Source organism: Aethalodelphis obliquidens, unplaced genomic scaffold (genome assembly GCF_003676395.1).
Source record: "Aethalodelphis obliquidens isolate GAN/ISIS:26980383/991018 unplaced genomic scaffold, ASM367639v1 scaffold30, whole genome shotgun sequence".
In the NCBI taxonomy this organism is placed as follows: Eukaryota; Metazoa; Chordata; class Mammalia; order Artiodactyla; family Delphinidae; genus Aethalodelphis; species Aethalodelphis obliquidens.
The window spans coordinates 8,180,956-8,248,660 of record NW_020837974.1 but is presented as its reverse complement, the minus strand read 5'-3'; the positions used below and the strand labels follow the sequence as shown (position 1 = coordinate 8,248,660).

The 67,705-nt window shown below is 55.3% G+C and overlaps 4 protein-coding genes across 13 annotated transcripts in view; all 4 read left to right on the top strand.

Moving 5' to 3' along the window:
* Nucleotides 1-5,897, top strand: part of ZP3 (zona pellucida glycoprotein 3) — a 7,124-nt gene extending 1,227 nt beyond the window's left edge. The window contains exons 2-8 of the mRNA XM_027125480.1: nucleotides 1,100-1,218; nucleotides 1,895-1,998; nucleotides 2,075-2,252; nucleotides 2,348-2,465; nucleotides 4,976-5,067; nucleotides 5,204-5,331; nucleotides 5,667-5,897. Coding sequence (XP_026981281.1) covers nucleotides 1,100-1,218; nucleotides 1,895-1,998; nucleotides 2,075-2,252; nucleotides 2,348-2,465; nucleotides 4,976-5,067; nucleotides 5,204-5,331; nucleotides 5,667-5,884 — 957 coding nt within the window. The 3' untranslated portion in view covers nucleotides 5,885-5,897. The remainder of the gene's footprint in view (nucleotides 1-1,099; nucleotides 1,219-1,894; nucleotides 1,999-2,074; nucleotides 2,253-2,347; nucleotides 2,466-4,975; nucleotides 5,068-5,203; nucleotides 5,332-5,666) is intronic.
* A 10,221-nt stretch (nucleotides 5,898-16,118) lies between these two features.
* On the top strand, nucleotides 16,119-50,199 carry DTX2 (deltex E3 ubiquitin ligase 2). 6 transcript variants are annotated; one of them, XM_027126095.1, is made up of 11 exons: nucleotides 16,119-16,294; nucleotides 17,486-17,650; nucleotides 28,360-28,716; nucleotides 30,614-31,250; nucleotides 37,508-37,608; nucleotides 42,482-42,622; nucleotides 44,984-45,057; nucleotides 46,185-46,343; nucleotides 47,031-47,192; nucleotides 48,420-48,509; nucleotides 49,157-49,384. In XM_027126095.1, exons 3-11 carry the CDS (start codon nucleotides 28,449-28,451, stop codon nucleotides 49,382-49,384), a joined length of 1,860 nt encoding a protein of 619 aa, XP_026981896.1. In that variant the 5' UTR covers nucleotides 16,119-16,294; nucleotides 17,486-17,650; nucleotides 28,360-28,448. The 6 variants fall into 6 exon arrangements, with proteins under 6 accessions (XP_026981896.1, XP_026981895.1, XP_026981899.1 ...); XM_027126094.1 differs by lacking the exon at nucleotides 17,486-17,650; XM_027126093.1 differs by lacking the exons at nucleotides 16,119-16,294; nucleotides 17,486-17,650 and adding an exon at nucleotides 17,668-18,342 and having other exon boundaries at nucleotides 49,157-50,199.
* A 1,737-nt stretch (nucleotides 50,200-51,936) lies between these two features.
* Nucleotides 51,937-57,892, top strand: UPK3B (uroplakin 3B). Of its 5 annotated transcripts, XM_027126102.1 has the most exons (6): nucleotides 51,937-52,875; nucleotides 53,026-53,175; nucleotides 53,413-53,650; nucleotides 54,879-54,958; nucleotides 55,696-55,825; nucleotides 56,296-57,892. In XM_027126102.1, the coding sequence occupies exons 1-6, from the start codon at nucleotides 52,794-52,796 to the stop codon at nucleotides 56,453-56,455; spliced, it is 840 nt and encodes a 279-aa protein (XP_026981903.1). In that variant the 5' UTR covers nucleotides 51,937-52,793; the 3' UTR covers nucleotides 56,456-57,892. The 5 variants fall into 5 exon arrangements, with proteins under 5 accessions (XP_026981903.1, XP_026981902.1, XP_026981904.1 ...); XM_027126101.1 differs by having other exon boundaries at nucleotides 51,937-53,175; XM_027126103.1 differs by lacking the exon at nucleotides 56,296-57,892 and having other exon boundaries at nucleotides 51,937-53,175; nucleotides 55,457-55,811.
* Nucleotides 57,893-64,911: 7,019 nt separating this feature from the next.
* The window catches only part of UPK3BL2 (uroplakin 3B like 2), a 7,580-nt gene continuing 4,786 nt past the window's right edge, over nucleotides 64,912-67,705 (top strand). The window contains 1 exon segment of the mRNA XM_027126092.1: nucleotides 64,912-66,353. Coding sequence (XP_026981893.1) covers nucleotides 65,852-66,353 — 502 coding nt within the window. The 5' untranslated portion in view covers nucleotides 64,912-65,851.

The following is a 67,705-nucleotide window of genomic DNA, read 5'->3' as shown; positions in this document are numbered from 1 at the left end:
TTGTTTCCCTGGGGAGAGCATAGGGAGGCCGCAGGAGTTAAGGAATAATCCTAATTTAGCAACTCCCAGCCTCGGGGCATTAGAATCACCTGGGGAGTGGTTAAAACTCCTGATTCCCACAGCCTACCTTAAATCGGAATGGAGGTGGGGACAGACATCGGTAGCTTTAAGATCCCCAGCTGACTCCACCATGGAGCACAGCCTGCTGACACCTCTCCCCAGGACAATGTTGCCCAGTCTCGCCAGATGAGAATCCTGCGGGGATGGGGCGGCTTCCCGGAAGCGCTACCTGTGCCGGTTCTCGGGGCCCACACTCGGTTTAGTGATGCTCTGCTGTCCTTTTGAACAAGGAGCCCCACGTTTTCCCTTTGCACTGGGTCCCACGTATATGCAGCGCTCCACCTGGGACCCTTGCTGATAGACAGGATTCTCCCCTGACGTTTGAGCGGGCGGAGGGCAGGGCCAGGCAGCCGTTCACTGGGGGGGCCAGGGTCGGGGGGCAGGTGCTGCAAACTGCCCCAGCAGCACCTGCTTGTGCTCTTCCGGCCTCAGGCAACCGCTAAAAACCAGCTTCCCCTTCTGTGAAATGGGCTTGAGAATAAGTCAGAAGGGGGAGGGCGAGTGAGGTAGTAACTGCTGTGGCAGTGAGTTAAATTCCTGGAAGTTTCTCGCCTCTTCCTGGAGGCTTTCTTGGCTTCAGGCCTCTCCTGGAAAAGGAAGGGGTGTGTGTGTGTGTGTGTGTGTGTGTGTGTGTGTGTGTGTGTGTGTGTGTGTGTGTGTGTGTGTGTGTGTGTGTGTTAGGGTGGGGTGAGGGCAGCAGTCTGAGCAGGGAGCATACACCCGATGTCTCTGGTCATTGGGCGCTGCTTGGTGATGACACGGAGCTGATCCAGACTCCCTGCGGTGGTGTCACCATTTCGGGGTGAAAAGAGGTGCGAAGGGGGTGCCTGTCCAGGCTCTCCCACGTTGTCAGCGGCAGAGCAGGCTTTGAGCCCAGGGCCTGTGTTCTCTCCACCACCAGCGGACGGTCCTCCTGCCCCTGGCCGGGCACATCAGGGCAGGTGATGCTGGGAGAGTTAACCTCTCCCCTTTCCCTCAGGTGACCGACGACGCCCTGGTGTACAGCACCTTCCTGTTCCATGACCCCCGCCCTGTGGGAAACCTGTCCATCCTGAGGACTAACCGCGCGGAGGTCCCCATTGAGTGCCGCTACCCCAGGTCCGTGTGGGATGGGCCTGTTGCTGCCCCTGACACAGAGGTCCCTCGGCAGGCACGTCAGCCTCCTGGCAGCATCTAGCTGTGACGAGGGGGAGGTGCTTGGGCTGCGGTCCCTGCCCTCAGTCCTGGCGGGAATGGAGGGCCTGCTGCCTCTGCCCTGAGCCTCTGAAATTGGTCCGGGCCACAGCTGCCTCTTGGTGGAAGCTGCGAGGCTGCCCGGCCACTGGCGCCCTCAGAGCTCAGAAGTGGTCTTTCAATAGCGCAGGGGTGGGTTCCAGGCTCTGACTCTGGCCATCACAACCTGCTCTCTCCCTCTGGCTTTCCCGCAGTGGCTGAGCAAGGGTGGGGAGGCCCCAGCATGAAGCATGTGCCTGTGAACTGGGGCATCGAGGTGGGAGGACAGGGCGACTGGTTTATAACTACAACACCTGCCCTCCTATCTGGGAGTGGGGAGGGGAGATGGTGTTGATACCACGAGGAAACAAGGGATGAGGCATGTGTGGAAGGGATTCCCAGAACAAGATCCTGGAGACGGGGGCCTCGGACAGTGGGCAGACACATCTGGGCAGAACCGTACACACCCCAGAGGAGGGCAGTGTGTTACTAGTAGGGGCTGCAGCCCAGGGACCTGGAGCAGCCCCGGGCCAGGTGTGGACGGTTGCTGTTCTCTTCCCAGGCAGGGCAACGTGAGCAGCTGGGCCATCCTGCCCACCTGGGTGCCCTTCAGGACCACGATGTTCTCGGAGGAGAAGTTGGTTTTCTCCCTGCGCCTGATGGAGGGTGAGCAAGGAGAGCTGGGAGGGGGCAGCCAGCAGGGGGCGCTCTGGCAGACCCTCACCCTGGCCGTGCCTTGCAGAGAACTGGAGCACCGAGAAGACGACGCCCACCTTCCACCTGGGAGACAGAGCCCACCTCCAGGCCCAAGTCCACACCGGCAGCCACGTGCCCCTGCGAGTGTTCGTGGACCACTGTGTGGCCACGCTGACGCCGGACTGGAACACCTCCCCTCATCACACCATCGTGGACTTCCACGGGTAAGGCTGGGCTACCTCTCTAGGGAACGCTTGTGCAACACGACCTGTGTCACCCTCCTCAATCTTTAACTGTGTTTCACTTGTTCTCTTTCAAGTTGTCTCGTGGACGGTCTCACCGATGCCTCATCTGCTTTCAAAGCACCCAGACCCAGACCAGAGACCCTCCAGTTCACAGTGGATGTGTTCCACTTTGCTAATGACTCCAGAAACACGGTAATGGCTTAAGAGCCTGGAATAAGGCTGACCTCATAGGGTCAGGCTGACCAGGCTTACTAGCCGGTGTGGTCACTCACTAGCTGTCCCCTTAAGCAGTGATTTAATAGTTCTGCCCTATCCTAGTAACTTATCAAGTAGAAAAAGCCATGGGCTCTAGTGAGATCTTTGGGAAGGCACAGGCCCTAAGAGACTGGTAGAAAATCCATGAAGGATGGAGAAATTCAGGGATCCTGGAAAGAGAACGAACTAGGAGAAAAGGAGCGCAGGAGACCTAGCTGACAGCTCACATCGGATGAGCACCAACGATGCAGCATCTGATGACCAAGTCACTGACTTTGTCCTCACCAAGGTCAGCAGGGCCAGAACCCAGATGGGTTGAGTAAAGGACTTAATAAGAGCAGGTGTCAGCCTTCCTGGAGGCTTTCTAGAAGGGCAAGGGAAGCAGGGGTGAACTTTTCATGCTAGGTAGCCTCTCGAACTTGATCATAGGCTAGACCTGTGACTTTTTGAAACCCGAGCGCATCAGCATCACCTGGAGGGCTTGTTGAAAGAGACCACTGGGCCCCCCACCCAGGGTTTGGTTCAGAAGGTTTGGAGTGGAGCCTGAAATCTGCATTCCTAATAAGTTTCCAGGTCCTGGTGATGCTGCTGCTCTGGGGTCCACCCTTTGAGAACCACTAAGCTAGGAAGCTCAACTTGACACTCAGGGTGGCAGAGGGGGGAGGGAGCTAAAACGTGGATCACTCGTGATGGCTGGGCAGGAAGCACAGGTAGGACTGGCCTCTAGCCAGAAAGTGCTGGTAGAATCTTACAAACGAAAATCAAGAAGTTTTTAAACAAATTTCCTGAGATAGGATTGGGAGGATGTGAAATTTGGAATAGCTGGTCAGGAAGGATTAATGACTAAAGCAGGGGTTTTCAGCTCTGGCTCTGTACTAACCACCTAAGGACCATCAAAATACTGATACCTCCCATGTATTTTCATTTCACTGAGGTGGGACCTGGCATCAACTTTTGCAGTTTCTTAAAATCTTCAAAAATGAAGCCCAAAGAATTTCACAGCAAACAGCTGTGTACCTACCATCTAGGTTCAACCACTAGTATCTCACCATACCTAGCCACTAGTCTCTTTATTTAGAAATGCATCAGGAGCCTTTTAAGCTCCCTGGCGCGTCTAATCAGCAGCTAGGTTTGCAAACCGCCAAACTAGAGGCTTACGTGGCTGGCTGGCACTGAGGGACGAGTGGTGTGAATTTTTAGACTTCGCTGTTGCTACCTCACCTCACCCAGAAGTTCTGTTCGGAGAACAGAAGTTATCTGCTACAGATGGTAGACAGATAGAAGGAAGGGCACAACTGAAGCTACTGGGAGATGTCCTGGAGCTTTCTGATGGCAGGTCCTGGGTTGAATGGGGCTGGGGATAAAAGAAAATAGACTCGGGAAGGGTGCCAGTGCCCACCTCGGTGACCCTGGGGGGCCCAGGGTAGAAGATGCTGGTTGGGGTAGGGAATCGACCTCACAGGTGGTCCAGGGGTGAGGAAGGAGGGGATGAGGCTTCACACAGGTGGTGGCCATCAGCATGGGTGACTCTTGAGCCGGTGTCTGCCTCTCCAGGGATGGGCTGGGGGTGACTAAGATCAGAGGACGATCCTGATCAACGGAAGGCAGCCTTGAGCTCTCGGACGGCTCTCCCTCAAAGGTGGGCGGGTGGCTTGGCTGATGGCGCGGCTATGGCACAAGGGAGAAAGCTAACGAGGAACCACCCTGGGATCTGAGGCCCCAGTTAGCATCAGCAATATGTTCTGGGAAGAAGCTGAGGCTCAAAGCGGTTCCCTTCCTGGAGTGGGAACACTAAGGGACCCGGAAGCCCTTCTTTGGTGAGGGGGCTGGGGTGTGTGTGCAGATGGAAAGCAGAGGCAGCCAGAAGTGCAACCAGGCTGGTTCAAGTTTCCGAAACGGTTACCCTGCAGGCACGCTTGGCCACTAGGTGGTGGCCGAGGCTTGTGGTTCTGCAGAAGGCTTTAGGAAAGGCGGTGCACCTCGGTTTCTTTGCAGGATTTGGGGTGTGTGTGCATGTGTGTGTTGAGACCCTGAAGTATGAAGGGGGACCTCTGACTGTGGGGAACCTCTTCCAAAAGGATGCAGGCTGACCTGAGCTCTGGTTTTGTCAAAACCCCCCCACTCCAGCTGGTCGGGTGGGATTTTGGCCCTTGTGGACTTGATTTCCTGTCCCTGAGGTTCTGACTTAATGGGCCCCGGGGCTTAGGCATGCTAAGTGATTGGAAAAGTAGGGGAAAGACCAGAGGAATAAAGATGATGGTGCCGATTTAGAATCCAACTTGCAACTTGCTCTGAAGTTTGAGGCAGGTTAACCTCTGAGCCTGCACTATCCCATCCCTAAAGTGGGCTTCCTCTCCCCCTCAAGGGTTAAGGGTTAGAGAAGAACTGGCTTACTAGTCACTGCACTGCGTAGAACTCCACCTCGTAACAGCTGCTCTTATTTCCAGATATATATCACCTGCCACCTGAAGGTCACTCCGGTTGACCAAGTCCCAGACCAAATAAGCAAGGCCTGTTCCTTCAGCAAGTCCTCCAATAGGTGAGGAGACCAGATTGGACATAACCGGGGTAGCAAACTGGCCACACTCCTGTTGATTCCCCCAAGGTGCCTACTATCAGCAAACCGCTTCCTGCAGACTGCACAGCCGTCTGACCCTTGTGTCTTTCCCTCTCAGATGGTCCCCGGTAGAAGGCCCTGTTGATATCTGTCGATGCTGTAACAAGGGGAGCTGTGGCGTATCAGGCCGTTACAGGAGGCTGCGCCACCTGGAGGGACAGTCTGTTCCCCGCAGTCGCAGGCATGGTAGGTCTCCAGAGGGCCCCAGGTCTATTGCCCTCCCCTCAGTCTAGGGCACCGGATGTCACTCTAGGGTGACACTTGTTCCCCATTTAAGGCTGCTTACCCCTAGGGGGATGCCATTTCGGGGCTAAGTGAGAGAGGCCCCAAGCCTTCACCCTGCTGTCGGCTGGGGCCATTCTGCAGTCATCCTGGAGTCGTGACACATAATCAGGGGTGTGGGAGAATAATGCAGCTGTTAGAACTAAACCTACTGGTCTAGAACCCACTGAGCAACCCCAAACCCCTAACCTGACTCCTGTGTGGGGACTAAGGTGACCCTTGGATGTCTTGTCTTTCAGTGACAGAAGAAGCAGATGTCACAGTGGGGCCACTGATCTTCCTGGGGAAGACTAGAGACCACAGTGTGGAAGGGTCCACCTCCTCTCCCCCCTCGGTGATGCTGGGCTTAGGCCTGGCCACTGTGGTGTCCCTGACTCTGGCCACCATCGTCCTGGGTTTCACGGGGAAGCGTCGGGCTGCTTCCCACCCCGTGTGCCCTGTGTCTGCTTCCCAATAAAAGAAGAAAGTGACCTCTGGGGTGTGGCACCGTAACTAGATGGGGGTGAATTGGGAGGGGCTGTGTAGGGGCGGAGGGTGGACTGTAACAGGGTCGTGGGTGCAAGCAGCGAAACTGAAGTACCATTGTGTCTTTAGCAAGTCTGCGTATCAGAGCGGGTGGGGCTTGTCTTCCCAGGGCGAGTATAATCCCACATCTCCAAGGAGGCCGAGATGAGAGGTGCTGGGGGCTAAAGAAGGGTGGGCCCTGCCAGCCCCGCTTCTAGGGGGCCAGAGGGTCCTGGCTCTGGGCCCTATGGGTCTGATGCCAGGGCTGGGGGCAGGGAGGAAAGGACTTCTAGTCGCCTTCCCTAATGGCAGCAGGCACGAAGCCACATGTCCACGTGCTAGAAGCCCAAAGGCCAGAAGTGATGGTCTAGGGCATGGTCACCTGGGACCTGAAGTTGCTGTAGGGGAGCCCTTCTGGGGGGTGAGTATCATGGCCAAGTCACCATCTGTGGGTGCTTCAGGCCTTCCTGTGACCGAGGGGAGCTGCCTCTCGGCCTCCCTCACTTTCATCATTCCCCCCCAGAAGCTGCCGTGCTCCCCCAGGCCCTGGCCACAGCCTCTGGGAGTGCTCAGCAAGGGAATGGTGCCCCGGTGGTGCCCAGGAAGCTTGTGGCCCCTCTCCAGGGGAGGTGGCCGTGCTCCCGCTGTTGAGGGCTGTGACGTCCCCACCATCGGCTGCCCCTTAGCTCCCCAACCTCACCACCAGCTGCGACTCATTCTCACTGGGTGAAGATCTCCTTCACCGTGGAATCCCAGCTTTGCTAGTCACCTGCTGTGAGCCCGGGCATCCTTGGGGGCAAAACGGGGCTGGTACCTGCTGGGCAGGGCTGTTAGGCATAAACTGATTGGAGTCAAATGGCACTTAGATACATTCAGAGCAAGATCTGTGAGATTCTGGGCCTCAGAAGTACAGGAAGGCCTAGGTCCTTCCCCTCCAAGCATGGTTTTGTGAACACTGTTGGGCATCACCTGGGGATTTGTGGGAAAGGCAGAGTTTGGGGCCCCATCCCAGACCTAAGAATCTGCATCTCAACAAAATCCCCAACTGATTCAGGTGTGTGAAGTACTCTGGGCCAGTGGAGTTCCATCAAGAAGGAATCCTGTCCCCCGCCCCCATCAGGTGTGCTGTACAGGAGTAAAAGACTCAGGGGTAGAAAGGGTGGGCTTCCTGGAGGTGGTGATCCTGGAGCAAATCCTCAAACAACAAGCAGGTCCTAGCTGGGCAAAATGGGGGAGGTGGGTGTGGAGGGAGGAGAGGATGGTGAGAACCTGTGGCTGTAGGAATAGAGGACCTGGATGTCCAGTAAGGGGGAGAGTGGAGAAGCTGGCCACATAGGGCTGATAACAAGAAAAAGAGCCACTGAAGGGCTGAGTGCCATGGATGGGCCGTCTCTGTCAGGGAGATCCACCGAGCAGCAGAGTAAAACCTGGAGGCTGACAAAAAGCCAGCCTGGCTCCCTGCCACGGCCGGGCTGGCAGGTCACTTCATCTGTAAGATGGGACTGTCTGAAGACTGAGTAATAGAGCACTTGGTGGAATCCTGGGTCATGCAGCACGACCCCTGGGCCAAATGGCCTGTCTCACATCCCACCCAGCTCTACCCCTGCCCGAGCCCGTTTCCTCCTCCTAAGAATCATCCTGTTTCAGATGGGGGAGTTCTCGACTTCAGGATTATGGTGAGGATTCATGTGACACTTGGAATGCAGTGTGTGTTCAGAGCTGGTCTCCAAGCAAAGGCTACTCCCAGGACCCCCTGGGAGATGGTCCTCGCTAGGACCACCCACCTGTTACTTGCCCTCATTGTCCTGGGTGTTGCAACATCTCGGGAACTCTTTTCTCATTCAACTTCTGCTGTTCTCAGAGGAAGTGGCTGCGTGTGGTATGGGGAGGAAGTGTGCCGAGGATGTAACCTCAAGTGTCAGCCCCAGCTAGTTCCAGGAGGTGGGTGCCCTCAGCTCGGGCAGAGAGGCCACCTCCAGCGGTAATGTCAGAGGACCCTGCCTTCCCGCCTCAAGGTGGAGCTTCCGTGGGAAAGGGAGGAAGATGGCAGGCCCATTGCTCAGGCCGCCTCCTTCCCGGGCATTTGGGGAAAGTCCCTATTATATCCTGGGAAACTCTCGGTTAATCAACACTTTGAGTGTTTAAAACTGCGCCCAGAGTCACATAGCACATCCTGTGGGCTCCAAGTGCACCTGTTCACTCTCTTGGGCGACCCCACACTCCACCCTCCTGGACCAGGTTGCAGCTCCAGCCTATGGGTGTGCCCCCATGGTAAAAAGTTTAAAAAATAAGACAACTTAATCTTAAAATTTTGCCTTCCTAATAGCAAGGGGTAAAAAGGGAGATATGAGCTATGTTAAAGAACAACGAAAAAAACTCATCCCACAAATATAAAATTAAAACATGTCAGAGATCTTGTTTGAACCCATTCATTGAGGGAAACTGCAAGATGGAAAAAACTGGTTCAAAGGAGAATCCAAAAAACAGATTTACAAAGGTGATCAGGAATGCAGGCATGAATTTGCTGATAGAGGCAAAAATGGCTCTCACAGACAGAAATCAATTGCATCTCTATGGGTAAGAGTTATTTGCATTACTATTGATTTTGTAAAATACCTTAGTCAAAGACTAGGACAGGCACAGATTCTTATAGAATCAGATACCTAGGTGTTCTCTAACACCCTTCCAGATTAACTTTTTGCCCATTTCAAAATTGTCTTTTACAATTTTTCCTGACAGGTGTGAGACTTATCAAGTATTTTAATCAATGGATTCTGAGCAGCTCCTAGGGGCTAATGGAAGTTTCCAGGAGGAGGTTGGATATCACCAGAAAGATAACACTGTGTCTCCCAAGGGACCACCTGCCCTCAGCCTTCAGGTTAGGACACCTTGCTTGTCCACACACCACAACTGATCCCTTCTCTTGAGCAACTCAAGATTCCAAATGAGTGTTAAAAATAAAGTTCAGGGCTTCCCTGGTGGCGCAGTGGTTGAGAGTCCACCTGCCGATGCAGGGGACGCGGGTTCGTGCCCCGGTCCGGGAAGATCCCACATGCCGCGGAGCGGCTGGGCCCGTGAGCCATGGCCGCTGAGCCTGCGCGTCCGGAGCCTGTGCTCCGCAACGGGAGAGGCCACAGCAGTGAGAGGCCCACGTACCACAAAAAATAAATAAATAAAAAAATAATAAAGTTCAACTGAGTAAGTTTAATCTTATTGGCTTCATTCCACAATTCAGGAGTTCGGCAGCATTCCATCTAGCAAATAGAAAGGAGCTCCAAAGAGCTGTACAAAGTGAAAGGCTTTTATAGGCAGAAGCGGGCGGGAAAAGGAAGTTTCTAGCAAAGAGTGGATTGTTTCAGGCAAAGTCACCTTCCTATGGGGGACAGAAAGGGTCTATGGGGCGAATTACTTCAGTAGTGCTGGCCAGGTAATTCCAGATTGACTGGGTAAAGGTTACTTTCCTGGGAGAGGCTGAAACTGCAATTAGGTAATAAGTCTTGGATTGCTGACATGCGGCTTAGCACAACTGACTCCATTTTGGGCCTGATCTCCGGTGGCCTCGGCCTTGCAGCGGCTTGAAGCAGGGTTTCAGTTCCTGGCCAGTGATTGAGGTCGGGTCACGGCAGTGAGAGCACCAAATCTTAGCCACTAGACCAGTGGTCGGTGACAAGGCCCTAGCCCGTCAGCTGTGTAGAAATGAATTTCCACACAGAGACGGAAAGTAGTGAAGCAAGTGTTTATTAGGAGAGAGAAGTGTACACGTGGATAGACACGCGGGCGGGCTCAGAGAGAGAGTGACACACTCGTGGCAGTTTGAATCACTCATATGGGGCATTTCTTCTGGGTTTCCTTTGACCAATCATGTTGCTTTACCTGGTTCTGAGTCCATATTTGGTATATCTCAGGGTCCTCCCTGTGTGCGTGTGTATCTCTTAGCCAAGATGGATTCCAGCGAAGAGGCCTATGGGTAGTTGACATCACTTACTATGAGTTGGTGCCACCTCCCTTTTTGACCTCCAAGGAGCCTTTCTGTGCATGTGTAGTCAGGGAGGTCTCCTTGATTTCAAGAATAAGGAATATGTCGTCTATTATCTCTTATCTGGGCAGGGCCCAGCCTCCTCCATCATCCTGCTTTTGTGGAGTTTCTGTCCACAGGGGAGAAACTGTTCAGCTTGGGGCCCATCTATCTCCCACCTCAGGCTTATTGTATTTTTTTTTTTTTTTTAACAGCAGGGTGCTAGAGGATTAATTTACAATAAGAACGATAACTGTGGGGTGGAGGCTAGAGGTCAAGTGGGATTGCTTAGACTTAAAACAAACTTCTCCAATGAATTAACTGTGAGTTCACATCAGTTATTTCAGACTGGCAGCAAGGGAACTAGCAAGAAGGACAAACCAGTTCATCAAATTGGGCTCCCAGGGACTGGGAATGACATAAGATGGTGCTTTCAGGTGAGACTGCTTCCCTCCTCAGGGCTGCAAAACCACTGCGATTTTGTTGGCTGTGTAGGTCGCACCTGGGTCCTGAGCGAGGCCATCACCCAGAGATGCCAGGTGCTGTCACTTAATCAGAAATAATGAGCAAGGCAGCTGTGGCTTCTAATCAGACGAGCCCTCCAGCGTGTCAGATGGAGGCCCATTAGCTGAGGCGCCAAGCGGCAAAATTCTGCCTTTCCAAGCAAAACCTCAGAAAGTGCTCGAGCCCCTCAGTGGTGTCGCTGGGCTCTAATGTCTCGCCTTTTCCCAGGTTGAAGTCGATCTTTTCTTGCTCCAGCGTGAGCCAGGGGCTGGTTCCAAGATTGGAACCTTTGGAAGCAGTAAACCCTGACACCTGGACTGGAGTTGAAGAACTTTGTTTTTTAATCTAAGTTCCTTTGGCCCCCACCACTCCGCCTTCTATGGCCACTTCTTTCCTGGGCCACATCATTCATTCTCAGTTGCTTGGGAGCCCTCAAGGCCCGTGGGTGGCACAAATGCTAGCCTGTGAGACCTTAAAAAATAAAAGTCTTCCTGGGACTTTCTCGGTGGCACAGTGGCTAGGACTCTGTGCTCCCAATACAGGGGGCCCGGGTTCAATCCCTGGTCAAGGAACTAGATCCCACATGCATGCCGCAACTAAAAGTTCACATGCCACAACTAAGGAACCTGCCTGCTGCAACTAAGACCCAGTGCAACCAAATAAATAAATATTTTTAAAAAAGGGCTTCCCTGGTGGCACAGTGGTTGAGAGTCCGTCTGCCGATGCAGGGGACACGGGTTCGTGCCCCGGTCTGGGAAGATCCCACATGCCACGGAGCGACTGGGCCCGTGAGCCATGGCCGCTGAGCCTGCGCGTCCAGAGCCTGTGCTCCGCGGCGGGAGAGGCCACAGCAGTGAGAGGCCCGCGTACCGCAAAAAAAAAAAAAAGGGTTCTCAGCACAAGAAAAATTTTTTAAAAAAGTCTTCCCTTCTGGGCAGACGATTTAGTACAGAGCCTCCACCTGGAATGTTTCAGCTCCCACAAGGCATACCTAACCTACTCTACTGTGTGTATGTGTTGGGGGGCATTCTCATATTTTTGTGATAGAAAAAATCAGCATGAATGCATACTAAATAAAATAAAAATCCTCAGCTCATCCCTTACCTTCTTGGAGCATCTTAGGTTTCCTCTCAGAAAATATCTATGCCTCCAAGCCTGTGTGTGCATTTAAAACACACAAACGTACCCCAGTGTTCACTGTAGCACTATTTACAATAGCCAGGACATGGACGCAACCTAAATGTCCATTGATTGAGGAATGGATAAAGAAGATGTGGTACATATACACAACGGAATATTACTGAGCCATAAAAAAGAATGAAATAATGCCATTTACAGCAACATGGATGGACCTAGAGATTGTCATACTGAGTGAAGTAAGTCAAAGACAAATATCATACGACATCTCTTACATGTGGAATCTAAAAAAATGGTACAAATGGACTTATTTACAAAACACAGAGTCACAGATGTAGAAAACAAACTTATGGTTACCAAGGGGGAAGTGGGGGGAGGGATAAACTGGGAGATTGGGATTGGGAGAGTGGGATATATACATTACCATATATAAAATAGATAACTAATAAGGACCTACTGTATAGCACAGGGAACTCTACTCAATACTCGGTAATGATCTACATGGGAAAAGAATCTAAAAAAAGTGGATATATGTATATATATATAACTGATTCACTTTGCCGTACACCTGAAACTAACACAACATTGTAAATCAACTGTAGTCCAATAAAAATTAAAATGCACACACACACACACACACACACACACAAAAGTGCCCATTCTACTCTAACTCTCTGCTCTGAAAGTTCCTTTTTTAACAATAGATCTTGGCTACCAGTTCCATCAGCACCTGTGAGTCTTCCTCATTCTTTCTACCTAGTGTTCCAGGGTTATTTAACCAGCCCCATTCTATGTGTATTGGCTTAAAGTTCAGTTTGCAAGTGGCCAATCCAGTTTCCCTCATTTCCAGCTAACTGAGGGACATCCTGCTGCAGCCTCAGAGCACAGCACACTCACTGTCTCCTGCCTAAAACTTCAAAGTCCCTGTCCCCTGTTCTCCCTCTCGCTGTTGTCCTATTTCGCTTCTTTTCACGACCGGAACTCTTTACTTTTCCCCAAATAAAAGTAGTCTTTCTTTTTAGGTTACAAAAATGGAAACTATTCATTGGGACACAGTGAAATGCTACAGGAAAAGTACAAAGAAAGTGACTATCACCTGCTCCCCCCGCCCTTTGGGCGTCTTCCCAAGCGCACACGGCCACGGGCATCCTTACGTAAGTGGCATCATTCCACACGTGTGGATTTATCCTCTGCCACCCTCTTCAATCTCCTCCTCCCATGTGTGGAACACAAAGATTGCTCTTGGAACAGCTGCCTATGCTTCCAGACTGCATTCCTAACCTCCATGGCCTCAGCTCCTGCCTCTCAATGGAAGCCACTGTGCAGTCACCAATGGCCTTCCTGTCCCTAAGTCAGAAGTTTGGGACCTTTCTGGACATCAGCCGGTTGACTGAAAAATGAGGGAACCCAAGACTGGGAGGCAGGAGCCCTGGGTTCTGGGATGGGCTCCCCACCAGGGGACCAGCTGGCTGGGCCTCTCAGAGTGTCTGTCACCACTGAGCTCCCCCTTCGTGGAACCCTCCCCTTGGTTCTCTGCCATCATGTTCACCTGGTGTCCCCCAGTCCAGCCTGTTCCCCAGACACTTCTGCTTCTCATCTGTCCTTCAAAAGTCAGCATTCCTCAGCCCCGGACTGACCTTTGCGCCTCTTCTGCGGTCTTCCCAGGTGATCTCAATTTCATCGCCTGTGACCCCAAAATCCTCATCTCTAGCCCAGATCTCTCCAGAGCCTCATACCTGGCTGTTCGACCCCTCCCCCTACCTCACACTCTGCGTGAGGTTGACTGACTGACCTCCCCTCTTTTCTAGCATGCTCTACCTAATGGGAAGACACTCCCATGCACCCAGTCTTCCAGACCGTGTCCTACTTCCCGTCCCTGTGGAACTTCGCCTCAGCCTTCCCCCTGGCCTCCCACACTGGTTCTCAACCTTGAGCCCCTGAGACTTCCCCAGAGCTCCAACAGTCTGCATTTAGAGGTCCTCCCCTCTCTAGAGCCTAGGTTCCAGAACCTTCCCAGCCAGCCTCTCACCATCGTTCTACCCATTTGAGTGTCTACGTGTATGTGCAGTGGGGTTTTGGACAAACACTCCAGTGTTTCACTGAGGAAAAAGGAAACGCTTAAAATATCTTTTGGGTGTTGAAAGGCTTTTCTAATGCTTCAGACCATTTCATCTGCATCCCCACCTTTCCTGCAGTGAGGCCAGCCATATGGGGATGCTCAAGTCTGGAGTCAGACACTACCTCGATATAAAAACCAGCTCTCAGGGCTTCCCTGGTGGTTCGGTGGTTAAGAATCCTCCTGCCAACGCAGGGAACACGGGTTCGAGCCCTGGTCCGGGAAGATCCCACATGCTACAGAGCAACTAAGCCCGTGTGCAACAACTACTGAGCCTGCGCTCTAGAGTCCATGAGCCACAACTACTGAGCCTTCATGCCACAACGACTGAAGCCTGCGCACCTAGAGTCCGTGCTCTGCAACAAGAGAAGCCACCGCAATGAGAAGCCTGCACACCGCAGTGAAGAGTAGCCCCCGCTCGCCGCAACTAGAGAAAGCCCGCGCGCAGCAACGAAGACCCAACGCAGCCAAAAATAAATAAATAAATTTATTTAAAAAAAAAGACCAGCTCTCAGCTGTCAACTATGTGACCTTGGACACATTGCTTAAGCTCTGTGTCCTCACTTAAGCCTCAGTGTCCTCATCTTTTTATTTTTATTTTATTTATTTATTTATTTTGGCTGTGCTGCATGGCATGTGTGATCTTAGTTCCCGGACCAGGGATCGAACCCGGGCCCCCTGCAGTGAAAGCTCAGTCTTAACCACTGGACTTCCAGGGAAGTCCTCAGTGTCCTCATCTTTAAAATGGGAGTAATGAGGGAAGCACCTACCAGGTGATTTAGACATGTTGTTAATGATTATGGCTGAGAAAACTGAGGCTCTGAGAGGGGAAGGGAAGTGGTCCCATCCTAATCTGTAGCCGCGGCAGGCATCTAGTATAAATCACAGGTTAAACGCTACCCTTCGTTTCTCAATGGAGAGCTGGCTCTGGGCATAATTAGAAGAACCTGACTTTGATGCCCCCCCAGTCTCAAAGCCTATGTCCTCTAAGTCACCTCTGGGTGGTATGGGGAGCTGACTCAGCTCTTGTACCCAGCCTAGGGTACAAGAAACTGGGCCCGCTGCAGTTGTTCCTTCTCTTCCTTCACTAGCTTTTGGTGGGTTACTCCCCCTCTCTCCTCCTCTATAAAATGAAGTGTTTGAACTGAATGTTGGGGGAGGGCTCTTTCCCCATCTCCAGCAATCTGAATCTTCCTCAAATCCCTGATAAAGTATGAGTGACATTAGATTATGTAAGGATATTCAACTAGAGTTCAAGATTCAGAGGACTCTGAATCCCCTGGAACTGTATGCAAAATGTATGTGTATACACAGGTGTGAACACATCTGAGCATTTTTCTGGGAATAGCTTTCTTTAGCTTTCTACAGGAGGTCTATGATCCCAAAAGATTAGTCACCAGTCTGGTTTAGGCCTCATCACCTTCGACCTGAACAACAACCTCCAGACTGGTCTCCCCACTCCTTTCTCTATCCTCCACCCACCACAAGGGTATCCTTCTAAAATGCAATGCCTACTCTCATTCCCCTGCTTAATCTTCAATTGACTCCAGTGGCCCAAATTTCTTGCATGACATATAGAGTCCATCATAATCTTACCCAGACATTTCCCCATATCCTGCCACACCCTAATCCATTTTCTCTGTCCTCACCCCATCCATGTACCCTCTGCCTTGGCCACACAGAACATTTCCCTGCTTCCTGAATGCGTCAGGCACTTTCACATCTCTCATCCTTTGCAAGGGATTCCCTGTATTCCATCTGGCAAACCCCTATACAGGCTTCAAAATCCAATTCAAATGTCACCTCCTTTGCGATGTCTTCCTGACCTCCCCCCCACCCCGCATTAGGCACCCCCTTCTATGCTCTCACTCCTTTATCACATTTATCCTACTAGATTGTAGGTGTGTGTGTTTTTTTAATTTAATTTTTTATTATCTATCTATCTATCATCTATCTATCTATCTATGGCTGCGTTGGGTCTTCGTTGCTGCACGCGGGCTTTCTCTAGTTGCGGTGAGCGGGGGCTACTCTTCATTGTGGTGCGCGGGCTTCTCATTGCGGTGGCTTCTTTTGTTGTGGAGCATGGGCTCTAGGCGTGCGGGCTTCAGTAGTTGTGGCACGCAGGCTCAGTAGCTGTGGCTCCCGGCCTCTGGAGCACAGGCTTAGTAGTTGTAGCAACGGCTTAGTTGCTCCGTGGCATGTGGGATCTTCCTGCACCAGGACTCGTACCCGTGTCCCCTACATTGGCAGGCGGATTCTTAACCACTGCGCCATCAGGGGAGTCCTGTAGTTGTATGTTTAAGTGTCTGTCTCCCCAGCTAGACAAGAAGCTCTCTTGGGATACATACCCGCTAAACAGGTGAACGTCGAGTTCGGCCCCGCCCCCCCCGCTGTTCCACTGGAACTACGTTTCCCAGAAGGCCCAGCGTCCTAGGCATGCGCACTGGGACGCAAGGAAGCGACGCTGTTTCACTCTGGCTGCCTCTTCGTTAGGCTGGGAGGCAGAGCCTGAGCCGTGCCCAGGCCCAGCGGGGGCTGCAGCCTGAGCTCGGCGGTGTCGTCCGCCTGCCCCCGCGCCCTCCTCAGCCTCGGTGAGAGGGGCGGACAGGCCACCTGCTCGTCGCCAGGGCTGGGGTCCCGGGGACGCGGGGGAGACCGAGCCGATCTGGGACCGGAAGGGGGCGGGCGTGGGCGTGAGGGAAGGTTGGGCCGGGCCGGAGAAGAGCCCCGGGGTGACGGGGGAGCGGGGGGATTGTGGGGACCGGCCTTCGGGTAGATGTCTCGGAGGAGGGAGTTGGGGGAATTGGGAGACGCTGGGAGCTTAGCACCGGACCTGGTGGGAGGGTGAACGCCGGGGTGGAAGCCGAAGGGCTAGCAGGGGGAGGGGCGCAGACACAGAGTTTGGTCCGTCTGTGGGAGTGTACCCTTTCTCACCGGACTTGGAGGAGGCGGTGGTGATAATGCCACCGGCTGCCCTAGTTAGCGTTTGGGTTCTGCTGGGGTCTGCCTCCCGGTGGACGGCTCACTGGAGCCAGGGGCTGTACTTTAGGGGAGTTTGCCTCCTTAGTCTAACTCCTAACTCGCCTCATGTAGGGTCTGACTTCCAGGAAGTGCCTATTTCCTGGGACCCTGGGTCACTTTCTTGGGGAGGGCATAAGGTATATGCTGTGGAAAGGATTTAGGACGCTTTTTTTTTCCCCCCTGAAACTACCCTTTCTCAGCCAGCTGCTGTCCCCCACACTGGTTCCTCTTCTTTAAGTGCCAAAAGCAGTGGAAATAGTTTGTGCAGAGACGCTTGGACCCTTAAGAAACTCAAAATATTTCTGCATGCTATCCTAGCTCCTGTAGAGTTGTAGAAGGCGGTCTTTCGGGTAACCAAAATCAGGCTTTACTTAAACCATCAGTATGACTCTAACTAGGCTTCTTGTTCATTTGCCATGTGACCTTGGCCAAATTTTTTCCGTCTCTGGTGTGTTGATTCCCTGGATACCTACACTGCAGATCGGCTTTCGAAGTCCTTTCAGGCCTTTCTGTGGAAGGGCTTAGTGTGTGTGTGTTTGTTTTGTGGGGTTGTTGTTGTTGTTGTTTTTAGCCATCCCCTTGGTTATTGAGTGGGCGGAGGGAGACTACTGTACCTTCTGCTCTGCCCAGGCTGTTGGAAAATGAATCTGGTGGTTTCCAGTCCCCAGCCACAGCACACAGACTGGACATCTGTGAATTCGTTTTCACTAACTCCTGTTTCTCAATTTAAAACCTGATCATCTTCTTCCTTGTTGGCAAAGGTGCCTTGGAATTTGTGTTGCTGAGTCAGCAAGCCTTTCAGATTTGCCCGGTTTTTGTTGTTTGAATTTTATATCAAGATGGGAACTCAAACAAGTCATTCCTCCTAAGGATCTGGTATCTCCACCAAGAAGGCACAGTTTGTGCCAGCTCTCCAGAGAGAAAAGGTGAGAGCCCTGGGGACTTTACATTGCTGCCTTCCCAATCTGGTTTTCAGTAGAGAAAGTGGGCACTGGGGAGGGTGGAACTTGAGGTCCCCAGGATGAAAGTGAGCCCTGGGAGTTGATTGTTGATTGCCAACTGTCTCAGATAAATTCAGGTGGCTTCCTGCCAGCAGCTTCTCCTGTTTAACCAGTCTTAGAAGATGCTTTCCGCCTTCAGACGCGCTTTATGGGATGAAGGACACGAGTCACAGTTTCTGCATTTGAACTGGAAATTTTAGTTTCTTTTGTTACTTGAACCTTTACTGGGTGCCTCCTTTTTGTCAAGCCCCATGCCCAGTGCTGGGGTTACAGTGACCAGGAGCAAAAGTTCTGTCTTCCAGGAGCTCATTGTTTGGTGGAAAAGATAAACAAACCATAGACAGTGACAAGGTGTTGTCAGTGTGATACATGTTGAGGAGTGGATAATCACAGGGTGGAGCCCAGCCCACCCTTGCCCAGGAGGGAAGGTCCAGAAGCCTCCAGAAGATGATAGCTAAGGTTGTGAAGAAGGAGTAGGTCCCAGGAAGTAGGGGAGCCTGGCAGAGGAGTCAGTATACGCGAAGTCGTGAAGAAACCTGGCATATCTGGGTCACTCTAAGCAGCTCAGCGTGGCTGAAGCGACAGCGTGTGGATGCGGGGCCGAGAAGCCTGGAAAGGTAGGCAGGGGGCTGAGCGGGGGCTTTTAGGGGTCATGCCAAGGCTCAGGGGAACAGAAGGATTTTAGTAGAATTCCAGGAAGGGCTTTTTTTTTTTTTTTTTTTTTTTTGCCGTGCCGCGCGGCTTGTGGGATCTTAGTTCCCCGAACAGGGATCGAACCTGAGCCCCCTGCATTGGAAGCACAGAGTCTTAACCACTGGACCACCAGGGAAGTCCTAGGATGGGCATTTTATGAGCCATGGCTAGAAATGAGCCAGATGAGCTCCCTGGCTAGAAAGCGTGGAATGGACTCGATTGTTCTCTTCGTGACTGTTTCCGTACACCACTGCCAGCTTCTGGTAGGGGGAGGTAGACAGGGGAGTTTGCCCTCTGGCTGCTCCGGGTCTTGTGAAAGAGAGAGAACTGTAGAGGACAGACAGAATGCCGTGGAAGTTGGTAAGAGGGGATTTTTCTTTCAAGTGGGCACATCCCAGCATCCTGGAGGTGTTTAAATGGGGCCTTGAAAGTGTGGGTCAGCTGAGGATGGGTGGCCAAGTGGGTGGGATTCCGGGTAAAGTCGAGGCACGGAGTTGGGGAAACTGGCGGTATGTGGGGTAGCAGCTCATCACTTACACTTTTTAGGAGGGGTCGGGGAAGGGAAGGTGTAGATGGAAGAGGATACTGAAGAGAGATGCTCTGGCAGCTACTGTTGATAGGAAGGGACCAGACTGTGATGGGCGTTCAGCATCAGCTGGAACGTGAACTTTATTTCTAGAGCTCTAGGGGAGGTGCGGAAGAGAGAGGGTCAGAACTGTATCGGGAAGCTCAACCTCGCACCTGTCTCTAGGGTGGACGAGGAGAGACAGGAGTTGGAGAAGCCAGTCGGCAGAGAGTGCTTGTCAAGGTGAGAGGCAGAAAGGTCCCAACCAGATATTAGCAGTGGGGTCTGAGGAGGCGAGGAGAGGGCACGCCAGGGCAGCCGCTGGGCTGGGGGAGAAGGCGGAGGAGGGCCAGTGCAGAGCCAGGGAATCCAGGAGGAGAGGGGCGTCAGCAAGGAAGGTGGGTTTGACCTGTTGAAGGTACCGAAGAGGCCGGCAGGAATGGGGCCACGGGCGAGGGAGGAGCATCCCTCATTCATTGCACACACGCTTACGAAGTTGTGTGCCCGGGCTTGTGCTTGGCACTTGGAGTACAGAGAATTAAACAGTCCCTTCTGTGTGTTTGTTTTAATTTTCACCGCAGGTAAACAGAGAACTAGATTAATAAACACTGATCACCGTTCACGCCCAGCTTGCTTTCACTTGTTTCTGAAGTTATTTTTAATGTGTTGTAAGTTCCTGCATTTCAGCCATCCACAACAAAAGCCAGGATCTTGAAACAAAATACACATCCAATCATTTGATCTTTCCTCTCATTCCCATCCTGAGATAACCATTATCCCCTCACTTTCATTTTTATGTAGTTTTACGGTACCTGTGTATTCCTAAGGCACTTAAAAAAATATCGCTACAGTTTGTCCATAGTATTGCATGTCATCTGGTTCATTTGTCTTGAATATTGAATAATATTCCATGGTGTGGGCAAATCACAGTTTATGCGTCTGATCTTCCGTTGATGGGTACCTGCTCGTTTCCAGTTTTGCTGTCACGCGTGGACTGCTCTGAACATTTCCGTACACGTTTCCTGTTGCACATATGCAAGAGGTTTTCTTGGGTATGAGCTGAGGGGTGGTATTTTGCTGGGTCGTAGGGTGAATAAATGTCCAACTTTCGTAGTTGTTACTAGACTTCTTCTGAAGTGATTGTACGAGTTTTCACTCCACCAGCAGCAGAACGTAGGCCTTCCACTTGCTCCACACTCTTGCCAACACTTGGTATAGGCTGACTTTTTTTTATTTCTGCCAATGGAATGGGTATAAAATGGGATCTTTGGGATCTTGATTTCTGTGTCCCTGAGCCTTGATGTCGAACATCTCTTCATAAGTTTATTGGCATGTGTGTTTCCTGTAAATTATATGTTCACTTTTTTGCAATTTTTCTGTGGGGTTCCTGGCGCTTTAAAAAGAAAATTGACTGTAAGAGTTCTTTATATATCCTTGATTTTAATCCTTCGTGCTTATTGTGAATATCTTTTTCCAGTTTTTAACTTTCTGCTTTCTTTGAGGCATGTTTTGTTGAACAACCATTCTTAATTTTAACACAGTGAAATGTATCTCTTCATGTATAGTCAGCGTTCTGTGCCTTGTTTGAAAAATCTTTTCCTGACCATAATCCTTGCCTTTTAGGAGTCTGTGCCCTAGTGGAGGGGACAAGTAGATAATTGCACTCAGATGTCACATGGACATTGGTGGTTAGAAGAGGCCACTTCTCCGTGCAGGGCAGGAGTGGATGTAGGAAAGATTTCACTGGACAGAGAGTCTCAGGCTGGGAATTAAGAATTGAGTAAGTGGACAGGTGGGATGAGTACTCATGGTGGGGGGTGAGGGGCATGAAACAGCCTGGCCGGTTCTGGGCTCTCACTAGAGTTGCCGATGGCTGGAGCAGAGGGCTTAAGGGACACAGGCAGGACATCTGAAGAAAGATCTGGATGCTCTGCGTGCATGGGATTATTGAAGCCATGGGAGCAGATGAGAGGGTCACAGGGGAGGGAGGAGAGAAGAGAGGTAGGCCAGGGCCCAGCTGCCTGATGCAAGGAAAGGGAAGCAGGTTGGGCTTCCCTGGGGGTGGCCCTCACCACATGCTGCCTGCCGTGCTGTTGGATGCTGTATTTCACCCTCAGGTGTTGGGCAAAGACTGACATGTCTACAGAGGGCAGGCATGTCATAGGGGAGGCTGGCCAGAGGCATAAGCACTCTCCCACTTTTCAATAGAGAAACGGGTTCAAAGAAGTATTTCTCAACTATAGTTCAGTGGGACCACAGTGAGGTCAGCAAACCGTGGCTCATGGGCCAAATCCAGCCCACAGCCTCTTTTTTTTTTTTTTTTTTTTTGTGGTACACGAGGCCTCTCACTGCTGTGGCCTCTCCTGTTACGGAGCACGGGCTCCGGACGCACAGGCCCAGCGGCCATGGCTCACAGGCCCACATGTGAGATGTTCCCGGACCGGGGCACGAACCTGCATCCCCTGCATCGGCAGGCAGACTCTCAACCACTGCGCCACCAGGGAAGCCCCACAGCCTTTTTTTGTCAGTAAAGTTTTATTGGGACACAACCACGCCGGTTAGTTTATGTGTGGCCTTTGGCTGTTTTCACACTACAGTGGTGGAGTTGTGTAGTTGCAACAGACACCCAGTGTCCTACAAAGCCTAAAATATGTACCTTCCGGGCCTTTATAGGAAAAGTTTGCCGGCTCTGCCCTGGAGAGTTGTGGTAACTGTGGTAACCTTGAGAGCAGTACGAGCCACCACAGTGGTGCAGCTCATCGTTGCTGGCTGCATAATGAATCTGGGTCAGGCCTGCAAATGTTGCCAGGTTTTCTGGTTTTCAAGAGAAGCTGGAAGTCTGGATTTTTTTTTTTTTTAATGGTGGATATTCCAGTTTTTAAACATTGGCTCAATTTGTAAAAACTAAAAACTGTGTAGTAGGTCAAGCAGACACATCAGGCAGGCTGATTTGTCCACATCAGTGTATCCCTCTGCAAACTGATTTGGGTTTGCTTATACCTGTGGCTTCTCAGGCCAGTTGTTTATCTTTTGCCTCACTTTTGTCATCTATAAAATGGAGATGATACCCTTTGCTCAGGAATGTGAGGACTAAATGAGAACACTTATAAGATACTTAGCACGGTGCCTGGTACCTAGTAAGCTCTTGGTTGGTGGCCACTGGTGTGATTATGGCCACTGTGCCTGCCACTGCTTCCGCTGCTCCCCCATTCTGGCCCCAGGATAGGCTCTGACGACCTGTGGGTGGTCAGGTTGCTCCTGGCAAAGAAGGAGCAGCAGGCTCTTGGTGCTGGTGGAGGAGGTTGCGCACTGGGGAACTGTTGGTCACTGGGGCCTGCCTCCTGGCCACTGTGTGGCTTTCTGAGCCCCATTTGGAACGTTCTGCTCTGACCTGACCCTGGAGGGCCCTAGTCAGGCACCAGCCAGGAGAGGAGTTATTTCCCTTCTAGCAGCCCCATGTGCAAGGGACAAATCATGTGTAGTTCCTTCCATCTCTCAGGAGCCTAGTCAGGCCTGGGTGGCACCAGCGTAAGCCGTCTCTTTTCTAGACAAAAGCCTTACCTTGCAGCGCTCCCCTGTTGTAATAGTTTGGGCACCTGGATGGTGTGTTTTTTGCACTTCCTTGGAACTCATGGGTGGGACATGGTGTCTCTTGGCAAGGAGGTGCCGTGGTACTTTGACAGGCCTGTTAGTGAAACTCCACTGGGACGGGAGCAGCCGTCTGAAGTAACGATGGTAAGTAACAGTGGTGGGGTTTGTGTCATATTTACGATCTTTTGAAAGTGGTGGGCATTGTAGCGGTTTGTTTCTGAAAACAAAAGTAATAGTTTCCCACTTTAGAAAATGTGAAAAGTTCAGATATGTAAGGAAGTTGAACCAAAGGTCTCTAATAGTTTCTGCACTCCAAGGCAGTCCTTAGCATTTTGGTACCGTTTCTACTGCGTTTTCTCTCTGCTTCTCTTTTACCAAGTTAAAATAGTGCTGTGGGGAGTATCTTTATGTTGAAGTTTTTCTCTCATCTCCTTTGATAGATTTCTTAATGATCATGTCAAAGCAAGTGAACATTTTTAAACCTCTTGATACGTGTTACCAAACTGTTTTCTGGAAAGGGTTTATCCGTCCCAGAAGTGTGACATCTCAGGGTACTCTTGCCAGCACTGAGTACTGAAATTATTTTTACTGCTTTGACAGGCAAAAAAATAATAGGCCATTGTTTTAAATTTGTATTAAAAACAACGTGTCTAGCAAAGTAGAACATTTCTTTGGTGTGTTTGTGTGCAGTATTCGACTTTCCCATCTCCATGGGAAGGCTTTCTGACAGTGCCTGGGTGGCCGGCTGCCCTGTAACAAGTCTTTGAAGGTCATGCTCTGCTTACCGGTCATGCGCACCGTGTCAGCTGGTGGGGTGTGGAGTTGCAGGCCCATGCTTCTTGGAAAGCACCTGAAAGTGACGCAGCATGGAACTAGGGTTTGAAGTCCACCCGGTCTCACTGGTGTCCAATCTGTGCCCCTCAGAATGCCTCTGTCCCGCACAACAGCTTCCTGGACCTCTCAGGAAGTAGGAATGGAGGGCAGCCCTTGTGTCCATAAGAGCACCCCACTCTTCTGCGTTTTACATATCGATGGGCAGCGTACGGTCACATTTGGAAAAGGGTTCTGCTGCTTATGAGAGGCTGGAAAACCCATCCAACCGCCTGAGCAGTGGAGCCCAGGAAAGGGGAGGTGACTGTCCCAAGGTCACCGAGCATGGAGCCAAGGGTGAACTGCCCAGCTCAGGCCTGGGCCAGGCCACTCTGTATTTTGGTGGGCTTTGCGGGGAGGAAACGGGTCCTCACATGTTGGCAAATTGACAGTCGCCCAGTCTGGGCACCAGTTTAAAAGCCATGCTCGGGGCCTTCTTCCCGGAGGCCGCAACTGTAAGGGATCCATTTGTGTGGTTCCCCTACCCGGAGGCCCACAGTCAGGCAGGATGAGTTTCACTCAGATTCCTGCGTCAGCTCAGGTCTTGTTCTAAAGCTTTTGTAAATCCCCTGGGAATAGAAAGACTCTTGGACACATGCAACTTTTTTCCTTTGTGTGAAACCCCTCTCTGGTAGGACAGTAGCGTCCCTCTGTGCCTCGGAGCCGTGGGGCTGTGCACAGGCGTTTGTGGCTAAATTTGACAAGAGAATGCAAGAGAAGGCAGGATGGTTTTTCTCGTGGTCAAAGTTGTTGATACATTTTTTTTTAAATTTTTATTTATTTATTTATTTTGGCTGTGTTGGGTCTTCATTGCTGCGCGCGGGCTTTCTCTAGTTGTGGTGAGCGGGGGCTACTCTGCGTTGTAGTGCGTGGGCTTCTCATTGTGGTAGCTTCTCGTTGCGGAGCACGAGCTCTAGGCGCGAGGGCTTCAGTAGTTGTGGCACGCGGGCTCAGTAGTTGTGGCACGCGGGCTCTAGAGCGCAGGCTCAGTAGTCATGGCACACAGGCTTAGTTGCTCTGCGGCATGTGGGATCTTCCTGGGCCAGGGCTCGAACCCGTGTCCCCTGCATTGGCAGGCGGATTCTTAACCACTGCGCCACCAGGGAATCCCTTGATACAGTTTTTTAAAAATAACTTCTGTTCGATCATAATAAGTAATATGATCATTGTAGAACATTTGCCAGTACAGAAAGAGGTAAAGAATAAATATCCCATGACTCCATCACTCCTAGTAAAATGTCAGAGTTGTTCCTTCCCACCTTTTACAAATTAGCTTATATTAGAACCTGGTGTCACAGACTGGCCGTCTGACCTTGAGTAAATTCTTAATTGCTTTTGGCTTTGGTTCTCATGTCTGTAAAATGGGGATAATCTTTACCTTCAAGGGCAGTTGAGGGTTGAGAGAGCTGGATGGCAAGAGCACCGGACAGAGTGCGTGCCACATAGTAGGTGCTCAGTAAATGGCACACCCACCCCTTTGAGAGCATATAGTGTATATGGTTACATATCCGGTATTTTTAACTTGTCAACAGCATTATCCTAGGTCTGAAAGCCTTTTAAAAACATTTTTCAAGGCTCGTATTCCATCATTGGGGTGTACCATAATTTATTTAAGAATTCCCTTATTCCATTATCATAAAGTGTTTAGGTTGCCCCCAGACTAAGGCTGTTTTCCCATGGCCAATTAGAATAATAACAATTTTCATAATTAAGAGCACCCTAAATAGCCCCATCATTAGGAGCCGAAACAAATTAGGTTTTTGAACTGCAGCTTGGGGATGGCTGAGGCTGTAACAGAGAATGGGTGCATTGACACGGCCACTGCGTGTGCATGGTTGCTGCGTTCCAGGGGAACATCAGTGGGTGTTCTGGGCATCGCGCCAAGTGTGCCCCAGGTGCCTGGAGCAGAAGGTGCTCCTCTCTTTCGGCGTGTGTGTTTTAGACCCTCTGGGATATTAGGCATTTGACGAGCTGCAGCCCCAGCTTGGGGTCAGCCCCAGCTCTGCCCTCAGGGAGTTCCTGTTCTGGGGGGTGGTGAGAGGGGGGACAGATACTGAAACCAATAAATGCAGTATGTTTGGATAAATGGAGAATGCAGTTAGGACGCACAGGAGGATGGGGTCAGCACTTTCTGTTAAAGGTGTGGCTCAGAGCGGGGTGCTGTGGCTGAGTCTGGAAGGATGGGCATGTTTGCTGGAGGCTTAGGTGCAGAGAGGATGGAAGTCTGGACATGGGCACCAGCAGGGTCAATGTCTGGGAGGTGGGAAATGGCTCCGAATGTTCTGGCACTTGCTAGAATTTGATGCATGTGGACAAAAGGTGGAGGCCTTGGTATTAGTGGGGACAGTGGCCGGTCGTGGAGGGGCCGTGTGCTGTGTCTTTCTCATCTCTGGGTCTCTAGTACCCTGACAGAGCCTGGACCGTCATGTGCCTGCGGTCTGTAGGCCAAACACGTTCATGAAGAGCTTAGCTGAAGTTCTCGAGTGTAGTTCTCAGGCTGTTTGGCAGAGTTATCCGAGTTGGTTCATCTGGGGGTGTGTGGACATGCTGGAACATACCACGTGCGCTGGTACATGGGAGGCCCCTGCTGCCCGAGAGATGAGTGACGCCTGCCAGGAGGTGCCGGGGGGAAAGTCTGGGCCCAGGAGTAATTGGCCCTGAAACCAGTCCTGTGATTTGTACCTGGATGTGGGTCCAGAGACCTCTAGTTGCAGGCGCTGAGCTAATAAGCTCGCCAGCCATCTCGAGGGCATCCCGGGTCTAATCCTCCATGGCGGGATGTGTTCTACTGTTGGAGCAGTTGGCAGCTCAGGGGTGGCCCTGGCCCCCCTATGTGTGCTCAGAGTTATTGCAGGCCTGACTCATCGCCCACGTTCTCAGGCCGGGTAGCTCAGTGCCGCCCTGGGCCGCCACTCCTCACCTAGACTTGAGGGGTGGGAGGTGCTGGGTTGGAGGGGAGCAGGGAAAGGGAGGGAGGCCAAGATTGGCTGATATCGGCTGTGTGCCTGGAGCTGTTCTGGGTGCTTTATACACACCTATCCATCTGAATCCCCTAGAAAAGCACTTAGAATAGAGGTTGATATGTCCACTTCCAAGCGAAATCGGGCTTGGAGGGCTTAGGTACCTTCACCAGGTGACACAGTGAGTAGAGTGCAGTGAATATGCGGCGTGTGGATACCACAGCCTGTGCCTCTTCCCTGTCACGTGCTGCTCCAGCTCTGCCTTCCTTGTGGGGCAGGTGGTATCGGCCTTCTCACTGAAACCCTGCTGGAGTACGATCTCAGGGACAGCAGCGAAAGCCCAGGCAGGGTCCCAGCCTCATTAGTGGCCATGAAAGTGAGTCACCAAAACCACCGGGGCCTCAGTTTTCTCATCTGCAAAACACGGACAAAATTCAATGTCTGTACTTAAGGGGATTGTGTGGGAATCGGAGCAGATGATGTGACTGGGAACCCTGTTGGCACCAGGGCCCTCCGTGGACGTAACAGCTGAGGGTGCTCACAGCTTGAGATGCAGGCTCCTCTCCCCCTTCCTCCCCTCCCCCCACTGCTTTCCCTTTTCTCTCTCCCCCCTCTCTAAGTAAGCGGGGTGTAGAGAGGCTGAGAGGCTAGAGAGGGCTTAAGCATCCCTAGGATTTTAACGTTTATTTAGGCGGAGCCCAAGGTAGAGATCATGCTGAGCTTTCCTCGCTAAGAAAATGGGCCTTAGAGCCAGTTGATCTGGGTTTGCACTCTGTGCTACCACTTACCAGTGTATGTGTGACCTTCAATAAGACCTTGACTTCTTTGTTTTCCTGTCCATAAAGTGGGAGAAATACCGCCTTGTCAGTCTGTTTGGCCCCGTTCCTCTCTCACCCTAGGAGCTTCCACAGACCCCCTTTCTTCTTCAAACAGCTGCAGGCACATAGAACCTTCATCTGCCTCCATTCAGTCGTGCTTTGAGCTAATCCATGTATAACACGTGCTACATGACACGGCCTGTGCTGGGGCTGGCGAGGTGGCTGTGGACAAGGCCGACTCGCTGGGTGTCTGCCTTCTGAGGGGGCAGAAAGACAGGGACCGCCATATGTGTTTGTGGGCGTTAGAGTTCTGGTCAGGGCCATGGAGGAGTTCATGTGATGGATGGCCTGGGAAAACCCTGAGTGATGCAACTGGGTGGGAGTGACTGGGAGAAGAATGTCTTGGGAGATGGGTGTAAAGTCTTTGGAGCTGACCGCTGGTCAGCAAGGCCCAGGCCCAGGGAGTGGGGTGCAGAGAGGCCAGAGAGGGAGGGCTTCAGCACCCATAGGATGTTAATGTCTATCTAGGGTCTGCCCTCTGTGGTTAATGGTGCGGGAAACCAGGGCAGCCCGGAGACCTGGACAGAGCTAGGACCCACCCATGCTTAGAGTAGCAGCTCTGGCTGTCCTTGAGCCCCTGGTCCTTTCTGAGACATAGTTTTTTTTTCATCTGTAGCATAGCAGGTGTTAATATGTGTCTCACAAACAAACCTGCTTTGGAAACCTGTGTGGCGTCCTCACAAAGGTATAAGGGGTCATGCTGGCCTCAGTCCACAGAGGATTGGGGTGACTCATGAAAATACATACAGTATAAGAGGATACACTTAGTAGTTGGGCCAGAGGGAAATTATTGGTAAAAGGACAGAAGCAGGGCTGACGATTAGCACCCAGAATTCACCCACTGTGTCTTCCTGGACATTTGCAGAGGTAAGGAGGCTGTTTGATTGACTCCGAATTCTTCCTGGCTGCCTGAGCAAAGAGACAGGATTAGGTACTTGGTTCACGATGCCCTTAAGGTATTAGGGAAAAAAGTGACAGCGGAAAAGCACGATTCCCACCCCCCCGCCCCCCCGCACTGAGACTGACTCTGGCAGGGCCACCGTGTGCGTCGGTAACTGCGTGTCTGTCTTGTTTCAGGTCTCCTGGAAGCGCTGGGCAATGAACCTGAGACTGCAGCCCAGAGCGGTCTGAAGCCGGTGGGGAGAACAGAGGGCGTCCTGGGGAAGATGGCCATGGCCCCAAGCCCTTCCCTGGCTCAGGTGTACACCAGCCCGGTGGCAGTGGCCGTGTGGGAATGGCAGGATGGGCTGGGCACCTGGCACCCCTACAGTGCCACTGTTTGCAACTACATCGAGCAGCAGTTTGTCCAGCAGAAGGGCCAGCGCTTCGGGCTGGGGAGCCTGGCCCACAGCATCCCCTTAGGCCAGGCTGACCCCTCACTGGCTCCGTATATCATCGACCTCCCCAGCTGGACGCAGTTCCGCCAGGACACTGGTAAGGCACTTCCTGCCTCGAGTATGTGTCCAAGTGCCTGTTTCGGGCTGGGCGTCGTGCTAGGTGTTGGGGGTCACAGAATTGACTCTCAGTGTTATCCTGCCCCTGAAATGCACACGGTCAGAAGGCAGGTGGTGGGAGTGATAGCAGTGTGAGATGTTCCTTAGTGGTACGGGGTGCCTTGGGAACACAGTGCAGAGGCCGTTCCAGCCCCTTTCCCCCTTGTCTCCCAAACCAGAAATGCCTGCTTCCGCCCGCAGGGATTTGAGTGTCTCGCTGGCAGCAGGCAGGCAAGCAGGCCGGCTGGCATGGGGGTGGCACACCATGCTAGTTAAGAGGGCCTGGTGATGGGTTCCAGCTCCTGTATGATAGCTGTGTCACATGGGCAAGTTACTTCACTCTCCTGTGCACTCATGTTTCTTTCGTGTGTGTGTGTGTGTGTGTGTGTGTGTCTTTTGCTCAGTATTACTGAGAATGGGGCCACCAACTTCTTCCCAGAGCTGTGCACTATCCCTGTAAATCAGTGGTTTTCAGCTGGGGGCAATGTTTGGAGACATTTTTGATGGTCAGGACTATGGGGTGGGGCGCTACCAGCATCTAGTGGGTAGAGGCCAGGGATGCTGCCAAACATCCTACAATGTACAGGACAGCCCCACAACAAAGAGTTATTAGCCCAGAATGTCACCAGTGCCGAGCCTGAATACTCCTGCTCCAATCCCTGTAGCAGCCTCCTCGAGGGTGTGAGGACTCAGGCTTCCAGGCAGTGGATGCAGATGAAAGTCCCTGCCTTCATGATGTTTGCAGTCACTGAGAAAGGCAGCGCACAAGATAAATGATTCGAGAACTGTGTATGAGTTAGGTAGCAGTGAGTGTTTATCAGGGAATGGATGTGTAAAGCACAGGGAGAGGTCGTTTTGAAGTTTGAGCTTGGGTGGCCTGGTCACCAGGAAGGGCTGGGGACAGATAAGGAGGGAGGGGCAGGTCGTTCAGGGCTTTTCCATCCCTTTAGGGACTTCGACTTTTCTTCTGAAAGGAGGAACCCTGGGAAGATTAGGGCAGAGGAGTGACGTAATCTGATTTGGGGGTTAAGAGTATCCCACTGGCTGCTGAGGTCGGGAGACCAGGTAGAAGGTAATCGCAGTGATCACCTTTTGACAAGTACTGTTGGAAGCATGGCCCAAATTGACTTTTTTCTTTCTCTCCTGAATTGGTTTTGTTTATTAATATAAGCTAACCACAGGTGTTTGCTAATAGTTGCTACCTGGGAAATCCAAAGGAATCTAAGTACATCCATGTAAGAGAACTGTGTAACAGTTAATAAAGAGTTTTACAAAGTTTTACAGACATTATAAATACTTACGGCATAATACATGAAAACAGGAAATTTTTCAGTATGATTGTCAGCTACACCTAAACATACATGCCTAGGAGACTAGACGGGAAGGAATATGTCACAATATACGATATATGTCCTGTGCTTTCCTCTTGGTGGTTGGATTATGGATTATTTAATTTTCTTCAGACATTTTGTTTTCAGTTTTTTAAGTCAGGCTACATAGGTTTCATCCTTAGGACTATTTTGAGCCACAGCTGGTCTTTGACCTAAGCGTCCAGCATCCCTCACTCCTGCTGAGAAGCGCTGGTCCCTCTCTGCCACTTGATCCCTTTGATCCATGGTTTCTTTGCATAGAGAGAGCTCTCTACCCTTCATCCCAAATTTGGAGAGAATAGTCAATGCCAGCCTTTAGGTCAGACAGCAGCGTGACCATATATACACCGTGATCGTGTTGTTTTATTTTGGTTGTAGGAAAAAAAGAATTTTTAAACTCCCTTTTTTTGGGAGGTGGTGAGTGGCTAGCAGATGAACTTTATATGTGCAACGCTCCTTTTAAAACAGGCACCATGCGGGCTGTGCGGAGGCATCTGTTTCCCCAGCACTCGGCCCCGGGCCGGGGCATCGTCTGGGAGTGGCTGAGTGACGACGGCTCCTGGACGGCGTATGAAGCCAGCGTCTGTGACTACCTGGAGCAGCAGGTGGCCAGGGGCGCCCAGCTCGTGGACTTGGCTGCCCTGGGGTACAACTACACCGTCAACTGTGCCACCCACACGCAGACCAACAAGACTTCCAGCTTCTGCCGGAGCGTGCGGCGCCAGGCAGGGCCCCCGTACCCAGCGACCACTGTCATTGCCCCACCGGGCCACACGGGAGTGGCCTGCTCTTGCCATCAGTGCCTCGGCGGCGGCGCAGCCGGCCCCATGTCAGGCCGCTACCGCCACTCCATGACCAACCTTCCTGCCTACGCAGTCCCCCAGCCACCCCACAGGACCGCCGTTGTTTTGGGGGCCCACCAGGCCTTTTCTCCATACAACAAGCCCTCACTCTCTGGGGCCAGGTCTGCGCCCAAGCTGAGCACCGCCAACCTCTGGGCTGGGGCGCTGCCCTCCCTGGGGAACCAGCCCCTCTACCGCTCCAGCCTCTCCCACGTGGGACCTCAGCACCAGCCCCCAGGACTGTCCGCTGCCGGCGCAGCCAGGTATCTTGTGTTCCGCGGACGGTCGTTTTGTCCACCTGCATGCCTTGTTAGCGGGCTTGGGTTTCTGCTCTTCTTTAGCTGGGAGGACTCCCCCCAAATGCCCGCAGGCTCGGCACCTGCCTCCTCGGCTGTCCCTGCTGCGTCATCCCCTCTGCACGTGCCCCAGCGCTGCACGTGTCACGTGGTGCTGAGGTGCCACGCCGTGCACAGCCTTGTGTCCCGGGGAGCCTACCTGACTTCTGGCACTTGAGTGCTGGTAGTTGCCCCATGGGTTAAAACCAGTGATCCTTTCATTGACCCAGCAGAATTGGGCTCTCTGAGCAGTTAAAGGTTTTTTTGGCTGTGCCTGTATGCCACATAGCTGGGACCGGGTACCTGAGGACATTTCTCTAACTCCGTCTATGTGCCTGGCCCTGGAGTCACAGACATGGAAGGTTCAGCCCTCTTCCTGAGCCCACGGCCTCATCCAGGGAAGGCTGTGAGCCCAGCTTTGGTGCTTAAAAGTTGGTTGAGGAGAGAGCAAAGTGCTGAGCGTGTTGGGGGTGGCAGCAGGTGACATAGGGCAGCTGCTGTGCTGGTGCAGTCCATGTCTCATAGGGCACCCTGAGATGGTGAAATGGGCCCCGTCCAGACCAGGCGACGCTTTAAAGTGGGGAGACCCCTGAGTGGCCAGTGGTGGGTGCATCTGGGATGCTCAGAGACCTGTCAGTGATCAGGGGCCTCATCATCGATTATTATTGAGGGTCTGGGGCCTGGAGAACATTTTGAGAACTCAGAGTGTTAGCCGGGATGGGGGCTGATTTCTGAGAGGGTGACCTGGGCGGGTGGTGACTGGATGTGTAGGCCTGTGGCCGCCCTGTTTCCCAGGGAGTCAGCCCCTCGGTGCCACGTCACTCACCCAAGCCCGCCCACCAGCCCACCTGACCACAGGGAGGGCTGAAGCGCCCCAGTGTGGCCGAGACCTCCTTGGCAGCTTCTAGTTAGGCTTCAGAGGACCTTCCAGCTTCGATAGGACAGTGACAGCTGGCACTCACCAAGCGCATGTTATAGCCGGGCCCTGTTCAGCAGGCCGTGTGGGTGATTTCGTGAATCCTCCCAATGGCCATATGGTAGGGGGTGTCCCCAGCTTACAGGGGAGAACATTGAGGCTGACGAGGTTGGCAGCACAGCCAGGAAGTGGCAGAGCTGGGATCAAACCCAGGCCCCTTGTGGGGCATGTAGAGGTTTTTGTTTTGAAAAAAAATTGTTTTTAATAATTATTTTTTTGTATTTTGGCCATGCCGCATGGCATGTGGGATGGTTCCCCGACCAGGGATCAAACCCGGGCCTCTACAGTGAAAGTTCTAAATCCTGACCGCTAGGCCATCAGAGAACTCCCCACGTGGAGTTCTTGAAGCTGTCTAAAAGGCAGAGTGAGAGGAAGGCAGAGGGCGCCCTGAGGGGTGCGCGCAGAAGCCGCCAATACACAGAGGAGGGGATGGGCCCCCTGGGTCTGGGTGTCTTCCTACATGTACTCCAGGAGTTGGGGCACGTGGATCTGAGATCTCTCTGGGAATCGGGAGCACAGGGAGGTATGGCCTGGGCCTTCTCTGTGGGCTTGCACAGAGACATAAGCAAGCTGGGCTCCATGCCAACCCAGTCCCTCCCAGTGTTCTGTGAGGCCCCTCCCATTGCTCTGTGATGCCCCTCCCAGTGTTCTGTGAGGCCCCTCCCAGTGCTCTGTGAGGCCCCTCCCATTGCTCTGTGATGCCCCTCCCAGTGTTCTATGAGGCCCCTCCCAGTGCTCTGTGAGGCCCCTCCCAGCGCTCTGTGAGGCCCCTTCCAGTATGTGAGTCAGTCTGTTTTAGAGAAAAACATGTCATGTTTGCCAGCCCAGAAGGATTATCAGCAAGGTTGGAGCTGCTTTTATGACTAGGTCGGCTTTGCCTAGCCTCCTGGGGCTTATGTTCTTACAAATTAACTGGCAAGTTTCTAGATGGTTCTAGAGCTGGGATGCTGGGATTGAGCCAGGCGACTTCATGGGCTTTGTTGCTTTCTTTTGGTATGGGGCGCCCATCAGTCTCCCCTGATATTTCTCTGGTCTCCCCTCCCCAGCCTGAGGGCCCAAGAGGCTACTGAGGTGGGTCCCGTCAGTGCCATCCAGGCCAGTTACAGGATGGAAGGCTGCCGGGCCAGACGGCCTTACCTTTGCTGCTGAGTCGTGCGTGTTGCTGCTTACCCTGCTGCCCTACGTTGTAAACCAGGAGGGAGCTGGGCCAGCAGGCTCTGGCAGGTGAAACAGCCTCAAAGGGACCTGCCGCCTGAAGGGGGTGTTCACCTTGACCTCCTGCAGCTCTTCAGGAGCTGGGAGGGGTGACATTCACTCGCAGGGGCCAGTGTTCTCCTGTCTAATTTGTAGTGTGGTTCTCTGCAGTTAACCCTTCTCTAATGGTTGTTGTAGAGCCAGAGGGGGTTTAATAAATCCCTGATCTCTTAACCCAGCAGGGCCGGAAGGATTTGAAAACACCTGGCACCTTAGTCTTCTAGCGGCTGTGATATAGTTCTCAAAGCCAAGTGAATGGCAGCAGCATCAGGTGAAGGTTACCGTGTGTGTGGAGGAGAAAGTGTTTACTGGTAGCTGTTGGGAAGGACATGTGAGTCAGTGAAATCAAAATTTGTGGAACCCATGTGGTTTTTTTTTTTTGTAACCCACATAGTTTCAAATCACTTCTTGCTCAATCTGGGTAAAACCTTGGCTGACTGATTTGCCTGTTGCCCCAGGAGCCTTTCCGAGTAGGCAGTAATCCATGGAGAAGACACATGATTTGTCACTGAGCCGCTGGGTTTAAGTAAATTTCCTAGTAGCTGAAGTTTATCCCTTTAAGCACCAAAACTTGTGTTTCAGTGATGTTGGATGGAAGACTTTCCAAAATGTGTCACGCACAGATTCTGTAATAGAGGGTGTGCCGGCTGGTTTAGCATTCTGATGGCTTGGGTGGTGATTAGGGCCAGCCCTCTATTGCAGCTTTGGTGTGGCTAGGCCTTGGGGAGCTTAGTCCCTGCACTAACCCGGCCTAGGAAAACGGCTCACAGTTTGCTTTCGTCAGCTCTGTTCTTGCTGCTGCTGTTCTCGCAGCCTCTGAAAGCACCCCACGCCCTCCCAGTATCGGCCAGGCTCTTCAGACTTGTGGGATTGGGGTCCTGGGTTCCAGTGGGTCCTTGCCCCTGACTCGCTGTAGGCCCTCGGCTGCACTCTGTTCTCTTTTCCTCTCTGAAGGTTACAGAATTGGGCGGGTCAGTTTCTGAAGTTTCCTTCTGCTCTGATAGGGCTGTGGATTTCAGGATTTGGTGAGGGCCCTGCAGCTCTCCCGGAGCCGCCTGGCTCCGCTCAGACCTAGGAAACAGTGGGCACTTGGATGGTGCTGCAGATTGAGCCTCGCAGACACCCTGGGGGCCTTGGGGAATTGTTCACATCTTACAGAGAGAGAAAGTAAAACTCAGAGAGGGGACTTGACATGCACCAAGGCACCCAGCTTTTAAGCGCTGCGGGGGCTGGAAGGGGGTTGCCAGGTTCCACATCGTACGCTTCTTGTACTGCGCGTGCTCAGAGGTTCCCCGGTGGGTGGCAGCCTGTGGGGAGCTGGACCAGGCTTTGTGTGCCTCACTGTCCAGCCTTCTAGCTCTGCCCCCTGTTTGGGACTGTCCAGTCCTGTCTGCGGAGAAGACTAGAAATCTTCCTGTCTCGTGTTCCCAGCTCCGCTTGGAAGCTCCTGGAGACGGTCCCAGACAGGCAAGGCAGGGAGGGCCTAGTAGGTAGAGCCAGGAACCCAGCAGGTGGGACGGGTGCATGAGGCAGGTGAGAGGGAACTCTCGGAAGGGCACTTCATGGGCATATGGTGCCCCCACATCGGGGAACACTCTGCCAGTTTGAGCCCTTTAGAGGACGGTGCAGGGAGATCAGCGACCTCTGAGGTTCTGTCCACCCCTGAGAGTCCCCATCTTGGGACCCACTGGATCCTTTTACTGCTCTGTTCCTTCTGATCATAGCAGAGAAATGCATGGGGGAGGAGCTGGGGAAGGTCGCAGGGCAAGTGACAACATCTTGAGACCCCTAAGCAGATTGAACTTAGCCATGGTTCCTGGTCCCAGTTCCAGGGTGAGCTGCTCATTGGAAGCCTTACTGCCTGTCTGCTTTCTGCTCTAGAACCTAGGCCTTCTCCCTCAGATACGTGCCTCTCACCAGCAAGGGAGGATCCCGCTTCTCGGACCCCCGCTGGGCCAGTGATGCCCAGCCCACTGAGTAGCCCAGTGCAGTGGCAGAGCCAGGCTTCGGCTTTCCAGCCTCCTGGTTATGGGCTGAAGCTTAGTGCTCCCTGTCGGGTTGGCTTGGGAGATGAAGGATGCCTCCAAGGGCTGTATCTTCTCAAATTCTTCACTTCTAGAACCTGAGAATTGAAGAAACAGGCTCAGGAAGGGGGTGGGGCGTGGCTTCAAATTAAACGGAGTTTAGCGGGGCCAAAACCTTAGCCCTAGTGTCCTACACACCTAACCCCCCTCCGCCCCCCCGCCCCCCACATCATCAGAGCGCCTGATCCAGTTCCATTGTCCTCTTGGGGCTGAGGGTAGACAAGGGTGGCGGGAAGCGTGGCCGCACAGGTTATTCTGTTTGGCGAGAATAGTCCAGAAATGAAAACCAGTACCAGCCAGTGTGAAATTTTCTGATTTGGGTCAGAACCAGCAGCTCCCTATTGTGTCCACCAGTGGGACCCGTGACCCCAGGCCAGCAGTAGGGAAGGATCTGGGCAGCTTCCAGAAGCATTTGCCGTAACCAGGTGGTTGCTGGTTTGCCGACCGTTGTAAGGGTGGCACAGCAGACTGGAGGCGTCCATCGTTTCCTGAGCACCTTCCCAGCTCCTGGAGCCAGGCTGGGCCCAGTGGAACAGAGAGGAACATGCCCAGGGCCTGTCCTTGGGGAGCTCCAGTGGAGGGACTGCGTGGAAGGGTTTCAAAACCCTTCCCACTGCGTCACCTTGAACATGGGCAGTGCTGGATTGGAGGACGCAGTCACCGGGAGGGGGAGGAGGTAGCAGGCATGGCGGGCCATCTACGCCAGCTGTCCCCAGGGCAGGGCTCCCTGAAACCATAATGGCACGGGTTTATTACCGTTTAAAAATATAACGGCTTAAAACCAAGTGAGAGACCTGGAATTAGTCACTGTGGGAAGCAAGACCTTCATTGAAAAAAAAATTTCCTGTATTTTGAACTAATTTGGGATTTACAGAAAAGTCACAGAAATAGTAGAGTTTCCCCACCGCCCTTACTTGACTTCTCGCGTTAACGTCTTTCGTAAACATGGTGCGGCTCAGAACCAGAGAGAGGCTCACCACTGGTGCAGGACTGTTAGCTAAAGACTTTTCCCACTTTCATCGGTGTTTCCTCTGCAGTTGTCTTTCTGTCCCACGATCCCACTTTGCGTCCAGTTGTCATTTCTCCTCCACCTGTTCCTCCTCCTGTGGCCTCCTGTCGAATGGCCCTTAATTTGGGTTCGTCAGACGTTTTCTCATGACTGGACTGAGGTTATGCTGTTTTGGCAAGAACCACAAAAGGGGTGTTATTTCCTTCTCGGAGCATCTTCTCTTGGGGTTCCTGATGTTGGTTGGTCCTGTTACTGGTGGTACTGGTCTGGACCATTCAGAGTGGTTTCTGCTGGACTTCCGCTCTGCGGGGAACCACAGAGCCCTCCTTTTGATGAAGCTGGTGAGTTCATAATTCTTTTAGGTTTGTCTTCAGAGTCTCTGATTGTCCAGGAGAACGTTTTTTGACAGCCAAAGCTTCATTCTCGATACCTTGTAAAAAGATGAGGTTCATCCCCAGCAGTGTTCTTTCGTGTCGCTGCCCCGTCCCTGCCTACGGTTCCTTCCCCTCCCCAAGGCCCAACTTGGAGTTTGACTTTTGTCGCTTGATTTTCACAGGGGAAGTGATGGCGGGCCGGCCTCTGGCTTAACATCAAGTATTCAGATTCTCTTTCTTGGTTAGTTTGGGTCTGAGAGGAGTGAACATCAGATCTCTTTGCTCCTCCTTCCAGATACTCTTCATCGGGATCTTTTCTGTAAAAAAAGAAAAAAACAGAAGCCCTCACTGTACAGAGGCAGCTGCGGGAAGTGAAACCACAAAGGGGCCTCGGCAGCACCCGTGTCTTCCTCACTCGGTGTTTCTCCGGCTCCTGTTTCTGCTAAGTCGGCTCCGCACATTAAGCTCTGCCCTCTCTTCTCCCCAAGTGCCTCCCTGCCCAGCGGTCCAGTGAGCAGCCCCAGGAGTGTCCCCGCCACGGTGCCCGTGCAGATGTCGAAGCCCAGCAGGGTCCAGCAAGCTCTCGCAGGTAGGCAGGCTGCTCCCTGGTCCAGGTTCCAGAACAGACTGTGTCTGGCAGGACCAGGATTTGGGGGCAGGGGAGAATGCGTGGGGTAGGGGGAGGAGATTGTGGGGCAGGGGTCTTGTTACCCTGTGTGTTCTCATGGAAACCCAGAGAGGCTCCTTGGGGGGCGGTGCCTTTTTTCAGTGATGGTGTATCCCCCAGCGGGTGAGCCTGGGTGGCTGTTCGTTTGTCTCGGTGTTGGGGCGGGGGCGGGGGGGGGGGGCGCGGGGGCGGGGCGGGTCATGCCTAATGACGGTGGGTGCCCTGGTGTGGCCTTTCCCCATCTTTTACGTTTTCATATCGCCTTGAATTATGGTTCAGGAGTCACTTTGCTGTCCCCAAATGCTTTAGGCATTTCCCTAAAGGGGCCCCCTGGGGAACTCATAGAACTCTTGGCTGGAGTTAACATTTTGAGTAAGTGCTTTTGTGTCTCTCTAGATCTTTTGTTAACCTTACACCTTTGAACTGTTGTTTTTTTTAATTGATTAATTATTTATTTTGGCTGCGTTGGGTCTTCGTTGCTGCGCAGGCTTTCTCTAGATGTGGCGAGCGGGGGCTACTCTTCGTTGTGGTGCGCGGTCTCCTCGATGCGGTGGCTTCTCTTGTTGCGGAGCACGGGCTCTAGGTGCGCGGGCTTCAGTAGCTGTGGCACGTGGGCTCAGTAGTTGTGGCTCGTGGGCTCTGGAGCACAGGCTCAGTAGTTGTGGCGCACGGGCTTAGTTGCTCCGCAGCATGTGGGATCTTCCCGGACCAGGGCTCGAACCCATGTCCCCTGCATTGGCAGGCAGATTCTTAACCACTGTGCCACCCGGGAAGCCCCAAACTTTTAAAAATTCCTCTTGCGGGTATTAGGAAGCCATTGAAAGTCATTTTTTAACTTATGGGAAATGTAAAATCGTACTTGAAGATACACTGAGGAGTCTGGTGAGCCTCCATCATTTAAAGATGGAGGCAGAGGAGTGAGCTAACCAGACTGGGTGTTGGGTGAGTCACTGTGGTAGCACAGGGGGGATTGGAGGGGACCAGTCCTAGAGGCAGGGAGACCCTGTGGACCTGGACTTCATGCCTCAGGTGGGCCAGCCACTGACTAGGGTCGTGGCCGTAGATGGAGGTAAGGGCTTCTGACTTGGTGGTTGGACTGGTTGTGAGAGGGAAGGAATGGAATGAGGCCTGGTGTACAGCTGCCGACAGAGATAATAAATCATCATAATTAAGGAGGAAGGACTAGGGGTTTTGCATGTGTGGTAACTCATTTCATCCCAACAGCAACTCTGTGGGGGAGGAACTTTGATTCCCATTTTATATTTAAGGAAAGTGAGGCTCAGAGAACTCCGCAAACCTCCCAGGGCCAGCCAGCCAGCCCTTGGCAGAGCTGGGATTCAGCCCCAGGCATTCTTGGCCTCAGAGTCTGGGCTTCTCGCTGTGAGGCGATGGGGCGATGGGTGGGGTGATGGCTGTGGCTGTCGACAGGCGGAGCTGTCCCAGAGGCAGGGAGGTTTGGATGAGCAGTTCAGAAGAGCGGCGTGGGGTGGAGTGGGGCGGCCCGTTCCCGCCCCCCGGGAGTGAGCTTACGGAGACCCAGTTGGATGCCGGGAAGAAGAGCCCTTGAAGGACATGGAAGGACCAGTCAGAGGCGGTGAGGACGGTAGAGTGGGGCCGGGAAAGCCCCAGGACGGGAGGCTTTCAGTCTGTCAGCTGCTCAGCCATCAGCCCTTTGCTGGGGCAGAGAGAACAGTGAGCAAAAATGTGGTGACTAGGAAGTCCCTGCCCAGTTTAGGTCTTCTCGTGGCATCCGACGCCACAGGTGTTTCAGGCCTGTGTGTGTGTGTGCGTGTGCGTGCGTGTGGTGCTGGTCTTGTTGGAGAGAGGTTGTGGGGGAATGGGCCCAGCCTGCACGCGCCCAGCCCCGTTCAGCTCTGCGGTCACTGAGGCCTTAATACCAATGCCGTGATCACCTCTGCACACAGCTCAGAAGTGGTCTGGGTACTGAGGAGCTCTTGAGGCTGGACCGTCTGCAGGCCACATCCTCTGTGTCCCCTGCCGCCTGGGCTCTCACAGCGATCCTGGAGGCAGGCAGGTATTTTAATCTCCATTTGCTTGTCAGGGAAACAGACCCCAAAGGTTCAGGAACTGGGTCCCAGTGAGGAAAGAGTAGTAGACGAGCCAGCGGCCAGACGCCGCCCAGTCTGAATACGTGGCTCTGGCTCGTACCTGAAGCTGGGGCCGCTGTGTGGGGCACCAGGGAACCAGGGATCCTGCGCCCACCCCCAAGAAGCAGGGTCTGGAGAGACCTCTCAGCTGGGCTGCAGTTACGGATTCGATTATGGATTTGGGAACACGCTCACCGCATTGGGGTGAGCACCTGGGCACAGGGGTCTGCAGGTAGGTCTCCAGCCCGGGGATGTACTGCGGAAGGGCTGCGCGCCCCTCTCGCTGGTGGAAGATCCATCTCCGTGTCAGCCAGGCGCGTCAGGTGCTGGCTTTGCTGCTTGCAGCCCGGCCAGGGCCTCTTCTTAAGGGGGGTGGGGAGGAGTGGGCCTCCGACACCGGGGCCAGGCTCCCACCCTGCGAGGGAGGAGGAGTGTCTGCATTTTACGCTACCAAGACCTGCCCAAGACCGGTCAGCCAGTGGGGAGTGGTACTGGCCTTGAGCCCAGCTTGGTAAGCCAGCGGAGGGTAGGCTTGGACCTGAGCCCTGGTCACTAGACGGAAGGCCAACGCTGGACATCAGAAAGGGGGTGTCTGCACATCTGCCCATGTGCAGGACCTGCCAGGGGCTCCGGCAGATCAAGACGAGAGCAGGAAAAGCCGTGGCTATCCAAGCTGTTACGCCGATTTGGGGGGGCTGTCCCTGAGCCCTTGCTATTGGGGAAGATGTGATGGCCCCTCTTGGTCCCCCCCCCCTGCCCAATCCTGTCCACTGGACGCCGCTTTTGTGAAATGTTAGCTCTGGGGTGATTTTCACACTTCTTCACAAGAAGGCAGACCTGCAGGGCATGGGCTGCTTGTCTGTGGACGTCTAAGTTAGGACTTCGCTGTCTGTGTCTCGAGTTCGGAGGAGCAGTTCCTGCATTGAGAAGGGCAGGGGCGTTGTTCACGCTGGCCTCTTGCGGGGCTGATGTGGTCGCCTCAGGGATGTCTGCTCCCCAGCAGGCAGGGACCGGGCACCTCTTGGGGCAGAGTGAAGGAGACGGAGCAGGAGGGGGACGGGGCTGTTTCAGATGGGCAGTCAGGGAGGGGCTGCCGCTCAGGGAGGGGCAGCCAGTGCAGAGGGGTCTGCTTGATGGGCGGGAACTGGTGCATGTTGGGGCAAGTACAAAGCGCCAGGGTTCTCCTAAGGGATTGTTCTCTTTTTTTCCATCTATCTGCCCCCTGTGCCTGCTTGTCATTTGGCCCACCCGATGTTTAGTTCCAAGGGAACCCACAATTTGAGCCCAGGAACAACCTTGGGATGCTTGTGGCATCGAATCACCTGATGAGCGGGCACCCAGTGTCCAGCCTCGGTCTTCTGATGTGCACTTTGGTGTCTCCTGGGAGTGACCACCACAACGCACCCTGTGCTGCCCAGGCTGCCGGCCTCTGCTTCTGTCCCTAACTGGGCGCATTTGCCCCATTGAGAGCCTTTGTTCTCTGGTGGAGGCCACAGTGGGCCCCAGTGGATCCCGAGGCCAGATCTCTCCTCACCGCTCTGGATCGCCTCTGGAGTGGGCAGCAGGTCCACCTGGCTTGTCCGCTGTGCCCAGACCCCTTGCCACATTCTGAGCACCTAGAAAGCCCCTCTAAGGGAGGTGCCCGAGGGGAAGCCCAGAGCTCCCTTCCCTGGGGGAGGAGGTGCTTTTGAGCCTGACTAGGGACAGGGAGGATTGGGTAGAGGGTGTGTGGACAGCAGGGTGCCTGAGAGTGTGGCAGGAACGGGGACTCCAGCGGGAGGACGTGCTGTGTTCCAGGTCCTTGGGGAGCGCGGGTGAGGGTCCAGCTAGGATGCGTGTGGAGCGCCAGGCTGAGGAGTGAGGCATCCCTCCTGCAGGCATCAGGAAGGAGGGACAAGGTTGGACAGGCCACTCGGCGCGGCTGCCTGCTGCGGCTCCCTCACGCTGTGGGCTGCCCCTGTGCTCCCACCCAGGGCAAAGGGGACCAGAGAAAGAAGCCACGGCCTGGGACCTCAACTGCTCCAGAGGAGCGGCCACAGGGGCCATGGGGACGCCTCGGTGGGGGAGCAGGCCCGGGGCAGCATTCCCGCTGGCCCGCCCCGCCCCAGCAATGGCGCTGAAGGCACCTAGGCGGGCCAGGTGCGGCGTGCAAAACAGGCAGCGCAGCACGGGGGCAAGGTGAGCAGGAGCTGAGGGGCGCGGCCGAGGGGGCACAGAGCGAGGACCGTGAGCTCCAGCCCATCTGCGTCTCCATAGCTTGGCTGCGCCCTTCTGTGTCGCCCGTCTGCTCTCCTTCCTCATGCCTGGCACAGAGAGGCGCCCACCAGAACTGCTGAGGAGGCTTCCGGGGGTGGCGTTCTGCCCTCTGCCCTCCCGAAGCAACAGACTCGCCCACTGCATGCTCCAGGCACGGGCTGATGGGTTGCTTGCACAGACCCCTTTGGAGCTTGGGGCCAAGGCTCCCACCAGCCAGGCATTTCACTGGTTCCCGACCCAGAGCTTAGCCCTGCCGGCCCGGATAGGCCCTGGCAGCCTCGAGCAGCCGGATTCCCCGGGGAGATCGGCAGGTCCTGATGGCCATTGACAGTGCCAGCTGGACACAGCTGGGGTTTGTGGAGGTCACATGCTGAACGACTCCTTCTAACGTTTCTCCCCTCTCTGCATGTCTGATCTCGCACCCCGTGTAGGCATGACGAGTATTCTGATGTCAGCCATTGGACTCCCTGTGTGTCTTAGCCGCGCACCCCAGCCCGCCAGCCCTCCCGCCTCCTGTCTGGCCTCTAAAAGTCACAGCTCAGTTAAGAGATTGAGGAAAATGTCCATGAAAGGTAGTTCCTGCTCACAAATACTCTCTGGCCTCTGCTAAGCCTCCTCCGAGTCTTGCTGCCTCTGACTCTTCTGCACCGAACGCTCTTCTCTGACCACCACGGCCCTCCGCCGCTTCCTTCGAAGGGCCAGCCCATGTGGGGCTACTTCAGAGGGGTCCCCCGATGACCACTGCCCTGGCCGTCACACAGCCAGGGAGGAAGGGGTTTCAGAACCGTTGGAAGGCGCTGTGAGTTTTAACAGAACTCAGGTGGAGGGGCCTGTGGGTAGTAAGTTCTAAACCTGCCGTTTCTAAAGCCGATGATGGCTCTGCTTCCATCGTTGGGCCAGAGAAGTGCGACCGCTCTGGTGACCTTCAGATGGTGTGAGAGGGGGCATGGCTCTGGCTCCGCCAGTCCTGGGTTTCCAGAGCTCACGGGCTTTGTGAACTCACACAAGCCTCCCGTTCATGAGCGGAGCGGCTCCTACAGGGCAGGTTGCTTGTGGGAGGAATAGGAAGTAAATCGCTTGGGAAGCGCCTGGCAAGTAGCAGTAGTACGGTGGTTGCTCTCATCCTGTTCACTGCCTGTCTAACCCCCGCCCAACGGGGGAGGAGGGAGGCCAGGGAGGGGCGGGGCTAATCCTGCCCAGCCCCGCCCCACCCCTAGCAGTCACTCCTGCCCTGCTCCCCCTTCTTACTCTGCCTCAGAGGCTGGCAGCTTCCTGAGGCACTCGGGTTTGCCCCGGGAAAACAAGGCTCTCAGCAGACGCTCTGGCCTTCCTGGGCTCGGATGTCCCTTTCGTGGGGTAGGCGGTCACCTGGCTGGCCCCCTTTGAGAAAAGTGGCTCCTGGTGAGTTACCTCCAGTTCTGAAAGGCTGCCTGGGCACAGGCAGGCAGAGAGGTAGGGGTGCTGAGCCAGGCCTCACCGGAGGGATCCCAGGGTCCAGCTGGAGACTGGCCTGTCCCTAGTCGACGTGGCCTTCTAGACCAGTCTTTTCTAGAAGGCCTCCTCCCCTCAATCAGAATAGAGTCCCAGCCAGCAGGATGGCCACCCGGTGCCGGTGGGGACTGTGCTTTTGCCTGGCTTTCTCCCCAGCGACCAGAGTCAGAGTCCTAGAAGTCTGTGTGTATGGGGGTGCGTGTGCGTGTGTATGGGGTGCGTGGTCTTCCTTTGCCTCTAGCTGTTTTTCAGGTCATAGCAGCTAATGCCCTTACAGTGATCACGGCTTTGGTTGGTATTGGGTCCACTTTTTAGATGAGAGGACTGAGACTCAGAGGTGACCTGATTTGGTCCCAGCCCAAGAGCCAGAATCCAACCTGACATCACCAGGTCCCTGCCCCTCTGCTCCCCTCATAACTGTCACCTGGCCTTCTCTGGTCTAGAAGGAGCTCAGGCTTGTAAGTCTTTGCAGCCACAGGCTGATGGCCGTGAGCTTGGGTTCACACCAGAGCCCCTCTGGTCTCAGGGTCTAGGACCAGGAGCTCCCCCTGACCTTGAGACAGGATGACAAGCCCTGCCGGGATCACTCTTCCCAGGCTGCGCTGGTCTCCCTGGTCCCTCCCCTGTGCTCCGCTTTGCTGTCCCTCTGTGATTCTGCAGCTGCCTCTGCCTGGAGAACCCCTGCCATGCTGATTCTCTAGCTGGGGGCGTTTCTTCTCCTTGGGGTGGGGCCTGTTTGGTGCAGGGCCGCTCCGGGCTTCCTGCACAGGTGCACACAGAGAAGTGGGAGGTTTCGGGAGGAGGGGTCGGGGACAGAACTGTGGGCAGCTTAGGAATGGAGGAGGCATGTCACTGACACCCCACAGTCCAGGGACAAGCCCAAGAAGACTGTGGTTTGTTGTGGCCGTGTGGCCGTCACCTGCAGTTGGTATGCACACAGATGTCCCCATGGGGTAGGCACGCACTACACACTTGACTCAGAAAACTTACTTCTCTTACCGAGACTTTCTTACAAGAATGATGAAAGCTGAGTAAAATAACACGGCCAGAACGTGCTCCAGAGTATCTGTTTTAGAAGCTGCTGTTTGACTCTTCCGCATGTCCTCTGAAGCCTGGGACGGGTTTCCTGAGTGAAGGTGTGCAGGGCCCCGTCGTGGCTCCTGAGGGCTGTGGCCAGCTGCTGTCTCTGCCCCTCTTCCGTCTCCTCCAGGGCTCCTGGGGCCGGGCCCCCGGCGTGGGCCGGGAAGGGCTCAGCTGGCAGAGCTCCGGGGCGTTCTGCGCCTGGCCCAGGTCTCTCCTCTCCTGCACGCTAACCTTCCCCTCTGAGCCGCCCTAACATCCCTCCCAGCAACTTGGACCGCTCCCTGTCGTCCTTTCTCTCTCGTTCCAGCATCTCCAGTTCGCTCTCCTCGGGACACCGCTTATGTTCTTCTCTCTTTTAGGAGGGCCTCCAAAGCCAGAGCCAGAGCAGGTGATAAAAAACTACACAGAAGAGCTGAAGACGGCCCTGGATGAGGTGCGTGTCACGGGAACCACGGTGCTTTTGGTTTTGTTTGGAAATGAGGGGTGGCTTAGACGAGGATGCCAGCCTGTCCCCCGCTGGAAGGTGCCTCGTCTAGAGAGCCATCCTGCCCCCCGCTGTTGGGAGGGCCGGTCGGGGTTCCTGTGGCTAACCCAGCCTGCCAGACCCCCGTCACGGCTGCACCTGGGCCTCTCTCTGCTGAGCCTCGCTTCGGGGCTGTGGCACCACTTTTCTCCGATTTGCGTGGAGGGTCCTGGAGAATCTGGAGGGGCGGGGGTCAAGGTCATTCGTGCCAGTCCAGAGCCGAGGACTCTCTCGCCTCTTTCTCCTGCAAACTGAGTGCATAGGAAGTATCTGGTTGGTAAAGGTTTGGACAGAAACCTGAAAGTCATCCTCACGTCGGCCCCTCCCTCCAGCCTGCTCTGCCCTCCCCCTTCACAGCTGTCTGTCTGTCTGTCTCTGCCTTTGTGCTCACCCAGCACAGCTGGGCTGCTTTGCCCCCCGCCACCCCCCCTCCAAGCTGCCGGCTACACAGCTGACACGTGGCCACGATGACTTAGTACCCGCTGCTCACAGCCTCTCAGCTGGGCCCCCGACGTGTAAGACGAAGAAGCCCCAGCCCCGAACGTGGCCGTCAGGGCCTCCTGGGATCTGGTCCTCCCCCCACCTCGCTTTGTCTCCTGCACCCTGGTTGCCCCTTGCCCTGCAGGTGCGCCGCCCCTCCCAGCGGAAACGCTGGCTCCTGCTTCAGAACGCTTTCTTCTCTCTACCTGAGGGCCCGGGCCCGTTCCCATGCTTGTGCGTCTGACAAGTTCCCTTTCCCTTGTAAAGCCCAGCGCTGAGGGCCCCTCCCGTACTTACCTCTCTGCCTGGCTGTTCTGGCCGCCCTCTCCGCCTGTGCTTCAGTTGTTACACCGGCCCCCACGCTTGGTGCCGCCTGCCGTCTCCTCTGCTGTGGTGACGGTGAGCCCTCTGTGCTCCCAGCCTCCGGAACAAACAGCTGTCAGATTGAGTTAGACTGGGGTGAGGCACTTCAGCAGACGAAGCTCGATCCTACAGGACTCACCTGCTGTGGCACAGGGGCCATGGGTGAGCGTTCCCCGGGTTGGGTCTCCCTCCAGGACTGCATCATCTGTATGGAGAAGCTGTCCATGGCGTCCGGCTACAGCGACGCGACCGACAGCAAGACCTTTGGGCCGGTGGCTGTGGGCCGCTTGGCCAAGTGCAGCCACGCCTTCCACCTGCTCTGCCTGCTGGCCATGTACTGCAACGGAAACAAGGTACCCATGGCCCACCAGGGCCAGGGGTGGGGGTCGGGGTCTCCTTCCCGCAGCCTGTACCTGTCATGTTGCACTTAAGCAGGTGACTGGGGCTGCCGTGTGAGAGGCCCAGGACCTGCTCGGAGGCAGCCTTGAGATGTCTGCAGCCCTGGCCCTGCAGCAGGATGGGCCTGGGGGTGGCAGGCGATGCCTGGCTGCCCTGCCTTTGGTGTAGTTTAGCCGGAGTGGACAGGTTAGGGGGACGGAGAGAACGAAGGCCTGTGGTGGGCCTCGGGGCCTGGCCTTTGCGCAGTGTCCCCGTGCCATCGTGTACCAGCCAAGATGCCAGCTTATCAGTCCCTCGTTCACAGGGTTTTCTTTTTCATCTTAAACATGACTCGGCTGTGCAAGCTTTTGCTCATAAACCTCATTTTCTTACCTGATGCCAGTCTCTGGGTACCTTGTCCCTTTAATGAAAATTGCACGAGTTTCTGGGTTAAAACTTATCTTTCCAAGGAAGCTTCTAGAATCAAGTTTCTTTGTGAGGAGGCTGCCTGGGAGTTGGGCAATGCGCCTGGGACCCACTGTGTGACTCGGGGCCAAACCCGTGTCCCTGTGGGCCTCTTTCCCATCTAGCCAGCGGGGTGGCTGGCCTGGGTGCCCGCTCAGGGGCCCCGACTCAGTCCACGGCATTCTGCCTTGTCCCAGGATGGAAGCTTGCAGTGTCCTTCCTGCAAAACCATCTATGGGGAGAAAACTGGAACCCAGCCCCGGGGGAAGATGGAGGTGTTCACGTTCCAGGTGTCCCTCCCCGGCCACGAGGACTGTGGGACAATCCTTATAGTCTACAACATTCCCCATGGCATTCAGGTAAGGGGCCCCGGCACAAGAGAAGCCTCCTCGGATCTTTCTGGAATCAGCCCTTCTCGGGTGCTGTCCTTTCTCTCCTGCCCCCTCCTAGCAGTCTGCGCACCCCGGGTCACTGTGAAGGTGCCTAGGCTGCCAAGTCAGGCCACCAGCAACCAGGAGGCACTGGTGCTGGGGGCTAGAGCCAGCTCCTAGGGTTGTGGAAGCAAAGAGGTGGCCCTAGCCCTTTCCTGAGCCAGGGAGGGCTTCCTGGAGGCAGAGGCATCTTCGCTGGACTTGTACTGGGTGGAAGGCCAGCAAGCGTCCAAGCAGGAGGAGCGCTTTTATTGGGCCGGCCGGCTGGCGAGCCCACAGGGGCAGAGCACAGGGTGGGGAGGGCTGGCTGGCCTGACTGCTCTTGAGGGACCTGCTCAGTGGCCTGATCCAGGCCTGCGTGGGGCGTGCGGGGACAGGAACCCAAGCTCATTGGGGACCCAGACGGGAGCCCTGGCCCCTGAGGTCTCTGCCTTGGACCAGGTGGGGGGATCTCAGAGCCTGGGCAGGTTGGGAAGATACTGGGTAGTGGGGGCCAGGAGTCTGACGGGATGTCACTCGGTTTTGTCTAATTATGTGCTTCCCCTGGTTTCCCTCCAGTTCTCTGTGGCTCAAAGTGAAATTTAGAAACACTCCAGACAGCAGTAGAGCCACAGAGCGGGAGGGGACTTTGGAGTTGTACATGGCGTGTCACCGTGTGGCCGAGGGCACAGCAAGGGCTGTGCGCGGTTCCAACCGCCAGCCTCTGTCCAGCCTGCCGCCACTGTCTCGGGCCCCACTCCGGCCACTTCTGGAGCGAGAGTGGAGGGGCTGTGTGCCCGAGGGAGGGTGTCAGGCAGCGGGCCCTGCCATCCGGTCCAGAGAGCCCCGTGCCCGGAGGGCCGCCAGCGACGCAAGCGCTTCCGTCCCAGCCTCTAAAGGGTCCGGGCTCTTTGGGGAAGTGGAGGGAGTTAGCCGGAGTGTCTGACACCAGGCTGAGCGGCCCGGGTTCAGGGAGGGCAGTCGTGGGTGGGCGCCGTGTTCACGGTGGGTCTTCAGAGCGAGATGTGAGACGGCAGTCGATTTGGTTGGTCACTTGAGCGCAGCAGTAGCCCCACCTGGAAGGCGAAGGGGTGAGGCTGGGCACCCGTGTCCGAGCACCTCTGCAGCCGGAGGGCCCCTCAGCTCCCACTCCCCGCATCTGTGTGCCTCCTGCAGGGCCCGGAGCACCCCAACCCTGGAAAGCCGTTCACCGCCAGAGGGTTTCCCCGCCAGTGCTACCTTCCGGACAACGCCCAGGGCCGCAAGGTGAAGGCCCGGCCGACGCCCCTGGGAGTGGCCCCCCTTCCCCCCGGCTGGCAGCTCTGGGCCCAGCTGTCTGTGTGCGGTGGGAGGCGGTGGGGTGGGGAGGGCCCAGCTCGGCGGCCACACCAGATCTGCCTCTGCTCACCTTACTGCGACAGGCAGAGGGGGATGAGGCCTGGGGGCCGGCTGGGGTGTGGGCCACCCCTTCCCGGGGACCTGCTGTGCGTTAGGCATCCCAGGTGCCCGGGGTCCAGGGAGAGACGAGCTGACCTCACAGGTGCTCCAGTGGGAGGACGGGATGGGGAGGCGCTGGGGCCGTTCTACCTGGGTGGTGGGGGCGGTGGCCTGCAGAGCCACCTCTGCACTGAGACCTGAGTTGGGACTTCCCAGCTCTCCGAAGGCCAGGGAAGAGCATGCCAGGCAGACAGAAGAGCCGGTGTGGTGGCTTTGGGGTGGGGACAGCTCCGAGGGTGTGAAGAGGCTTAGGGAGGTGAGGGGGTGTCGGGGTGGGTGTCTGCTCTCCAGGCCAGCCCCGGGAGCTGGGGTTTGTTCTAAGCGCTTGTTCACGGCCACCTTCTTCCCCCCCTCCCCGCCATTCCCTCCCCTTCCCCCTCTTCCTGCCTCCCCACCATCCCCTCCCCCTTGGGCAGGTCCTGGAGCTGCTGAAGGTGGCCTGGAAGAGGCGACTTATCTTCACAGTAGGGACGTCCAGCACCACGGGGGAGACCGACACGGTGGTGTGGAACGAGATTCACCACAAGACAGAGATGGACCGCAACGTGACAGGCCACGGCTACCCCGACCCCAACTACCTGCAGAACGTGCTGGCCGAGCTGGCCGCCCAGGGGGTGACTGAGGACTGCCTGCAGCAGCAGTGAGCTGGGGGCGCAGGCGTGCCCCCCCGGAGCCCAGGCTGCTCCTGCCTGCCTGTCCCCATCCCCCGGCCCCCCCAGGCCCGGGTCTGTGTGGGAACTGGGCGAGCCTGGGGGTCATACTCGTGAGGGCTTTGGATGCAGCTACCTCAGTGCGTGGGCCCCTCCGTCCTCGGTGGGCCGCGTTGGGCCATCGGTGCTGGGGGCCCTGCAGGGGGTGAGGAGAGACTGCCTGCTGTGCCCCCAGCCAGGGGCAGGCCTGGGTCTGGGTCAGCTTCTCATACCTCAGATGTTCTATTTGCAATAAATGCCCTATAGCCAAAGTCAGCGGGCCCTGGTGGGTTTGTCAGCGGAGAGGCTGCGTGTGTGTGTGTGTGTGTGTGTGTGTGTGTATGTAAAATCTGATGTGTGAAGGCCAGCACACACATGTCCTGCTGCGTCAGAACAGGAAGGGGCCTTACAGGCTGCCCATCCAACCCCCTAAATGAAGAAACCAAGGCTACAGTGAGGCCAGGAGCCAGGCGCTGACCTGAGCTGCTCCCGGGCCCCGCCCCAGTTCTCCTTGCAGTGCGCAATCCAGCAGCTCTGCCAGGGCCCCTCCCATCTCTTTCCCCAGGGTTCTGGCTTTCTAAGTACTGCTCACATGGGGCAGGTGCTGCTGTCTTCATTCTACAGGTGAGGAAACAGGTTCAAGGGTACAGTGACAGCGGTAGAGCCGGGACTGGAATCCCGGACAGGATTGATCTGACCCCATCCTCAAAGTTCTCATCCTTCCCAACCTTCTTAGAAGGAGGATCCAATACTCGCAGGCTTGCTGTCTGCCTGGCGGGGGTGAGTGTGGCCTGGGGCTGAAGAGACACACACCCGAGTGACGTAAGGGATGTGGGGGAGGGGGTTTGCGGGAGGGGGTTTGCTTTCACAAGCCCTTCTCGTATAAGAAAAGGACTGAAATTCTATGTTAGAAGCGCTGGTACAAAGATGAATATATGTTAGAGCATTTTCTTTCATCTAGAAGTTCCTTTTTTTTTTTTTCTTTCTGATTTTAAAAGAAATTTAAGCATTTTTGTGGACCCCTAGCAGTATCGTGGGCCCTGGGCACTTGTGCCCACTGCCTCGTGGAGAAGTTGGCTGGGGAGGGCAGGGAGGCCTCCATAGAGAAGCTGGACCCCAATCCTGTTTGGTTCCATGGTGAGACTCGCTCCACTGCTCACAGGGCACAGGAGTTGGGTGGGCACCCGAGTGCCACCCTTATGCTCGGCTCCCACCATTACAGCACAGTGAGAGTCAGAATCGGAGAAAATGTTCGCAAATCTTATGCCTGATAGGGGTCTCGTATCCAAAAAATGTCAAGAACTCTTACAACTCAACAATAAAAAGACAGATCCCCAATTTTTTTTAAATGGGCAAAGGACTTGAATAGATATTTCTCTGAAAAAGATACACAGATGGCTGACAAGCACATGGAAAATGCTCAACGTCATTAGGGAAACGCAAATCAAAACCACAAAGTGATACCACTTCATACCCATTAGGGTGGTTATTATAAAAAAAAAAAACAGGGAATAAATATTGGTGAGGATGTGGAGAAATTGGAACCCTCATCCACGGCCGGTGGGAATATAAAGTGTAGCCACTTTGGAAAACAGCTGGGCAGGGCCTCAGAAAGCAGTTACCGTATGACTCTGCAATTAAAACTACCTGGTGAGTATCCAAGAACTGAAAACATGCCCACGGTAACACTCACAATAGCCAGAAAGCGGGAGCAACCCAAATGTCCATCAGCTGATGCACGATAAACAAAATGTGATGTATCCATGCAACGGAATGCTGTTCAGCCAGAAAACAGAATGAACTATTAACACATACAACGTGGACGACCCTTGAAAACATTATGCCAAGTGAAAGAAGCCAGACAGAGAAGGATGCACTGTGTGATTCGCTTCATATGAAATATCCAGAAGAGGCACATCCAGAGAGACAGAAAGTAACTTAGTGGTTGTCAGGGGGAGGGGGGATTGGGAGTGACTGTTTTAATGGGGTGGTGAAAAGGTTCTGGAATCTGGTGATTTATGGCCAGTGAAATTTAAGAGGAAGTCTACAGGGGCTTCTAGGAAAGCTTATGTTTTTCTGATAAAAGAGAGAGATTGGATAACACCTCCCTGCTCCTCCCTTCTTCCTACTTTGATTGAGGATATGATGGCTGGAGCCACAGCAGCCATATTGCTACAATGAGAAAAAGGCCAAGAGAATCTCAGAGACATTGACCCTATCGTCATTTGACCAAGCCCATGCCAGCAGCTGTCCTCCTCCAGGATTCTTGTAAATAAAAATAAATCCCTCCTAGTTTAAGCAAAAAAAAAACAAACCCCCCCAAAAAAACCAAAGCCCCCAGAAAACAAAAACCACTGAACTGTACATTTTAAAATGACATGGTATGTGAATTATATCTCAATTTTTAAAACACATATAGGGAATTCCCTAGCAGTCCAGTGGTTAGGACTCCACGCTTTCCCTGCCGAGGGCCTGGATTCAGTCCCTGGTCAGTCAGGGAACTAAGATCCCACAGGCCGTGTGGCACAGCCAAAAAAAATTAAAATTTAAATACTTAAAAAATAAATACTTAAAAATTTAAAAATACATATATAGTGAGAACCCGTGGGAGTAATGTAAGTAGGGCAGGTGTCCCCAACCCCCAGGCCGAAGACTGGTACCCATCTGTGGAAAAATTGTCTTCCACGAAACCAGTCCCTGGTGCCAAAAAGGTTGGGGACCACTGAAGTAGGGGACTTGCTAGCTGTCAAGGGCTCTACAATCCTTTCTCTGAGTCCATGTGATTCCTTTGGACGAAGGAACTGGGGAGTGAGGGAGGATGTGGCCTTGTGGAGGAAGGGCAGGGTGCAGAGATGGCAGCAGGGCCAGGGGCGGTGATGGGGCTGGCGTCAGACAGGTTGGGGCTGCCCACTTCCTTCCCTGGGTGGGGATGGAAGGTCAGAGGGAGGCTCCTGGCACCTGGGGTGCAGGAATCTCTGGCATGTGGCCCTGAGCCCTTGTTTCCAGAGATCAGCCCTCCTCCCCAGGGCTGGGAGGCTGGGTGGGACCCAAATTCAGACATGGGCCTCTGGGGTGACCTGGCCTGCATCTTGGGGGTCCAATGACCTCTCTCGCTCAGCTCCAGCGGCCCTGCTCCTGCCCTCCTAACTGGCCCTGGCCTGCCCCACACCGGAGCCCTGCCCAGCTCCCTCCCCGTGGTGGGCTGGGCTGGGAGGAGGAGTGAGGGTGAACTTACATTTTCAGGTCTTTCAAGCCGTCGGCCAGGGGGCAGCCTGACTAACCAGCTCCTCCAGGCCCACGGTGTTGGGGGAGGGGGTGAGGCCGAGCCCCAGGCTGTGGATGCGTGGGTGCTCTGCAGGCCATCATGGGGCTCCCCTGGAGGCAGCTGCGCCCTTGTCTGCTGCTCCTCGTGGTGCTGGTGTGGCCCCAGCCCTGCACGAGCCTGGGTGAGTGGGGGTCCCGGGATGGGTGCCCCTGGCCAGATCCAAGGGGCTGGGGCACCTGCCGGGACCCTGGGAGCCCGCCCCCTCTGATTGGGAGAGGCAGCCCCAGGGGCAGTGGGCCCTGGGCCCTCACCCCTATCTCCACGGCCGCAGAGCTCATCCCCTACACGCCGCGGATAACAGCCTGGGACCTGGAAGGGAAGGTCACGGCCACCACGTTTTCCCTGGAGCAGCCGCGCTGTGTCCTGGAAGGGCACGCCAGTGCTGCCAGCACCGTCTGGCTGGTGGTGGCCTTCAGCAACGGTATGTCCTGGTGCAGGCCTGGGGCTGAGGACAGCTGCAGGGGCCCTGGGAACCCCTCACAACTGGGTGTGGATTGGGAGTTTGGGCTTTATCCAGAGCGCGCTCTGAGAGGTGACAAAGTCTCACGTGAGGCTTGGAGGGCCAGGGCTGGAGGCCTTGGACCCAGCCAGGGGCTGTGGTGAGGTCCCGTCCGCTCCTCCCCTCCGGCCCCAATCTGTTTGTCCCTCACTCCTGCAGCCTCCAGGGACTTCCAGAGTCCCCAGACACTGGCTGAGATCCCAGCCTCCCCGAGGCTGCCGACGGATGGCCACTACATGACGCTGCCCCTGACCCTGGATCAGCTGCCCTGTGAGGACCCAGTGGGTGGCAGGGGGGCCGCCCCGGTGCTTAGGGTGGGCAATGACGCCGGCTGCCTTGCTGACCTCCAGCAGCCACCGTACTGCAACGCCCCCCTCCCCGGCCCTGGACCTTACAGGTGGGTCACCCAACCTGGACCTTGGGAGAGGGCTGTGCTGGGAGAGGAGGGGTTTTGGGGACCAGGGCTGCCCCCCCACCCCAGCCTCTCCCCAGGCCTCTGTCCTGGCCCGTCCCCTTCCCGGCTGCAGGAGGAGCAAGCCCCTCCCCTTCACAAGCCTGGGTTTCTTCCTCTGTGGGGTCCGACCAGCTTGGGGGGCAGACAGAATGTGGCCCTTCCAGGAGGCCCACGAGGAGGAGATGGGCATCGCAGAGCCGGTGGGGTGGGGGTTGGGGAGGAGTCTGCAGGCCCCACAAGGGGGGAGGGGAATGCTGCAGGGCCCACCGTCCCTCCCACAGGTAAATCTGGCGGGAAACTAAGCCTGGGGCTGAGGGTGGAGCCGGGGTGGGAGAGCAGGTGTCAGACGAGGGGACAAGGCCAGAGGTCTTCGGGGAGACCAAGTGCGGCTGGGGGAACCGGCAGGGGGCGCAGGCAAGGCGGGCCGGGGCGTAGGCTCCACCCACGCCTCCCTCGCCCTCTCACCCAGCCCGGCCAGGTCCCCTCCCCTCCCCGTGGCCACTCCCTGGCGCGGCCTCCAGTTATACCTGCCGCCGCATTCCTAGCGTACCCCGGAGCCGTCCCGTCAGTGCCAGCCTGCCTGCGTTCCTTGCGGCTCGGAAACCTTCCGGAGCTCCGCCCCCCACCCGCGGACAAAGATAAAACCGAGGCTTCGCACGGCTCCCGGTGCCCCCCCCCCCCCCCCGAGCTCAGCCTGCGCCTTCCCGTGATCCCGGGCTCCGAGTGCGCCCTGATCACAGCCCTCCCTCCCTGGCCTTTGCCTGGGGTACCCGCCCTTATAGGGGCGCCTTCCAAGGCCTCACAGACTCCTCACAGCCAGCAGTTCTCTGGGAAGCCAGGGCCCCCCAGCCCATGCGCCCCGCTGAGCCACCCTGAGCCACCCTGCATGTGACACTTAGTAATCGGGGCCACCTAAACCAGATAGAGTGTCTGGAGAGCGACGGTTCAGATGGTTTGGGGCTGCTGGCACAGGTCACCGTGGCCAGAGAGGTCTCCGGGGGTCCTTAGAGCAGGGCCAGGCTTCAGCGGTGCTGATGGGCCCCACCCTGCCCTATACATGGAAAGGCCCACAGCCTGGCCAGCCAGCAACAGCTGCCTGGGGCCTGGCCAAGGTGGGTGCCTCGCCCAGGGCAGTCGAGGCTCAGAGCCTCACCCTTCCGCCTCTCCCCAGGGTGAAGTTCCTCCTGATGGACTCCAAGGGCTCACCCCAGGCCCAGACGAGGTGGTCCGACCCCATCACTCTCCGCCAAGGTAGCGCTGGGGGAGGGGTGCTCCGGCTCTAGTCTGCCCCGTGTGGACTGGCCGCCCTCTCCACCATGGTCGTGCTCAGCCGGCCCCCGCCCCATACAGAACCTCGTGCTGGAGGCTGGGGCACTGGGTCAACCCCATCAGCAGAGACAACGGCTCTGTCCACCCCAAAATGTTTGCCAACCCTCGGGTGCCCCGGGCCCCAGCCCCGTCATAGACAGAAGCAGTCTCCCCTCCTTCAAGGAGCCAACCCTGTGCCCAGCACTGCCAGGTGGAGGAGAAGGGCCAGGGCAAGAAGGAGGCTGGAGTCGGTCAGGGCCGTGGGTCCCGGGATAAGGAAACGGCACGTGAAACGCTGGAGTGTCCCACATGTGGGCGCCCGGGAGATGGGCTGAGAGGCCGGGCTGGTGGTGTTGGTGGGTCTTGTCATGTGAGGGCCTTGGATGCCAGGCTCCAGGAGCAGGGCAGTCCTGAGCTCTGTTGCCACGCTTCCTGCCACAGGCGGGGCAGTGGGCAGGCACATCGGTGGGAACAGCCCAGAAGGTGAGACCAAGGCAGAGGCTGGAGCGATGGCTGGTGGTCCAGGCTGGCAGAACACAGATGCCTAGCTGAGAGGGACAGATGGATGGGTTCAGGAGGCTGGTTGGGGATGTAAGGCAGTCAGCCTTGGGTGGGAGCATGGTGGGGAGGTGACCGCCCTGGGGTCCAGGGGCAGCCTCTGAGAGCCACTGTGTGTGCAGGGAAGTCCCCAGGCTCCATTGACACGTGGCCAGGCCGGCGAAGTGGCGACATGATTGTCATTACCTCCATTCTCTCTTCTCTGGCCGGTCTCCTGCTCCTGGCCTTCCTGGCAGCCTCCAGCGTGCGCTTGTGAGTGCTGACACCCCCGAGGGCCCCTCTCTCACCCAGAACCCCTTCCCTCTCACTGGTCCCAGCACCTGGAAGCCCTCCATGAGCCCTGTGGTTCTGAGGTGGGCGGTGCCTCTTCCAGGGATGTGCAGGGAATTCCCCCCCCCCCCCCCCAATATCTCTCACCTGGGAGGTCAGGGAGGTGGTCCAGCAGCTCCTCTGACGACAGGTTCAGAGAAGGGGCCACCTCGTTCTGACCGGGCCCTTCTCCTCCCTGACCTTGTTTTCTCTCCAATGAGCCCTCTATCATTTCAGCGAACTGACACCCAGGTAGTCAGGGTGGCCACCTAGAGGAGGCACACCTCCAGTTGGTTCTACAAGGGAGGAAAGGGAGAGCAGAGGCTGCAGGGGGAGGGCTCTGGGAGTGGGGAGCTTGGCAGCCTACTCCACCCAGCAGGATGACAGCTGCGCCTCTTCCTCTCCCCATCCAGCTCCAGCCTGTGGTGGCCGGAGGAGGCCCCAGAGCAGCTGCGAACCGGCTCCTTCATGGGGACGCGTTACATGACCCACCACATCCCACCCAGTGAGGCTGCCATGCTGCCCGTGGGCTGCGAGCCTGGCCTGGAACCCCTCCCCAGCCTCAGCCCCTAGCCTGGCCCATACAGCTGGGGCTGGGGCAGTGGGGGACCTGCACCTACGTGCCCCTCCCCCATCGCACCTCCCCACCCTGCCTGAAATCCATCCCACCACCAGCAGCCCTGCCTTGGGCTTTCCCAGTTCCCCAGCTCCAGGCAGTGAAGTTGCACTCAGGGGAGGGCTGTGGTCAGGCTGGGCATCCAGCCTCCGCCTCCATCTGCCTCAGTTCTGCCTGCCTCGAGTGAGGCTGAAAGGTGACATGGAGAGACCGCCCTGACAGGAAGCTTCCAGGCCCCAGGAGGAGGCCTGCAGGGGGCCTTGTCTGCCCTGTGCAGGGGGCTGGGCTGGGCCCATCCTGGGGTATATGAGGCCTCCCTCTGCCCCTCTGTCCCATCCACCAGCGGCTGGGGCTGCAGTGGAGCCTTTAGAGGTTCTTCCATTTTCCCTGGACGGGGGCCCTTTCTGAGGGTGGCACTCACCAGCTGTAAGGTCTGACAGTGTAGATACACGTTATGACTTTCCGGCCACCACTCCTAACCCCCGTGCACACGCTGATGGCTCACACACTTATCCACTCACTGTCACACCACAGACATTTACTGAGCTCCTGCTGCATGCCCTGCACAGTGTCGGACGTGGGCCCTCACGCAGAGCCCGGAGCTGCTCTTGGGAGCTCGCTCACTGCTCTGAGCCTCAGATGACCACGTGTCCTGATGTGACCTGTTACTATTGGGAGGCTATCACTCCCTCACATTGTCACATACCCTTGGGCTCACACTCCTCAGACGATCACCCCAATGGACTCTCTGGGGTCCGAGAGCCCCCATCACCCAGGAGGATACACTTAACTCAGCAGTGTCCGTCCGCCCGCCCGCCAGGCCGGTGGTTCCCACTATGGCCACAAGGGGGCGCCAGTCCAACGCAGCCGCAGGGTCCTGCGCTTGCGCACTCCTATGAACTGCTGCGAATCCCGCCGCTTGACCCGATGTCGTAGAGATACCGCCACTCAGGGGGGTCTCTGGAGGTCAGGGCTCCAGGTCCCACCTCGGCCAAGCCGGAGGGATGAGCAGTCACGCTCTCGCTTGAGGATCTACGATGTGTCGTCTGATCCGCACAGCCGCCACCGTTTTCTGGACGGAAAAACTGAGGCTCAGTACCCTCCCCGCCGCGCACTGTCCACTGTCACCGCACCCCGTGTCCCTGGACCCAATCCCGGCCCCTCTAGTCTGACCGCGGCTCCCAGCAGGCAGGCCCCCCGAGGAGGGTGGCCAGCGGGGGCCCCTGCTTTTTGGATATGAATAAATGCAGTCTGGCTCCTCCATCCTAGCAGTGCCTGTGCTGGTTCTGGAAGAGGAGAATTTATACGCAGGGCCCAGCCTGGCCCCGACACCAGACCCGGGGCTGCCCTGAGCCTATGCCCTTGATCGCCAGCCCTAACTATACATTGAGGGTGCCCCATCTCCTGACGGGCCCAGGGAAACCCACCCACAGTGGGGGGCAGGGCCAGGAAGCCTCCCACCAACGCAGGTGGGTTTAGCAGTGCTCCCTCCCAGGCAAACACTTTAGGGGGGTCTACTTTGAAAACCCATGCACCCCTGGTCCCTTGTGGTCTCTCCCCCACCCTGCCTGCATCCCCACCAGCCACAAGACCCGCTCTAGGTGCAGACAGAAGCAGATTGAGATGCAGTCAGGAGCTCAGGCCCTGGTGTCCTGGGTGACACCTGGCCATGGGAACCAGCCCCTTCAGTCAGCCACTTTTGAAATTCTGCTACTGTAGAGCCCAGGACCCTCTTGGATTCTTGGAATTGGAGGACGGTTAAAAGTGCCCTCCCCCGCACCAGCTACCCCCAGAGGAGCCAGTCTCACACTGTCCTGCCCAGGCCTGGCTCCAACACCAGACAGGGAGGCCCTTGAGGCCCAGGATGCCCAGCTTGGGGCCTGCCCAGGAGGGATATGGTGGGGAGGAAGAGGGGTCCGCTGGTGTTTGCTGAGTGAAAAAATGAACAAACCTGCCCAAAGCTGGAGGATCAGCCAGGAGCAGGAACTGCCCCAGGCTCTTTCTGTCCCAGGGTCCTTTTGTGGCTTGTTCTTAGTGCCAGAATCTGTGCAGGTCCCAGGAGCTGCGACATCCTGTGCAGGCCTGGGGCGGCCCCTCACTTCTGAACAGCATCTTCGAACCCTCTGAGGAGCTGCTGTCGCCCCATTGGGGCCACTGGGACTTAACCGTGGAGACAGGCTCTGAACACACATTGCAACATGGTGAGTGAAGACTGGGCAGGGGAGCCCAGGGGAGGCAACTGACCCCACCTGATGGTCAAGGGGACTTCCTAGGGCTGAGATGAATCTCAGGAGGCAAATGCAAGTCAGTCAAGTCAGAGGAAAGAAGGAGAGAGGAAGAGAGGGTGTGACTCAGGGAGATCAGGTGTAAATGGTCTTGCCCTACGGTGGCCCGGATGGTGCCCGGGACCGTGGCAGCAGGGAATGGGGGCCAGGAGGCCAGTAAGAGGGAGAGTGACCTCCAGGCCGATGGAATCAGCCCTGACCCAGCTGGGGCAGATGAAGCAGGTTGGAGGGGAAGAGTTGGATTCTAGAAATATTCAGGAGGTGGCTGGAGGAATCAGGCACTTCTTAGACTTGGGGGATAAGCCAAGAGGAGAGGTTGTGCTCTCCTTTTAAAAAAAGAGGCTTGTTTTTTAAAATAAATTTATTATTTATTTATTTTTGGCTGCGTCAGGTCTTCGTTGCTGAGCGTGGGCTTTCTCTAGTTGCGACGAGCGGGGGCTACTCTTCGTTGCGGTGCGCAGGCTTCTCATTGCAGTGTCTTCTCTTGCTGCAGAGCACAGGCTTTAGGTGCGCGGGCTTCAGTAGTTGTGGCACTCGGGCTCAGTAGTTGTGGAGTGCGGGCTTAGTCGCTCCGCGGCATATGGGATCTTCCTGGACCAGGGCTACGAACCCGTGTCCCTGGTGTTGGCAGGCGAATTCTTAACCACTGTGCCACCAAGGAAGTCCCTGTGCTTGAGTTTCTGATGTGGGGACGGGTATGAATGCAAAATGGGGCCCTTTATGTTCTGAAAGTGGTTCTATCCCCCCAGCTTTAGAGCAGATCCCCAGAAAAGGGGGTTCTGGGAACGTCATCTTAGGTCGGTGAATCCACAAATACACTAACAAATTGTTTGTTTTTTAATTAATTTATTTTATTTGTTTATTTGTTTGTTGCTCCGCGGCATGTGGGATCATCCCAGACCAGGGCTCGAACCAGTGTCCCTGCGTTGGCAGGTGGATTCTTAACCACTGCACCACCAGGGAAGTCCACAAATTGTTAATATTTTACAAAGATGGAAGCCAACCCTGGTCAGTGGGAGGCCACCCTGTGAGCCTGCCCAGCTGTGGGCGTGCTGCCCCAGGGCTGTGCTGCCCCAGGGCTGTGCTGACAGGTGTGCCCAGGCGCCACAGAGTCCACACGGAGAAGGGGTGGCTGGTGGGACCAGTCATCGCCAACACAGGCACCGTCACGCTGGCCCCTGGGGAGCCGTGCCATGAGCCAGACGCCAGCCCGGCGAGGGTCAGCTCGTGACAGCCTTGAGCAGGGTGCTTAGTGAGAACTACATTGTGGAGAATTTTTCATTAAATAATGTTTTAAATTTTCTCCAGGGCTGTATTTGGGGAAGTACCTCCAAATCCACTGGCCCATAACATAATGGCTCAGTGGCTAAAAACAAGCTCATTGTTAAAAAGGAAAAAACAGCAACGGTTGTGGGGGCGATGACTCGCAAATGACTCATCAGGCCAGAAATCGAAGGAATCAGGATGGAAACCAGGCAACCGGGCAGCATCCCTCCCTCCCTCTCACCCTCTGGGTTCACTTTACTCCTCTGTATCTCTGAACCACCCGTGTCACTCCATCATCCCTGCAGTCCCCAGGCCGGCCACCCTGGTCTCTTGCCGGGGTGTCAGCAGCTGCCCCTTTGCTGGTCTCCCGTTACCAGCGTCCCTGATCCCCACCCGCATTCTCCTCCCAGCATCCCGAGGGACCAGATTATACACCTAATAGTGTCACACCCTTGCTCACAACTCTCAGGGGACTTCCTGCTGCAAGAACAGAATCCAGATTCATCACCTCAGTCCTGAGGCCCCATGATCCATCCCTTGCTGCCTGAATTCATCCCACACACACCCTCCGTTAGCCCCCATGCCACAGGGTCTTTGCACTTGCTTTTCCCTCAATGTAGACCATTCCTCCACTTCGCTCCCCTTCCTCTAGATCATTCCTCAGCTTCACTGTCGCTTCTTCAAGGAAGCCCTTCCTGACTCTCTCAGCTCTCCTAGAGCTGTGTTCTTTTCTTTCTCGGCACATTTTCTTTCCATTTTGTAATTAGACATTTAAAACGGTGAGCTTTTGCATCTCCTCCACTAAACTGTAAACTCCAGGAGGGCAGGGATCACGTCTGCTTTGCTCACCAGGGTACTCCTACAGCGAGCACAGTGCCCGGCTCCCAGTAGCTGCTTAATAAATATTTGTTGCCTGAATGCTTTATAAAAGGCGTCTTCGCACCGACTGCAATCGGCTGGCCAGGGCACATGCTTCTTTGCCCGGTGCGGGTGTGTGACCGGTGGGTACCCTGGCTGCCCAGGAGCCTGGCACGTCCCACCCTCTGGCTGCTACAGTGGGAGGTGCAGACTCAGGCTCCGCCACAGTTGGCTTCCTGGGTGGGGTGAGGGGGCCGAGTCTGTGCAGAGAAGAGACACCTTTTTGTGATTCTTACAAAGACATCATATGGCTAGCGCTGGCCGGGGGACATGGCAGCAAGAAAGCCATATCCCCGACATAATATGGGTGTTGCAGGAGCTGGGCAGTCAGAATGGCAATCATCTCTCATGCCCAGGAAGGTGGCCAGTCCCCAGGCACACACACTGTTATAGACAGAACCGTGTTCCTCACAATTCCTGTGTTGAAGCCCTAACCCCCAGTGCCTCAGAATGTGACTGTATTTGGAGAGAGGGTCTTTAAAGAGGTAACGAAGTTAAGAGGTCATTAAGTAAGTTCTTGAGGGTGGGATGTAATCCAGTCTGACTGGTGTCCTTATAAGAAGAGACTGGGACACAGAGACACCCGGGATGCTGCAGAGGACAGACCATGTGAAGAGGCAGCAAGAGGGCGGCCGTGTGCCAGCCAAGGAGAGAGGCCCCAGAAGAAACCAACACTGCTGATGTGATCTTGGCCTTCCAGCCTCCAGAACTGTGAGGAAGTGCTGTTTAAGCAGCCTGGTTTGGGGCCCTTTAGCTGGCGCAGGCTAATCCACCCACCCACCATCACGGTGTTGTGGACATGAGCGGTGACGGAGGCGGAGTGCACAGGGCAGGGGTCAGTGATGAGAGCTGACGGGCAGCAGCGTGTGCAGAGGCTTGGAGGCAGGAAGGGCCATCACGCTGGCCCCTTGACCCAGCTTTCCGGGCCTTCTCCTCCCCTCCCTGTGGAGAAGCCAGAGGCCACTGCAGCCGCGTCCTGGCCCTCCCTTTTCGGCCTCCACCACTGGTCCCAGGCTTGCATGCATCAAGGAAGAGCCACGGTGGCTGCCTCTTGGCCCTACATTGTGAGATTTCACTCCAAGGGGGCATTCTACCAAAAGAGCTTTCTGGTTTATGATTCTGGGTTTACGATGCTTTAACTAAACAGGAGAGGTGGTGAGCTGCCTGTCATGAGGGGTGTACAAGCAGACCTGGAAGGGGCTGGACCACTGTGCAGTAGAAAGATTCGGGGCAGGGTGGGGTCAGTGAACTGTGGGTCTTTTCCCCTTGAAATTAGCACAGACGGGTGTCTGTTAGGGTCTGATGAGTGGCCCCGAGGTCAAGCTGGTGGCAGGGGAAGGGACTAGGTCACCTACACTCTCCCGCTCTGCCTGAAACCCCAGGCTGCAGATCTGGTGTCTCGCTCTGCTGGGGAGGGTGAGCCCAGAGCTTCTCCCTGTGCGCCTCCTCGGGGCAAGGTGTGATGCTTGCTATGGAGCTGGGGCCTTGTGTGGTAACACAGGGCTGGGTGGGCCTTTGGGAGCATTACCTGGCTGCCCTGTGTGTGTGTCGGGTGGGGGGGGTTGTTCGGAACCTCACCCTGTCCCATGAGTCACCCCAAAGGTACACAGCCAGGTAGGTCCTTGGGAATAGACTATTCCCCAGGGCTTGGTATGTCCCACTCACCACCACCCCCAGCCCTTCCTGGCCCCTCTGGGCATCCTGGTCCCACTCTCTTCTCATCCCCTGGTCTGTCTCTAGGCCACATGCAGCAGCCCTGGTTGAATGCAGGACCAGGAGGGACTCCTCAAGCCCTGTGGGTCTGGGAAGGAGCCCGCATACCTGGGCCTGGGGGGACAAACGGAGCCAGCTGGGGCCCCAAGTGGGCTGTGGGTATGGACACCCCTGGTACCCAAGGGAACTTGTCCCAGATCAAGCTGAGAGGGGACACTGAAGATTGCCTCCGTCTGTGGTGTGTGATTAAAAATAGCATTTCACATCAGTAGGGAAAGGACTGATTTTTCAGTATTTTAGGTTTTTTTCAGTATTGGGGGTTTTTTTGGAGGCTTCGTTACGTAGGCATGATTGATTAACCCATTGGCCGTAGATGATTAATCTAACCTCCAGCCCTTCTCCCCTTCCCAGAGGTGGGGGGGATGCAGCTGAAAGTTCTAACCCTCTAATCAGGTGGCTGGTTCCCCTGGCAACCAGCCACCCCCATCCTGTGGTTATCTAGGGGATTTCCAAAATCACCACATCAACATAAACTCAGGTGTGGTTGAAAGGGGCTTGTTATAAAAAACAAAAAACAGGCATTTCACCTTTATCACTCGAGCTATTTCAGGGAACAAAGGATGCTCCTTTAGGAGCTGTGGGCTGCCCTACCACAGACAAAGACTATAATATACATCAGAGTAGCCATAGGTAACTGATACAAGGACGCGTACCAAACTAAGGAGACTGGATGCCTGGGCGGGGAGGGCAGGAGTGGGTTAGAGATGGGCGTGAAGAGAAAAAATGAAAAAATAAAAGCAGGACCCTGTGCAGAGCAGTAATGAAGGGTGCCACAAAAACTGAGAAGGAAACGTAATCCTTTGCTCCTGCAAGGCCTCCCAATTAAACACAGATGAAAAGGGGAAAGAGAGAGAGTCCTGCCTGGGTATTAGAAGACCGAGGGTTGGTTTCCAGCCCTGCCACTGACCGTCCACGGGGCTGAGAAAGTTCCTCTCCCCGTGGAGGCCTGGTTTTCTCATCTGTATTATGAGATTAACAATCGTGCCTGCCCTGCCCGCTTCTGGGGATCTGAGATGAGTCGATGGGCAAGAATGTACTTTCAGAAGGAAGGAGCTCTTCCCATGTTATGATGTCTGCTTTCAACTGCCTTTCAAAAGACAAAAAGAGGGGAAAAAAGTAAATCTATATACTTATCAATATACATTATATTACAAAATATATGTGTATTATAAGTATATATTATATACATACGTTTTGTAAGTATACATATATTTACATATACGTATATGTATTATATATACATATAAGTACATATTGGTATAGAGAGTAACATAGTGTGTGTGTATATATAATAAATATATATATATATGGGAGGGAGAGGCTTGAGAGCAAATACAGCAAAATGTTTACAATTGTTGAATCTGGGTGGAGGCTATATGTATGGGCATTCTTTATACTATATATTTTCAACTTTCCTAGGTGTGACCATTTCTGTAATAACAGGCTGGCGAGATAAAGAAGCCTTTCCGGGGCTGGGTCTGACCGGGATTCGCCGGCTGGGCCCCAGCTGGACCGGCTCGTGTCCCCCTCTCTTCCACATCTGGGTCCAGGAGCGCTGGTCCCACTCTCTCAGAGGCCCACACACCTGCTTAACGTTCTACCTGTGCGACCTCCGTGTCCCATGACTAAACGTTGATCTCAGGATGACCTGCATCTCAAGCCCGTCCAGGTAACCGCCAGACGCTGAAGTGGCTGCTTCGCGGATGGCCCTGTGCCAGCCCCTGCGAGCCCACCCCCTCCTCCCTGCCACCCCGTGAGGAAGGAGGGCCGGTTCCTGCCTTGAGGAGCTTCCAGCGGGAGGAGGGCCAGGTGTGCACAGGGATGCACTTGATATAACAATACATTTTATTGCAGTGATTCTAAGATGGAGGTACATGCCAGGTGCTGGGAGGACATTAGGGGAGGCACCAAAGCCAACCAGGGGACAGTTTCTAGTGGTGCCAGACCCTGGGTGGGGTAGGTAGGACTGAAGGACAAGGGTTCGCTGGGTACTTACTGCAAGGCAGCGAGGGCCCTGCGGGAGGAGCCTGGCCTGAGCCACCTGAAAGGGGAGAAGCCTTAGAAGAGGGGTCCCAGCGACCTTTGGTTTTATTGTGTTTTTGGTTTGTTTGTTTTAAAATATTTATTTATTTTGTGGTTGCATTGGGCACACGGGATCTTTTTTGTTGCGGTGTGCGGGCTCTTCGATGCAGTGCGCGTGGGGTCTTAGTTCCCCTGCACTGCAAGGCGGATTCTTAACCACTGGACCCCCAGGGAAGTCCCTCAGCGGCCTTTTGGTTGAGGCTCTCCAGGCGCACGCTCAACTCCCCCGACCTCGTCTGCCTTCCCGAGTTTTTCCGCTCTGCTTTTGGCCCCCAGTTCCTTGGGGGCTGAGTCAGTCACTGGTGAATACAGTAATGTTCAATCTTGAAAAGTCTGGAACTAGCTCGTCCGAGTAAAGAGTTGGTCACAAAAAACCTACTAGGTAATAACATAGTGTGGGTAGGAATATTTTCCTTTTTCGAAGTTCACTGCAATAAACAATTTGTACAGTTTAAGTATATTGGGAAAGGAAGATAATGCAGGTGGGCTGGTAATCAAATAGATTATATATTTGATTATATAGAGATATAAATTAAATATGTTTTAATAACTAAAGAATATTTATAATTAATTGTTTTAAAAAATTTTTAAGTGCTCCGCAAAGGAGTTTGAGTTTTAGGAGGGCGGCTCCAGTCAGCTATGGAGCTGGGCCGGCGGGGGTGGGGGCTGGTGCTCGGGGCAGGGGACCACCCTGAGGGTCTGCTGCTCCAGTCCAGGTGAGAGGTGGTCGGTACACGCTCTGCCCGCCGGCCCTGGGCCCCATGCGGGCACCTTCTCTCTCGAGGAGGGATTGCCCTGCTCTGGCAGTGGCCAGAGATGGAGGAAGGAGAGAGGGCAGGTCACCTGGATAAGGAGAGGAGGGAGGGTGATGTTGGGGAGCCCCCTTGCGGGGCCAGGCGGTAGGGGGACAGCAGGGAGGGAGTGCCCCTAGGCTTGCCTTGGGGGGTGATGCTCCAATTCTGGGTCTGGCCCGGCTGGCTGGGTGGTCTTGGACAAGCCCCCTTCCCTGCTCTATGCCTCGTCTGAGAAATGAGGATAACTCCCTTCTGCAGAGGGGGGGGGCCGTGGGGAGCCGTGGTTGCCAGGTTGGAGGACCGTTTGGACGAGGAGATTCCACAAGGCGCGGCAGGGCTGTCCCTGGGGCTGCCTGGACCCCAGGACTGGCTCCTCTTTCCGTGGCCCCTCCCCAGCCAGGCCCTCCTGGAGCAGGGGTGGGGTGCAGTTTTCCTCTTCAGACCCCTCCCTTGCAATGCCAAAGCCTTGGGCCCAGCACATTCAGCCCCTAAGCGGTCCAACCAGTTGTCTGGGAGAAAGGGGGCATGTGGGAGGGGCAGCAGGAGGTGCCAGAAGCAGCCTCCCCCAGCCCAGCACGCACAGCGGAGCCTCTGGGGCTCCGGATGCTGCAGACAGACCCTCGGACAGACAGACAGTTGGACGCTTGGCCTGGCCATGAGGCTCAGCGGGGGACAGTCTTCTCTTCTGACGGCACTGTTGCCGCTGCTGACCTGCCTCCATCTGGGGATGAGTCTGGGTGAGTGAGGGTCGGGCAGGGCAGGGGTGCCCACTGTGCTTCAGGCTTAAGGAAGACAGACCCCACCTCCCCCGCCACCTCCTGAGCCCCGAGTCTGGGGACTGGGTGCCAGGTGGGTCAGGGGAGACAGCACACCAGAAGAGGTCACAAGACAGACATCTGTCCCCCTACCCCCCGCCCCAAGATTGGGAGCAAGGAATGCTTCCTCCCTCTCTTTGGGCTTCTCATCTCCGTGCCTCCTGAGCCCGATTCTCACCAAATGGCTCCCTCCTTCCCCTCCTTCCCCTCCTTCCCCTCCTTCCCCTCCTTCCCCTCCTTCCCCTCCTCCCTGGCCCGAGGAGAGGTTTAAAGAAGTCTTCAAGGGTAACACTTACCCCAAAAGAAGCTCTCCAAGGGGGTCTACAGGCATTGTTCACTGTCAGGCTCTGAAACTGGAGCGACTTAGAGATGCAGCCCCCATGCCCCCATCTCTGCTGTTCCCTGTCTTTCCTCTCTTTTAAGCAAACATTAAGTACCTGCTGTATGCCGTGTGCCCTGGTCCTCAGCGTTAGAGCCAGGAGCTCTGAGAGAGGAGGGTTCTAGCCCTGAACCCTTGGGGTTGAGCTGAATTAAATGGAAATGAATTGCATTGAACTGAACTGAAAGAGGGAGAGGGTTCTGGAGACGTCCATAAAGCCCACCTCATCTTTCTTCTGCTCTCCAGTATCTGGGGCTGAGGGACACCTCAGGGGGCCTGGAGAGGAGTTAGGGGTTCTGAGCCCTCCAAGCAGAGCAGCAAGGCTAGACAGGGCTGTGAGGGGCTGAGAGGGGGACAAGTTCTCTAAGGGGAGGGAGCCTTGGGACGGGGTGGGAGATGCAGAGCACTGGGTGGGCAGGAGAGGCCGCCCTAGGATCTGAGCCAGGACACTTCCTTGAGGCCCACCTCTGGGCCTAGGGTCTTCCTGTGTCACCCCCGCCCCCCCCCAACCAAGCCATTCATTCCTCTCATCAAGCAAACCAACCTGGACCGTGTGGATGGAGCTGGAGGGGTACTTGAGAGGTGGGTAAACTGAGGCCCGCAGAGCGTCAGAGCTCAAGGTCACTGGGCTCTGTCAAGAGCCCGGCCTAAGGTTTGGGCTTGGGCTCAGGCTGCCCCAAATCTGAGTGTCACCCCAGCAGGACCTAAGACGCCTCTCCCAGAAGAACTGTGCATGCAGCTGGGGAAGGGTCTCCTGTGCCTCCACCTGTCCTCCTTCCCCAGGCCCTGCCCATCACTGAGACCCCGGTGACACAGGGGGGCAAGGCCTCCCCCCGACCTCCCACGGTGCCCACCCCTAATAGGCTCCCAAGGCAGGGGCCAGGGGCCGGACACG

What these genes read in the sequence shown, in the direction of transcription:
- DTX2 (XM_027126093.1), top strand. Translation starts at nt 18,318, where the DNA reads ATGCGGGGCCGAGAAGCCTGGAAAG. An exon ending in GGGCCGAGAAGCCTGGAAAG is followed by an intron (nt 18,343 to 28,359) that starts GTAGGCAGGGGG and finishes GTCTTGTTTCAG; the next exon opens with GTCTCCTGGAAGCGCTGGGC. An exon ending in GAGGAAAATGTCCATGAAAG is followed by an intron (nt 42,623 to 44,983) that starts GTAGTTCCTGCT and finishes TCTCTCTTTTAG; the next exon opens with GAGGGCCTCCAAAGCCAGAG.
- UPK3B (XM_027126099.1), top strand. Translation starts at nt 52,794, where the DNA reads ATGGGGCTCCCCTGGAGGCAGCTGCGCCCTTGTCTGCTGCTCCTCGTG. An exon ending in GGTGGTGGCCTTCAGCAACG is followed by an intron (nt 53,176 to 53,412) that starts GTATGTCCTGGT and finishes TCACTCCTGCAG; the next exon opens with CCTCCAGGGACTTCCAGAGT.